The sequence below is a fragment of the Petaurus breviceps genome, unplaced genomic scaffold, assembly GCF_028583685.1.
Source record: "Petaurus breviceps papuanus isolate PSGF00001 unplaced genomic scaffold, PetGlider_PUasm1.0 90784, whole genome shotgun sequence".
Taxonomy (NCBI): Eukaryota; Metazoa; Chordata; class Mammalia; order Diprotodontia; family Petauridae; genus Petaurus; species Petaurus breviceps.
In genome coordinates this window covers 12,326,445-12,398,533 of record NW_027187345.1, presented here as the reverse complement: position 1 = coordinate 12,398,533, position 72,089 = coordinate 12,326,445, and positions in this window count along the sequence as shown.

Genomic DNA, 72,089 nt, shown 5'->3' with positions numbered 1-72,089 from the left:
ACCCAACTACTCAAAGGTTGCCTTAGTTTGCAATCCAACTGGTTTGAGTTTTAATCTGGTGGTTTGTTTTTTTTCATTATTTCATCATGGTGGCCTTCTTTCTGCATCATGTAGTGATACTGTGTAACAGAAGAACAAATTTTTAGGACATCCAGGGTGGTGATTTGAACTCTAAACTTAAAGAAAGAGGAGTTTAGTTGGAATCATGACTTAGATACTAGCTACATAATTATGGAGAAGTGCCTTTCAGGAACTCATTTTCCTCATCTGTAAAGTAGGCATGATTATACTTGCACCACTTACCTTGTAGCATAATTGTGAAAAAAAGGACTTCGTAAATCAAATGGTGCTATATATTTTATCGCTACACCACCACCACCATTTCATTCATATTTCAATTGTTCTTTGATCACATTAATATGAATAGTCCGTATAGTCCAATGGAACATGAATCTATTAAGTGACTACTATATTCAGCAATAACCTGGCGGAGGTGACAGAGTTCCAAATGAGCTGTTTAAAATTGTAAGATGATGCTGTTAATGTGATGCACTCAATATGCCATCAAATTTGGAAAACTCAACAGTGGCTACTGGATTGAAAAAAATCAGTTTATGTCCTAGTCATAAAGAAGGGCAGTGCCAAGGAATGTTCTAATTTTTTCATTCAAGGAATGTTCAAATTCAAAATTACTGTGCTTATTTCACAATAGCAAGGTTATGCTTAAGATTCTGCAAACTAGACTTCAGCAATATGTGAACTGAGAATTACCCAAAGAGCAGGCTTGTTTTCAAAGAGGTAGAGGAACTAGAGACCAAATTACAAACATTTGCTGGGTTATGGAGAAAGCAAGAGAGTTCCAGAAAAAAAAATCTATTTCTGTTTCATTGACTATACTAAAGGTTTTGACTGTGTAGATCACAACAAAATGTGGCAAGTCCTCAAAGAGAGGGGAGTGCCAGATTATCTAACTTGTCTTCTGAGGATCCTGTATGCAGGATTAGAAGCAACAGTTAAACTGAACATGGAACAATGATTGGATTAGATTGGAAAAGGAAGACAAGGCTAAATATTGTCACTTTATTTAACACATGCAGAGTACATCATACAAAATGCCAGTATGGATAAATCAAAAGCCAGAGTTAATGTTTCCAGGAGAAATATCAACAATCTCAAATATGTGGATGATAACATTCAGATGGCAGAAAGTGAAAAAGAATTACTTAGAAGAATTGCACCTCTTGATAAGGGTGAAGGAATATAGTGCAAAAGTTGACTTGAAGCTTAATGTAAAAACAAAAACAAAAACAAACTAAGCTCATGGCAACTGGTTCCATCACTTCCTTGCAAATGGAGAGAGGAGAAAAATGGAAGCCGTGTCAGCTTTTATATTTTTGGGCTCAAAGGTCATTACAGATGGTGACTGCAGCTATAAACAAAAAAAAAAACAACTCTTGCTCCTTGGAAGGAAAGCAATGGCAAATCTGGACAGCATACTTAAAAACAGAGACATCACCTTGCCAACATTGGTCAGTATAGTCAAAACTATCTATGGTTTTTCTAGTACTAATGTATAGTTGTGAGAGATGAACTGCAAGAAAAGCTGAGGGTTACAAAATCTACACTTTCAAATTGTGGTGCTGGGGAAGACTTTTGAAAATTTCTTGGACAGCAAGGAGATTAAATCAGTCAACACTTAAAGAAATTAATTCAGACCATTCATTGGACAGACAAATATGGAAGCTGAAGTTTAAATAGTGGCTTCCTATGGCCTCTCAGAGCAAATACAAAATACTCTATTTGACATGCAACACTCTTCATAACCTAGCCCCCTCCTACTTTTCTAGTCTCATACCTTATTCCCAGATATGTACACTTTAATGCAGCAATGGCCTCTTAGCTGTTCCATGAACAAGACACTCTATCTCACAGTTCTTGGCATTTTCTCTGATTGTTTCCCATGCCTGGAATGTTGTTCCTCTTCCACTCTGTCTACTAATCTCTTTACATTTCTCTTGTGGTTTGGTGATATAAAATCTCAACTAGAATCTCATTTTCTTTTTTGTCTTTTTTTTTTTGCTTTTTGGAGGAGGGAAGGTAGGGCAATTGGGGTCAAGTGACTTGCCCAAGGTCACACGGCTAGTTTTGTGTTAAGTGTCTGAGGCCGGATTTGAGCTTAGGTCCTCCTGACTCCAGGGACAATGCTCTATTCACTATGCCACCTAGCTGCCCTAGAATCTCATTTTCTATAGGAAACCTTCTCTAATTCCTCTTAAATCATGTGCCTTCCCTCTGTTAATTATTTCCTACTTATCCTGCATGTAGATTGCTTTATATATATTTGTTGGAATGGTTTCTCCCCATTTAGAGGGTAAGCTCCTTGAAGGCAGAGACTTTTGCCTCTTTTTGTGTCCTCAGCACTTAGCACAGTGCCTGGGATATAGGAGGCACTTAATGAATGTTGATTGATTGGCCATCTCTCCCTCCTACTATTTGACTGATTCAGTCTCTTTTCTTTTATACCATATATTTCATGCTATAGGCAAAAATAGAAGAAATATTGGGATATATAATACAGGTCACTTGGCCAGAAAGAATGAAAGAGATGAAGGATTTGAAAAATACATCATAAGTCTGATACAGTATCATGATACAGTACTGTAGGAACTCTTTATTCATAACAGAGCAGCTAAAATTTTGTTGGCTTTCATTATTATTTTATTCTTTATAACATTCAGGAACCAACAAGGGGTATGTCAGCTCTGGACTTGATTCTTGAAAGTAAGGAATAAATGATTGCTGGGGTGGAAATGATGAAGACTTTTGGAGAAGTGACAACTCCATCTTATTTTTCATCATAGAGAAGGCCAGAAAAGTTTGGCATAGTCTGATGTCTTAACTCAGATTTCTAGAGAACAAAGTTTCAAAGGGTTCAGAGAACAGATAGAATCTTACTGTCAAAAATTCTACAGAAGTCATTTTAGGAAGGATTGAAAGCTCTCAGAAAAGATATTCCAAAGACACAAAAATAATCAATACTGATTGGAAGGAACAGGAAATCTTATGTGAATGACAGGAAAGTTACCAAACAATTTGGATTTTAAAAGAAGTGCAGAATCTAGAACTAAGGTAAAATATGGGAGGGAGAATAGAAAATAATGGCACAGTCCTATGAAAACAATGTCAGGACAAAAAGTTAGTATAAGATTGATGAGGAAAACAAAAGGTTTATATATATATATATTGAAAGAAAAGAGGATCAGAGAAGATGTAAGACCACTACATATCTTAGATGATATAAGGATAGAAATCCATAGAGATAAGTTGGAGCTGCTTAACTCTATTTTGCTACAATGTTGTTTGTCAAGGAAAATTCTCTTTGGAATGGAAAGGACAAAACAAAAATGACTAATAAGGAAATGGTGTGCAAGAAAAGTCAGCAAAGACTAAGAAAATACCTAGCTACCCTCAAAGATAACTGAGTCCAAATGAATTTTACTCTAGTAGACTGAAAGAACTGGCAAATATATTTTCTGAGTCCACTGAAAGATCATGGCGAACAGTAGAGATACCACATGACTGAAGAGGGGCAAAATGTCTTGATTTTCAAAAATGATAAGAGAAAGAAGATAGAAAACTATAGGTCACTGAAGCCCAACTCTTGTTCTTGTCAACATTTAAGTGGCAGAGCCAAGATGGTGGAGTAAAAGCACAAACTTGACATTGACTCTGGATCCAACCACTTCCAATACCTGTAAAAAATGACTCTAAACAAATTTTAAAGCTACAGAACCCACAAAGAGACAGAGAGAAACAAATCTTCCACTGAAGGCAGCCTGGCAGACCAACAGGAAAGGTCTATCTCAGCATGCTGGGAGCTGAGCGCCGTCCTGCATGAGCTGCGGTTCCAGCCCCAGGGCAGCCCAGAGCAGATTTCAGGAAAGTGAAGCATCAGTAGTTGTGGTGGTTTCCAGACTTCTCAACCCATAAATGCCAAAGACAAAGTAAAAGGTCAGTGGGGAACTCTGCCAGAAACAGGGGGATGGAAGAGTGTGGTCTGGCCCCTGCCCCCGAAAGTGAGAAGCAGAGGAGGCACAGCAGCTGCAACCATGTGGCTGCTTCCAGAGCTCCTGGCCTGCAGACTGTAGGGGGAACAAGTGACCATTCAGAGGGTAATCATTCTTGCTTTAACCTGTTTGGTTTTGGATTGCTGTTTTGGGTGGTGGTCCTGGGGTGTGTATCCAGTGGGCCAGAGCTTGTGGGGGCTTCAGAGAGGGCACCCAATTAATAGCTCCAGCAGCTGCAAAAACCCCAGCAATTTGGGACAAAGCTCTCTCTGAAAGCAGAGTTCTACCATGGTAAAGAGCTCAAAAGTCAACTAATTGGCTGGCAAAATGAACAAGCAGAGGAAGTGCAATCAGACCATACAATCCTTTTTTGGGGACAAAAAGGATCAAACTGGAACTGGAGGAGGACAACAAAGTCAGAAATCTTGTCAACATTTAAGAATGTTTTATTAACCTGATGGTTGGCAAATATCTAGAAAAGGAAATGACGATCACCAAGAGTCAGATGGCTCCATCAGTAATATGCCATGTCAGACTATACCAATTTTCTTTTGTGACAGCATTACTAGGCTGGTAGCTGAGAGTTGTAGATATGGTTTTTCTAGATTTTATCAAGTATTTTAAAAAGTCTCACATGATATTCTAATGGGAAAAAGTAGAGAGAACTAAAAGATAGGACAATTAAATGGATTTGAAACTGGTTGAATGATCAGAACCAAAGAGTAGTTATTAATGACTTAAGAGATTTAATCATGGAAGTAGGTCTCTAGTGTAGTGTCTCAGTAATCTCTTCTTGGCCTTATGCTATTTAAATTTGTTCTCAATGACAGACAAAGGCATAGATGGCATGCTGATCCAATCTGCAGGTAAAAATCCAAGCTGGACTAGACAGCTAACATACTAATTGACAGTCAGTTTTGGAACCTAATAAAATAAAATTTAATAAGCATAATGTGAAGTTTTCTTCCTGTCCAGGAAAATCAATTTGACAAGTACAAGATGGGTAAGGCATGGCTAGACAGCATTTTTTTTTTCTGAAAAAGATCTGAGGTGTTTAGTGGACAGCATACTCATTATAAGTTAACAGAGAAATGGCAGGCCTCAAAGTTAAAAAGATCATTGGCTTAATTAAAAATGGTATATTATAAAGGTATAAAGGAGTAACAGTTCCACTGAACTCTGATAGAATCATACAACATGGGAATTATGTTATGTTCTAGGCAAAACATTTGAGGAAGAATATTGATTACATGGACAGTGTTAAGAGGAGGGCAATCACAATCAAATGGTCTTGATCATATCATATGAAGATCAGTTGAAGGACATGGAAACATTTGGTATAATGAAAAGTAGACTTCGGGGCAACATGATAATTGTTTTCAAGTATTTGAAAGGCTGTCACATGAAAGAAGAATCAGATTTGTTCTACTTGGCCTCAGAGGGCAGAAGTAGGATTACTGGGTGGAAATTGTAAGGAATTTAGGTATGATATGAGGGGGGAAAACCAACTTCCTAACAATGAAGAGTTATACCATAGTAGAATGGGCTGGATCAGGAGATACTGTGTTCTTACTCTGCTCCCATTGTTTATCTTCAATCAAAAGAAAGATGACAAATTATTGGGTACACCATAGAAGGAATTTAAATTAGTGTACAGATTACCTCTTTTACGTTATTCTGTGATTCTATAATTCTCCTTCATAATTCATCACTGGTTTTATTTTGTAGTATAGGTGGTACAGTGGATAGAGTGCTGGGCCAGGAGTCAGGAAGACTCCAATTTGGCCTCAGACACTTACTGGCTGTGTGACCCTAGGCAAGTCCCTTAATTTTATTTGCCTCAATTTCCTCAGCTGCAAAATGAGCTGGAGAAGGAAATGCAATATCTAGAATATCTTTGCCAAGAAAACCCAAATGGGGTCGTGAAGAGTCAGACATGATTGAAATGACTGAACAACACCAAGATAAACATGGCTACCAGGCACTTCTATGTTGTCCCTTTTCATCCTGTGTTGTAGGTATCCCTTTCAGCTTTGTTTCATTTGCAAATTTCATAATTATTGGTTAACTAACAATTTAAACTTCATGTTGATTGTAATATTAAATTTTTGTTACTATATAGCAAAGCTGGAAGAACACTTGAATTTTAAAAATGAGCCTTTTATGCTTTTTTTTAGTTTTCAACATTCATTTTTACAAGATTTTGAGTTGCAAGTTTTTTCTCCCTCCCTTCCTCTCCTCCTTCCCTTTCCAAGATGACAAACAATCTAATATAGGCTGTACATGTACAATCATATTAGACATATTTCCACATTGGTAATGTTGTGAAAGAAGAATCAGAACAAAAGGGAAAAACCATGGGAAAGAAAAAAACAAAAAAGAGTGAAAATAGTATGTTTTGATCTGCATTCAGAGCCCATAGTTCTTTCCCTGTATGTGGATAGTGTTTTTCATTATGAGTCTTTTAGAATTGTCTTAAATCATTGTATTGTTGCAAAGAGTCTTGTGCTCTCAATCCACTCCCCTCTTGCCTCCTACCATAAATCAATCCTTCTCTTTGATTCTTATATTCTCCTTTTCCCTATCTATTGGGTCCTTGACCCTAAATTTCCCCACAAGTATCACCCTATATTACTCCTCTCTTTTACTACCAAACTCCCACAAAGAATCATTTACACTGTTTCCTCTAATTCCTGATCAATCACTCATTTTGTACTCCCATGAAATATGCCTTTTGACCTCACACTTAAATGGAACTACTCTCTTGAGGTTTCAATCTCTAAACTAAATAGAATGGCTTTTTCTCTCAGTACATGAAAGAGAATGAGGGGTTGATATCAGGTCATATCTTGCAAGATATTCAATAGTGCTAAATTTTTACTTTCTAAATTGCTTTATACAACTTACACAGTTTCCCCCCCTTCTAATCTACATTGATCACTGTTTAGACTCCTTAAGGATAACTCTTCTCTAATCTGTGAGTGGCAATGATCTGGTCCTGAACTGACATTAGAAACCCTTTAATTTGCCCAAACAATTCCATCAGACTTAACCAATTATTCAATATTTCCTTGTCAACATGTTATAGACTGAGTTCATGAAATTGTCATTCTTGGATCTTGGCCTTTTCATAGGCTTTATCTGAAGGTAAAATACCATTAGTTATGTTAAACAAATCTAATTACAAGTATGTGTTATCATCCCAGATTATTGCACAGTGAAGTGATACCTGCTTATTCCAAAAATGTTTCAGTATATTTTGGGTCTATTTATCACATGCCTTATCAATGTCCATCAGTCCTCTTTCTCCTTTTTGGCAAGGAAGTGTTCACCTTTCTATACCTAGTTATTGTTGTTAGTTTCTATCTCAAAAAGGCACATGAAGTGCATATCCAAATGAGGATGCAGACCAGATTCACTGAGGACTCTGTTTTAAATCATGGAGAGTGTCAATAGATGTTATTCTTATTCTAATAAGCACCCAATATATTTTTTAATGATCAAACTCATCATCTCAGTAATTTGTGGCAGTTATTTATAAATATTCATGGCATAGAAATATTTTATCATTTTGTATTTTGTTTTAAAATTCAGTGAATGTCCCTGTTTCCATCACCATATCAGTCAAAATGAATAATTATTAGCCACCACACGGAAAATTTCTAAAGATACCTGGGAACTGTCCACAGCTGAAACACATTCAGTATAACAAAGAGGGTTAGGGCTAGCACTAGAAGTGCCAGGGCTGCATGGAATTATAGGATTTAAAGCCAGAAACATTTGAAATCACCAGTTCCAACCTCCCCCAAAGCAGGGGTTCTTAACATTTTATGTGTGCATCATGGATCCCTTTGGCAGTTTGGTGAAACTTATTCGACGCCTTTTCAGAACACACACACACACTTTAATTCATAATTGAATAAAATGCTAAATCTGTTATTGATTAGTGAAAATATATACTTTTTTCTTCATCCAAGTTCTTGGACCCCCTGAAGTCCTGAAATCTATCCGCAGGCCTCTTAGGAGTCCACAAACTCTGGAATGAGAACTCCTGTCCTAAAGCAGAGATTTCAAACCTGCAGCATGCATGTAAACCAGTCTGATGGCAGCCCAAACCAGATTAAAATATAATTGGAAAATACTTAACAAAATAAATAATAATACAACAACACACAGATTATATTTTAACATGGCTTTCTAGCTTAATATGCTAGACAAAGATCCTTATATGCAGCTTAGGGACCCGCATTTATCTATTTGAGCTTGACACCACTGATCTAAAGGATCCTAGAAAGTGCCCACATTGAGGCAAGGGAAATTGTAAATGGATAATTTGTACAAGATCAGGCAACTTTTGACACCCATATTTTTGAATTCTTGCCTGACCTTGGACTATGTTTTTGTTTGACCATGGATTCCATAGCTGTCCAATAGCCAAACTCTTCTTCTTTGTTTGATTAACATCTTATAAATGACCCTGTCCCTAAATAATTCACCTTTTGCTTCTGTCTCTTAACAGACACAGGTTTTATTTCTGTGTGTTTACTGTGTATTGTTCTAATAAGATCAGGCTAGCCTGTGAGTACTGTAGCAAGTTGCATGGAAGCTTTTAGGCCAGAATTTTTTGTAAGCCCTGTTCTTTGTCTTACCTGAAAGTGAGAATGGGAGTCAGGAGGATAACTAACACTGTGAAAATGTGTTTAATAAAATATCTCTCCACTGTATTTCAATGAGTTTCTTTATTCTTTCCCCTCTAATGTTGTAGGAATCATTTGGATTCATTCTATATAATTGTCTGTTCTCAATTCAAAAAAGGATTGGTGTTTCTCCAGTCTGGCTTTCTTTGAATTTCCATGCAATCCTTTTCTGAGATAGGGATTATAATGAGAACAATTCAAACTAAAGGGAGGACATAGTTCTGACCTGTACTCATAGCTTTGCTTTGGAAAATGTATGCCTATGTTATTATAATTAATTAATCTACCTTTAATTCTTTCTGCTTTTTTATTGAAATATTAAATGGGAAGTTAGCTGCTGATATATGTAAAGCAAAGAAATATTTCAAACTAGAGCATGGTCATAGAGCCAAATTGCTTTTCAACACAGGAATATATAGGTGGGTAATCTTTGTGTTTAGTTTGATATGATTATGTAGAAAATGGACTCTGAAATTCATTCAAAGTGAATCAGAATCATGATAATTAGATTTTGTTTTGCCTTTGGTTCCAAGGGGTTAAAGCTTCAAAATGTTGTGAACTGCCTTGCAAAGTTAAACATCCCATTTCACAGATGAAGAAACTAAATCACAGAAAGATTTAATTGTCTACATTTTGGGGTCTGTTGAGTAATCTTAACTAAGCTACCCATTAGGTAATAGGAGTACATATAAATATTGTGGATATTTCTTTTTCTTTTTTAATTTTTTAAATTTTTTTTAAAGCAATCAGGGTTAAGTAACTTGCTCAAGGTTACATGGCCAGTTATTTCTGGGTGTGGTGCTGAGTATCTGAGCCCAGATTTGATCCCCAGGTCATCCCAACACTGGAGCCGGTGCTCTTACTCACTGAGCCACCTGGCCGCCCCTAAGCAATTGGGGTTAAGTAACTTGCTCAAGGGTACACGGCCAGGTGTTTTTGGGTGGGTGCTAAGTGTCTGAGCCTGGGATTCGATCTCCAGGTCATCCCGACACTGGAGCCGGTGCTCTTACTCGCTGTGCTACCTGGCTGCCCCTGTGGATATTTCTTAAAATTAATTTGTGCTTTTGTTCATTTCTCCTCTGTTCAGCATAGGTGGATGAAAACCCATTTGTGTGTTTCATTCAAAAAATATATTTTTCAAGCTCTCTCCATTACCACCATTACCACCAGCACTACCATAGCACAGCACAAATATGCCTTCCTATTATATGACAATGCTCTCTGAATTACAATTTGTTAGGTATTTAAAACTCTTCAGGAAAAGGTAATGTGTAACCCAAAATAGAGTTCTTTTTACTAGCAGCAATACCAGTATTATAATAATTGAGAAAGACAGAAATGAATTAAATACTACTTCCCTTACACAAAAGCCAAATATATATTCTTTTCTAATCTAGGAGCTTTTCCCCAGCTAGCTAATTAAGAAAGTGATTAATAATTCAATAGATACATATACTAGAGGGCTTGGGGGAAGTAATTGTTAGTTATCCCATGATAACTGTGTTCAAATATTTGAAGGGCTGTCATGTGAAGAAAGAATTAGACATCCTGGATGTAGAAAAGGGATTAGCTATGTTCTGTTTGGCTCTAAAGAGCCTAATTTACAATGATGGATAAAAGTCATGCAGAGGCCAATTTCAACTAAATATTAAAGACTTTTAGGTGTGTCTGAAAATGGAGTCAACGGACCCTTGAAGTAGGACCATCATTGGATTGTATCAACAGAGGAAAAAATGTCTACTTATTGGATTTATTTGTAGTGGGAATTCATGCTTTGTCTAAGGCTAAGGAGAGATGAGCTCTGAATTCTCTTCCTGCACTGGGGTCCAAAGACTTTTTTTCTATCATTATCATTGATTAGTCAACCAATCAATGAATCAACATTTATCAGGCAACCTCCTATGTGGGGTAGTCACTGTGGTGGATACTAGAGATAGAATGCCTATCAATTTAGTGGTAGGATAAATCTAACTTGGTCAACAAAATATAGAATACCCACAATGATATTTTAAAAATTTCTATGATGATTATTAAATATAGAGAACATTTCACTTATTTCCACACTTTTTTATGTTTTCTTTTCACTTAATTGGCATTTAAAATTCTAAGTAATAGTTTTCTTTTCCGCTATCTTTGAGAGTTGCCTCTTCAAAATATTCTTGGCATGTTTACCTGCCAAGATTTCTCACTGGGACCTATCCTTCTTGATATCTAAATCATTTCCTGGCAGTAAATTAATGAGCTAAAAAGAAGCCCTTTAGCTTTTGGGGGCCATGTGATTCCATTAGTGCAGCAAATCTTTTAGATCATGTAATTAATAGCATTTCAGGCCCTTGTGGCCTGAGAGGTCATCCTCCTAGGAAATAATCAATTATCTTAAATTGTTTGATAAATTATTAGACAGAAGAAATGTGCCATATTGGATAAACTGGAGCTAGCTTTTCAGTCAGAAAAGGTTCAAGTTCTGGGTTCGAGTTATACCCTTGTGTGATCATGGAAAAGCCGTTTAACCTCTAAGTGCCATCAAACCACTTTGGATAATTCTAAGTTATGGAAAAAAATATTCTATAGCCATGGAAGGAATTTCCACAATGGAAATTTTCTGTCAAAGAAACCATAGGTATGGGATGGGGATAAAAGAGAGGATTTGAATCCATGATTGGTATGAGAACCCTAGAAGATAGAGTTCTCTTTGCCAGTGCAGCTTGGCACCTTCTCTGAAACTTAGTCTTGGAGAGTTATAGAGAGTTCTGAGTGACCTGGGTCATGCAGTTAGTATGCAACAGAGACTCAGTATATGTCAAAGGCTTTATATGTATCACACAATCCATTACATCAAAAAAAAGCAAAATAGCAGATGGACTATGTCTCTACCTGTGAAAAATAATGCAAGTTGTCCTTTTGTGATGTTTTAAGGTTTGCAAAATACTTTGCATACATTACCTCATTCAAACTTAGCAACAACCATGTAAGGTAGGTCAGATACAGATGAGGAAGCTGAGAGTGGTTTGCCATTTCCTTCTCCAATTCATTTTACTCATGGGGAAACTGAGGCAAACAGGATTAAGTGATTTCCCCAGGGTCACAGAGCTAGTAAGCATCTAAGGACATATTTTAACTCACAAAGATGAGTCTTCCTGACTCCAAGCCTGGTGCACTATCCACGGAACGACCTAACTCATAGCTAGTGCATATCTGAAGCAGAATTCTCAACTAGTTATTATTCAGTGCCAGATCTAGCACTTTATGCCTTCTGCTGCATGACATCAACAACAAAATGTTGACCATTCTACTACAACATTCAAGGTTTTACCATATGCTTGAACATAGTCACTTTGTTAGATGTTTAATTAAAACTCACAGAAAAGATGAATAAACTATAGACCCTGACTTCAAGCATCTTACAATCCAGTAGGAAAGATATGATATATGAAAAACAATTGTAATCCAAGGTAGCATATGATAGTTGCCATACACAAATACATGTGTGTATGTGTATGGATATACATTAGCATAAAAATCCTGACTACAAATCATGAGTCTTGGATTTGTCCTTGGAATAGGACTGCTCATAAAGGTCCAAATTAGTACAAGCCATTGAAGGCAACATTTCACCTCAGATTTAAGAATGGAGGCATCTTTAGTGCCACCATAGAGCATGCCTCCAGTCATTTAACTCCTTCTAAGTCAGGGCATTTTGCCAGGGCAAATTTGGTGGCAATGGTATCAGTCCAGCATGTAGAATTGCTATTATGAATATTATAGTACCATTTTTTTGTATTGCGGAGTGAAAAGCTGATAGCAAAAAGATCCCCAGAAATATGAAAAGCGTGGCCTCAGTAAGCCCAGAAGTTGGGGTCATCAGGCTGGAGAAAATTCGAGTCTCCTCTAGTTATCTTCCCAAAGATTAGCACTTCCTAATTAATGAAGACAAAGGAATTTGAACTGATAAGAGACAATACTGTGTGGTACTGCATTTAGAAAATCCCAAATCCTTTTATCTCTTCTGAGGAAACCTGCTGTTTGCAAGATATTGTTTTAAGCAGAGGAAAGGGGAAGGAACATCAGAATTCACAAAGAGCTGCAGTCTTTTGTAAAGAATGCTAAAGAAAAATATCATGGAGGGGTATGTTGTGATTTCACTGGCCCAAATAGTACCAAATAGTACCATAGTACTGCTTTTCTTCTTGCATCCAAAATACCAAGCCCATAGCAGACAAAGCTTGAAGTACTTACACTCTTTGAAGATAGCACAGGGTCCCAAACATTCTTTCCTTTCTTCTACTACTCTCTGATCTATCTTTCCTAATGGTAAGATTGATACTTAAGTGCTTTTCTTCCACAGCTCAAGACACCCATCCAATAGAATGGAAAAGAGATAAAAATTTCTTTCTTGAATCTATTTGGAAATAAGGATAATCTCCCATTAATTAGCTGGGTGAACTTAATCCCATGAATCTTAAATTGCTTTTAACTCTAAAAAGCCTCTCTTCAGTTCTAAGTAGATGGTATTTTCAGTTTCTCCCTAACAATTATATTCATGTTAAGCCTGTTGTTTTCTATCTGCCTGCTTCTATCTTTAAAATCTTGACCTTTTCCTCTTGTGGTAGTAATCTATTTCAAGTAGGTGAAGAATTGTCAAGTAGAAGGATTGAATTTATCTTTTTCAGCCTGAGGGAACTGAGAACAATACCTAGAAGTAGTAGAAGTAGGCTAGGTGTGAGGAAAAACTGCCTCATAGTTACATCTATTAAGAAGGGAAATGGGCTGCCTAGGGGAGTTATGGCTTTCCCCCTTTACCAGAGGTCTTCAGGCAAAGACTGGACAACCATTTGTTGGGTGTATTGTAGAAGGGATTCTTCTTCAGGTAGGTGTGAAATTAGATGATCTTTGCCTACCAAACATGGTGTGACAATGAAGGAAGGAAATAATCATTTATTTATCATCCTACTATGTGCCAGGCAGGCCCTGTGCTAAGAACTTTACAAATATCTTCTCATTTAAACCTCACAATAACCTTGGGTGCTATTGTTATTCCATTTTAGAGTTGAAGCAACTGAGATAAACAGAAGTGACTTACCCAGGGTCACACAGTAAGTGTCTGAGGCCACATTTGTACTCAGGTCTTCTTAACTTCAGGTACAATGATTTATCCCCTGTGGAGGAAAGGCAAGAAAGAATGACCCATAAAATGTTAGCTTTATTTAATATTCCCCACCTTGTTACTACAAAATGTGTGGCTTTTAGACCCTACACACATGGTGGGGGGAGGGAATCCTAGGGATGTGAGTGGGGGAGAGGGACCTGGAATTATTAGCTTCATGGTTCTCAAGTCCATCATTGATTGCTAACACGGGAAGTGATGATGTCATCTTCTCTACATCCACTAATAACAGAAAAAAAAGAGAGAATGGCTCTAAAGAGCAGAATGAGGGCTTTAAGTTATATAAAAGGAAAATGTTCCTGACAGTAAGTAGTGTTAAATACAAAAATGGGTTATAACAGAAAGAAAGTGTGAAAATCTCTAGAAGTCTTCAGAAACAGAATTGATACCAACCTTCCTGAGATGCTTCATTTGTCCAAGGCAGGTGGACAGATGCCCTGGACAGCATCTTAAAGTTCCTTTCTAGCCATGAGACTAAAAGCAATTGAGAGCATTGTTCCATGGTAGGAAAGCCACAGTTTTTCAATTTTTCTCTCCTTCTCTAAAAAAGAAATGAGCAATTTAACATGAAAAATGACCGGATCTATTTTTAAGAGATTCTAATTACAGGAGTGGTCCTTTTGCCATGAGCTGGCTGACCTCAGTTCACATTAAGTTACCTTGCCTCAGGCTTGGAACAAGACAGGATATGTCAGATCCAAGGCAATTATGAAGCAAAGAGAATTGCGGTGGTGAAGATGAGGCCTTGGCTATTACCCATTTCACAGCCTTCCATACCCTGTGCCTAAAATAATCCTCCCAAAAGATCAAGCAGCTAAGGGGTAGCATCTGGTGACTTGTGGATGGTGCTGCTGCTGCTGGAGGGAATAAGCATAATGTATTTAAAATGTCTATGCAAATGAATCGCACAATTTGTATTTATTCTGTACATAAGATAGCATGTAAGGTACGTATTGTACATTAAATGATTTTGAAGTACTGAACATTTTCACACTCTGAGAAATTTCATCTCAGACAATTAGATCTGATAGAAAAATTTCATCTGTTTTCTCCAGATCTCCATATCTTGTAGAATGTCACACAAAGCAAACTACATACAGGATAAATAGGAAAGAATTAACAGAGGGTAGGCACTAGAATTAAGAGAGATTCTGAATGAATTCTTGTAAAAGATCAGGTTTTATTTGGGACTTAAATGAAGCCAGGGAAATTAGCAGTCAGAATTGAGGAGGGAGAGTATTCCAGGCACAGGGGACAACCTGAGAAAATGCCCAGAGAATACCGTGTTTAGTTTGGGATGCCGCATTTAGAAATGACATTGACCAGTTAGTTGGGGGATGTCTGGAGCAATGTAACCAGCACTGTGAGAATATGAGGAACTGTAGCATAAGGGGATTAGCTGAACAACTCAGTATGTTTAACCTGAAATAAAAAGGACTTAGAAGCATTGTAATAAGTGTATTTAAATACCTAATGTTCTGTCACATAGAAGAGGGATGCAACTTACTCTGCTCCCAGAGTTAAAGCAGAAGCAAAGCAATTGTACTAGACAAAGTCCAGTTTTGGAGATATCATACAGCACCATTCCTGCTCAGGTGGGAACTGGATAAAATGACTTCTGAACTCCCATCCAGTTCGGGGAGAGGCAGTGGTGCAGAGAAAACAGTGTTTTGGGGGCCAGGGCACTGGATTTAGAGTCAAAGAATCTGGTTTCAAGTTGACATTCTTCATCTTAGCTGTTTTGCTTTTGGTCTTCACCGCAAATCTGGTAATGAGACAGACAGCTCAGCTAAGGTGCCCCCAGTGGTGATATTCTCATTAGACCAGCAGTCACACAGTTAAGTCTTCTTTTCATCCTTGCTCATCAACAGTGCTATGCATACCCAGGCACAGCGTCTATCAGCAGGCGCACAGCGGGTAATTACGCTATTACAGCAAAGGTGCCAAATGCTGTGAAAATATTTGATTTACTTATAAGATCTAATTTAAATATGAAAAACATGGAAAATCAGTTGAGATTACACATTGAAATGCAGTACCTGGGTCTCTGAAAAGAACATAGTCAATGGGTTAAGTACAAAATGTTTCCCGGAATAAAAACCCCAAATTATCTTTTGACGTTTCAGAGCTCAGCCTATAAAAAAAATCACCTATTGAGACTATCACATTTCATAGAACCACATAACATCTAGAACTAGAAAGAACATCAGTGATCATACTGTTCCAAGCCCCTCTTTTTACAGAGGAATAAAGAGAGAAATTTGACTAAGGTCAGAGAGGGAGAAACAAGTCTGATTGATATTCAAGTCTTCTGACTGAGTCCCAGGTCTCTCTCTGAGCCTTAATGTCCTCAGCTCTAAAGTAGAGAAAATAATACATGCTCTCCCTCCCAAAAAGAGCTGTTGTGAGGATCAAATAAGCTAATGGGGGTGAAAATGACATACACTTTAAATATATTACTATATTATTATTATCACATTGTATAGACTTAAAAATGATGTTATATTTCCTGTGTGCCTGTATAATCTACTCCTTTCATTTTCCTATTTGGTAAGACTATTCTAGGGCCGTATGTCAGGTAGACTGTGTATCCACTCCAAGTAAACATCATGTCTTCTGCTTAACGTGACAATTCAATTCAAGAAGCATTTGTCAAGTACTTGCCATATACAAAGCACTATGCTTGGCACCTGGCACATAAAAAACAAGGAGAAACAGTTCCTTCCTTCAAGGTGCTTAGGTTTAAATAGATTCTAACATTCCCTGGCAAGCTCTATATGCCTTATTTCACCACAATCTACATTCCTTTGTAATACCCCTTGCCCATTTTACCAGAACCAATGACAAAAATGCTTATCATTTTGGACAGCTAAAACAGGGAGGAAAAAGGCTGTACCCAGGCTACATAATTATAGCAGAAGAAACAGTGAGTCTACTCATATAGGTGATGTCAGGAGAGAAAGCACATCCAAATCAAATTGTACATGTGTGTATGTATTTGTATGTGTAATATAAGGATATCCTGGAAATGTTTGGTTAGAAGGGACTTTAGATGCCATCTATTTCAACTCAAGTCTTTTTATGGATGAGGAAATTAAAGTCAGGGGAAGTATCTTAGCCAAAGTCACAGAGTTAATTAATTAATGGTAGAGTGGGGACTAGCTAGAGCTCTCCAAAGCTTGAGAATCTGTCTTGACTTGATCCTCTGCTATCCTGCAATTTTTCTGCCGGCTTATGATTTATTTGTTTGGGACTTGGATTTTTTGGTCTAGTACAGCACATCTGATTGTACATTTGTTTTATCTGTGGGAATACTATTGGGGAAGGGGAGGAAGGTTGGGGGGATTTTGCTTCTGTGGGTAAGCAGGTTACAATATATTGTCTGTGACAATTTCTAGGGTAGAAGTAACAGAAAAGATGACATGATATGCAGGAAATTTCTGATCATAAAAAGAATTAGACTGGTCTTGTAGTGAGAGAGTGAGAAGCCTCACAATAATATAAGACCTAGGGAGAAGATTCTATTTAGCAATGTTCTATCTAAAATGGATCTATAAGATCTTGACATAATACTTCAGATGTGATCTGAATAAGAGAAAGTAAGGGAAGCAGTGATTTTGTTATCTTTTTATTCATAGATTCTATGTCTTTCTCAATGCAGTACAATATTCCATTAATATTTTTTTTAGCATCCATAGTACATTGTTGTCTCACATGAAGCTTGTGGTCTACTACAGTTGCCATATCTTTTACAGATGACCAGCTGGCTAGCCGGCTATCCCCCTTTTTTAACCCAATAAATTGATTTTTGAAGATCTAGTGAACTACAAGGACATGAAGATAATACAAGCCATACAATGCCTCTCTGTTCTGAATGGTTATGTTCTGCGAATTATACAAAATGGTGTGACAGATTCAGAGCATATGCAAATGCATGGTGAATGCTGTGTTATGCTCATATATACATGGTTGTATTATCATATATCTGCAAGTGACTGGCTTCTACTTAGATTTACTGCCTCAAGCTGAAGGAAGTCATGGGTACATCCTTTAATGAGTCTCAAGAGAGTTGTTCCCATGAACACAATCCATTCCCTGAGGATCATCACTGAATAAGACACAGATGCTGTATTTGTCTGTGAAACATTTATTGAATCATAGAAAAGTGGATGGAAAGGCAGGAGGACAATTTTTAAAAATAGAGGAAACTCACTCCAGGGACCAAAAAATTGGGCTGTAGGGCTTCAGGGAAGGCAGTGAAAGTGAGACATATAAACAAACAAATAAATAAGGAAGGTAAAGAGACATTCTCTTTAGAGTAAGCCTGTATATTTGGGTTGGGAGGAAAGAAAATAGCCAGTAGTGTGACAAATTGGTGAAACCTCAGGAAAAAAGGGGGAAATAATCCATTTAAGAGTAATGTTGCTTCTGTAATAAGTGATCTAGAGTCCTGTGCTTCCTTTCCTCCATTGTTATTAAGTGCACTTGTATTAAAATAATGATTTGCTTACTGAAGACTGTGTTTTCATTGTACATTCTCTCCTTTGCATTTTTCAAAATGCTGCATCTATGCCTTCCTTCAGTGGGATGGCAGGAACTCATGGTAACAATCAAATATGGAATTATCAGTAGTCATTGATTTATTAGACATAATCTTGTTTTTGTGGCAGTAGCACTAAAAGAAGAGAGATCAAGAATATAGACCCTGTAGTAAATTAATCAACGGGGGAAACACAAGTAATATCACTTTCTCAACCTGTAGCAACCCCATTTGTCTACATCAGCAGGCTAGAAGCTCAACAAGGAATGGACCTGCATATACTCCAAACAAGTGGCCAATTGGGACATGGATATAGAAAAGGCTCTTACAACATTCTATCATGACAGATGCCCTCTGAATAATGACCATCCAGAATTTGTCAGTGTCCTTCTCTTTGTGGAACTTATTATTTAGCAGAAAAATAAAAGATTTGTAGATGATTATATTAGAAAGTAGAATACATATGTGTAAGCAGAGAAATACATAGTACTTTGATAATTCAAAGAGAGACAACATTAATCCCAATTTGAGGAATCCAAGAAGGCTTCCTGAAGGAGGTGGCATTTGATTTGGTTATTGCAGGAGGGGCAGAAATTGTCTAGACAGAACTGAAGAGGAAATGCAATACAAAAGGACATAATAAGCAAATGTATTAAGAGAATGAAGTATAGAGCATGCTCATTGAGCAACACGTGGTCTATTTTTATTGGAGTATAGGGTATATGAAGGAGAGAAATAGAAGATACTAGAAACAGAAATTGAGAAGAACTTTGAAGACAAGGTAAAGCAGCTGGGGCTTCATTTCATATTTGGCATCCAACAATAACTGATATTTATATGATTCTTCAAAGATCAGAAAGCACTTTACATTTGTTTTCTCATATGACTAGCACAACAACACTGTGAGGTAAGCACCTGTTACAGGAATGTAAATTTTTAAGATCTTCCCCACCGCTGGGTTAAGCGCATTTGGAGTCTGTGGTGAGAGGCTTGTTTTTCAGGAATGTCCACACCTTGGTGCTCTGTGATTGGGCAGTGGGTTAAGAGGGTTATTAACATTTTCTGAGCTGGGAGAAGGCTATATAAGCCCTGATGGGAGGCTTTGCTTTGGGGCTCACTTTGAGAAGTGTTATGTGATTTGACCAGATGAGACCCTGGGCAGCCGTTGAGATTCCCCCCTGGCTTTGAAAACCCAGATGTTGATGCTTCCCTCTCTGGTAACTGTGATTTGGTATGGATGTAATGATTGGGCAGTTTGGAATCCTGTCTGCTTGATCTGTTTCTCTGCTTGATCTGTTTCTCTGTCTTGTAACTTCTGTCTATATACTCTGAAGTTCGGGGTGCTGACCTTTTCCCCCTGAACTAGGTAAACAATATATGTTTGATAGATTAAAGTAAGCTTGTTAACCCATTTTGAGTTACTTTCCTTTAGAAAAGCAGATCTAAGAACCTGTGTTGGCAGCAACCCTGGGGATGCTGGGGTGCTTGCTGCTACAGCACCATAGGTGATATCATTCCAATTTATAGATGGGAGAACTGAAACTTAAAGAATTGATGGTCATTACCCAACTAGTAAGTGTTGGATGCAGAATGTATACACAAAACTTTCCCAATTCTAAGTCCAATGCTCTTTCTACCATATCAGTACATTTTATACACACCTCTATGTATTGAGAAACCAATAAATGTATTTGAGCAGGGAAATAGCATGATCACATCTGAGTTTTAGATAGATGAATCCGGCAATAGCATGTAGGATAGCATGAAAGATATAGAGAGTGACAGAAAGTAGATGACTTAGGAAGATGTTGGAATAATATGGGCAAGAGGCCACCTGAACAAACATTCCATCTATTCAATAACACACACGAGCACAAACACACAATTGAACACATAGAGGGAAAAAGTGAAGACTTTTTTTAAGGGAAATTGTAATTTAATTGACAATTATAAAAATACAGGGGGGGGGAAACAGGTAGAAAATATCAGAATAAATGAAAGCAGACGAAGACAATTGCAAAACAAGCCTAGAAAAGAACAGAATTGCAAGAGCAACTAGTGGACGTGCAGGACAAAGTAACACATTTGGAAGACAACAACTAAAAAATCAAATTCATTTGGATCCCACAAAGCACTAAATAAGGAAAAAAAAAACCCTAAACATTGTTTTCAGGGAACTAATTAGAAAAAAAAGCTTCCCAGAATGGACACAATAAGCAAATGGATACAAGAAGAGAGAATACACAAGACCTCTAACTTCAATTCTCCAAAGCACATACTTGTTAAATTACTAAATTACAAGGACAAAGAAAAAAATCCTACAAGCAATGAGAAGGGAAAAGTAAACTACATTTAAAAATAACCATTAGAATATCATCTGACATTAAAAAAAAAACAAAAAGACAACACTAAAACTAATCTATTGATATATATCAATATATATGAAGTCTTTAAAACAGAGAATTTGATAACCAAATAACACAATTCCATATTACTGGAAAATAATAGAATACCTTTAAAGAACAAAAAACACTAGTAAAAATTGAGGTCTACAACCTTAAGAGATTGCTATAAGCAACATGGGAGGTATTTTTGACTGATTGAATGAGTTCCTAAGAACAACAAAGTAAGTTAGGCTCATATTTTAGCTCATGCTTTAACCTTAACTTTTACTTAAGATGTAAATCATATGCATATACAGAAATAATTGTAAGAATGAATCATATTATTTTTTCTAATAGTAGCATTTAAATTTCAGTTTGAGTTAAAATGCATATTATAATTAGCATAAAGGAGAAATGCTAAAATGCATACAACTATACTAACAAAAATATATTTAATACAGTGTACTTTTTTAAACAGAGAAGGAAAAGAGAAAAGAACTTACAAACCCAAGGGCAAAATTCCTAAATATAATAAAAAGGGGGTTAAATCTTAGGGAATTATAAGAATTATCATCTAAAACTGTTACTTTTATTTAGTCATTAATCTACATATCTCTTTAGTATTTCATTTGTTTGTTTTTCTATTTATTTGTTTGTTTAAAACCTGTGATTTCACAGGTGGAGGGATCTCCTACCAATACAGATTGGCACCTATTTCTCAGCGAATTGCTCTTGAGCATTGATCTTTTTGAGAATTATGCACCTCACACAGGTCAAAGGCAGACTCTGAACCAAAGTCTTAACTTAATAGCCAGATCCCTATCATTCCACATAGTCTCTCATATGTTTCATTTCAAATTTAGTCATTGAAATAGATAAAAATTAAGATATCATTGATTTTTTTCTAAGCAATAGCAAGAGTAACAGAAAACACAACAAATGTATTGCCTATAACAATAAATGTACATGCTCTGTAATTTTTCATTAAAGGAGTTATAGAATAAAACAAGAAACAAAATCCATTTATATTAATGCATTTAATAAAAAAGATGCAGAAAGTTTAAAAATGGTTTAAAATATATATTAAAAAGATAAGATGAAGCAGAAATGAATAGAACAGGAAAGAAAAGAACAATTGAATTGTAAAACAAATCCAGAAGCTATTAAAAACTTCTTAAAGTTTTTAAAATTAAAAAGCTCTACAAAATCAAAAAATCCTTAATGAACAATGAAAAGGAGAGAAAAATAAATTAATGACATTGCAAATTTTAAAAAGGAAAGATAATCATTTTTAAAATTAAGATTATCATTGGGTCATATTGCAAATAACTATGGCCTTAGAAAACTTAAAGGAATTATATGACTATCTATTTTTTAAAATTAAGTACCCAAACTGACATAATAGTTAATAATTTAAATAAGCCAGGTTCAGAGTAAAAACTAGTGGAGATTTTTATAAATTACTTCCCCCAAACAGACATATAAAATTTCAAAGTGAATTCTTTGAAAATTTTCTAAGAATAATTTCTGCTATTTAAGATATTAATAAATTTAGAGAAAGTCTGATCACAATTGACTATGCTTTCTAGAAGTATACAAGGATTAAACAAGGAGAACAAAAAGCACATAAAAATACAAAAGCTTATTAAGAGTAAAATAGGAAACTGTTCCTAAATTAACTGTTACCCTAAATAATATCAGAACCACTACATTTTGATTGAATACTAATGTTTCTGATACACTATGTTAGAAATAACAAAAAAGAAATCAGGGGAAAGAGTCAATATGGTAGAGTAAAAGCAGGGACTTGCTTGAGCTCTCCCCCAAACCCCTGCAAATACCTGTAAAAATGACTCTAAAGAAATTCTAGAGCAGCAGAATGCACAAAATGACAGAGTGAAACAAATTTCTAGTCCAAGACAATCTGGAAGGTCAACAGGAAAGGTCTGGTGCACCAGGATGGGAGAAGAGCACATCCAGCTTGGGCTGTACTGGCACCAACAGGTGGGAACAGGTCTCAGGGAACTGAATCACTGGCAACTGCAGTGGTTTCCAGACTTCTCAATCCCAAAAGATAACAGCTTCTCAATTCCAAAGATAACTTAAGAAGGTGAGTAGAAAAAGCCTGTCAGATCTGAGTGAGAGAGGGGCATAGTCCAGCTTCAGCCCTGGGGTGGTGGTGATGGGGGCAAGAGTGGCTGCTTCCAGGGCTCTTGGTTGACAGAGGATGGGTGGATTGAGTTGCTAATCCAAAGGGGATTGCAAGGATCTCTGTGCTGGCACTGAGACAGGATTCTCTTTCCTTGCCCATGCTTTGATGTGGGTCACAGTCCTGGGTGGCAGTTCTGGTTTGAAGAGCTGCACAAAACCTCTGAAACTTGAGAGAGTTCACTCTCCACCCCTACTGGAAGCAGAGTACTACCTTGACAAAGAGATAAAAAGTCAAGTAATTGGTTGGGAAAATGAGTAAGTAGAAGGAAAAAATCAGAATATAGAACCTTATTTCGGTGACAAAGAAGATCAAAACATACAACCAGAAGAAGAAAACAAAGACATTAAAAGCCTCCAAGAAAAATATTAATTGATCACAGGCCATGGAGGACTTCAAAAAGGATTTTGAAAATCAAGTAAGAAAAGTAGAGTAAAAATTGGGAAGAGAAATCAGAGTGATGTAAGAAAATCATGAAAAACAGGTCAACCACTTGCTAAAGGAGACACACAAAAAAATGCTGAAGAAAATAACACCTTAAAAAATAGACTAACCCAAATGGCAAAAGAGGTCCAAAAAGTCAATGAGAAGAATGCCTTAAAAATTACAATTGGCCAAATGGAAAAGGAGATCCAAAAGCTCACTGAAGAAAATAATTCCTTCAAAATTAGAATGGGGCAAAAAAAAAGCTAGTGGCTATCTATATGAGAAATCAAGAAATTATTAAACAAAACCAAAAGAACGAAAAAAATAGAAGACAATGTGAAATATTTCATTGGAAAATCAGTTGGCCTGGAAAATAGATCCAGGAGATATGATTTAAAAATTATTTCACTACCTGAAAGCCATGATCAAAAAAAGAGCCTAAAAAAGGAATTATTAAGGAAAATTGCCCTTGTATTCTATAACCAGAGGGTAAAATGGAAATTGAAAGAATCCACCAATCACCTCTTGAAAGAGATCCCAAAAGGAAAACTCCTAGCAATATTATGGCCAAATTTCAGAGTTCTCAGGTCAAGGAGAAAATATTGCAAAAATAATGTGAGCAGCCAGAAAGAAATAATTTGGATACAAACAATCAGGATAACATTAAATCTAGCAGCTTCTATATTAATGGAACAGAGGGCTTGGAATATGATATTCTGGAGGTCAAAGGAACTAGGATTAAACCAAGAATCACCTTCCCAGCAAACTGAGTATAATACTTCAGGGAAAAAAATGAATATTCAATGAAATAGAGCACTTTCAAGCATTCTTTTCTTTTTAAAACATTTTTTTTTGGAGGAGGGAAGGTAAGTCATTTGGGGATAAGTGATTTGCCCAAGGTCACATGGCTAGTTTTTGTGTTAAGTGTCTGAGGCCAGATTTGAACTCAATTCCTCCTGACTCCAGTGCCAGTGCTCTATTCACTGTACCACCTAGCCACCCCTAAGGGCGCTTAGAGGCGCTCTACTTTTTATTTTTTTAAGGGGGGGGAAGGCAAAGCAATTGGGGTTAAGTGACTTGCCTAAGGTCATGCAGCTAGTAATGTGTCAAATGTCTGAGGCCAGATTTGAACTCAGGTCCTCCTAACTCCAGGGCCAGTGCTCTATTCATTGCCCCTTACTTTCAAACATTCTTGATGAGAAGACCAGAGCTGAATAGAAAATTTGACTTTCCAATATGAGAATCAAGAGGAGCATAAAAAGGTAAATAGGAAATAGAAAACATAAGGGACTTATTAAAGTTGAATTGTTTGCATTCTTACATGAAAAGATGATATTTGCAACTCATGAGACCTTTCTCAGTATTAGGGTAGTTGGAGGGAATACACACACACACACACACACACACTCAATTGAGTATGAAAATCTATCTTATCCTACAGTAAAGAAGGGGGTAAGGTGATAAGAGAGGAAGGATGATAGAAGGGAGGGAAAATGGGGTGAAGAGGTAATCAGAAGCAAATACTTTTGAGGAGGGACAGGGTCAAAGTAGAGAATAGAATTAATGGGGGAAAGCATAGGATGGAGGGAAATATAGTTAATGTTTCATAATGTGACTGCTATGGAAGTGTTTTTCATGACTACACATGTATAGCCTATACTGAATTGCTTGCCTTCTCAATGGAGGTGGGTGGGGAGGGAGTAAGGAATAGAATTTGGAACTCAAAGTTTTAAAAAAAAATGTCAAAAAATTGTTTTTACATGCAACTAGGAAATAAGACATACAGGGAATGGGTTATAGAAATCTGTCTAGCCCTACAAGAAAATAGAGGGGAAAGGGATAAGAGAAAGGGGTTGGTATGAAAGAAAAGAGAACAGACTGGGGGAAGGGGTAATCAGAATGTATGCTATCTTGGAGTAGGGACAGGGGAGAAATGGTGAGAAAATTTGGAACTCAAAATCTTGCGGCAGTAAATGTTGAAAACTAAAAATAAATTAATTAATAGAGGAAAAAAAAAAGAAAACAAAGCTGGTCAAAACCAAGTATCCACAGAGGAAGATTATCCATGATGGAGGTAATATAATTTTGAGTTCATTCTCTCAATATAAATGAAAGGAGATAATACTAAATCTGTAGGGAAAATCAGATATTGATTATTACCCTCATTCTCCCTCCTCCCAGAAGAAAACAAAAGAAAATTGCATATGTACATTTTCATCTCTAAAACATCTTTATCAGAATAATATGGACATATATGAAGATCATCATTCAATAATATATGGGTAGAGAAGGTTTTAACAAATGATTTTCTACTGTAGACTTCCTTAAAATATCACATTTTGCTGAAAAGTCCAAAGAATTTTATGTCTCACTGAGCTTGCTGTTTTTGGATTATAGAACAGCGTGTGATACCCCAGAGCAGGGGTAGATAAACTACAGCTTAAGGTCTAAACCGAACCCACTGCTTCTTTCTGTATGGCCTCTGAGATATGAAATTTTAAAAAACATTTTAAAATATTATGAAACTTAATTTAACAATGTAAAAACCCTTCTTAGCTCAGGGCCTTAGTAAAACAAGTGGCAGGCAGATTTGGCCCACTGCATAGTTTGGCAAAAACCACATAAAACAATATATCACCTTAAATGACTTTTTCAGGAAAGTGTCCTACATGCATATGTAAAAATCATTCAAGAATACTTGAGGAATACAAGAATAAAGGTAATTTTGCTGAATGGCCCACTTTTAATAAAGCATAGGTCTTAATGAGAAGGGCAAGTGAGTAAAATTCTGTGAAGCTCTTATGAATAAACAACCACAATTTCTTTTGAATTAGGTAATGTAATATAATAGATAGAGTATTAGAATTGGAATTAGGAAGGCCTGAGTTCAAAATCTTTTAAATATATTTGCTGGTCATGTGACCTGGGTAGGTCACTTTACCTGACTCACAATATACTTACTTGTAAAATTGAAAAAAATAATATGGGGTAAAGCAAATAAAGCTCTTTTCAAAACTTGAATAACTATAGTGAGGCATAATTGTTATTAATCACCTCAAAACAGTGAAATTATACTAAATCAAGTAAAGCAAAACAGCAAAAAATAGGGGAAGGGGAAAGAGAGGAATATAATCACCATAAGGAAAATCCTTTTGGAAAATCAACAAAGAAACTTACAAAATGAGTAAAAAAAACCCTTCATAATACAGTGAAAATATAATTGTGAATTGGAATAATATGAAGAGAAATTTAAAAAACCTGGGGGGGTGGAGTGGGGAAAGGATATTGCATTTACTATGACTGAACCCAAGAAATTTGAGTAGCTAATAAGGAATCACAGAGTGGTTAAAAAGCTTAATAAAAAAATTAAAGGAGAAGACAGTGAGTGAAATGAGAGCTTTTAAAAAAGATTTTAAAAGATTTGATAACAAAAAACATTTTAATAAAACTCTAGATGGTCATATATAAAATTTTAGAATCTAAATGCAAAAAAAAATAGGCTAAAATTAAATATTAGAGCAAAGGCAGAAGACCACAGATTTTGGGGGGAAATACTTGTGTTTTATATAAGCAAAAATCATTGACCTTAAAGATAGACTTTGGCAAGAAAATCTGATAATTATTCGTCTCTCAAAAAAACAAAATGTCTTCATGCTAAACCTCAGGAAAAAAAAAAACATGAAATAACACCCTAGAAATAGTGGAAACAGAAGGCAAAGTACAGATTGACAGACTCCATATAATGCTGGTGGAGAGGAGTCTGAAATCTGACTCACTGATAAACATAGTGGCCAAGTTCCAGAGTCTCAACATTAAAAAAAAAAAAACATTTTGCAAGCAGCTAGAAAGAGAGACTCACACATCAAGGGCATACAATCTAGATGGAATGAGTATTTCTGAACCATTATAAAAGGAAAAATAATTCTAGAATATGAAATTCCAAAAAGATAGGAAATAATTTTGTAGCTCAAAATAACATTCTGTAAAGTTAACAATCATAAATTACAAATGGTGGAAAGATTAATTTTCAACACGAGAGGAGAATTTGAATAATTCATACTGAATAAAATAGATCTGTACAGCAATTAAGATTGCAGACCTAGAACTAGAAAGGACCACAGGCCAGCTAGTCCAGTTCTCTCACTTTGCAGATAAGGAAGCTGAGGACTAGAGAGGTTAAAGGACTTGTTTGAGATCACACAAATATTATGGGACAGAGGCATGATTAGAATTCAAATACTACAGCTCCAGAGAAGTTGCATTTTCCATTGAACATCAGTGTCTACCAGTGGATTGGTATAATGATCAGCAGACCAAGAGCTGGGAGACCTGGGTTTTTGTTCAGTTTCTTCCATGAACCATATTACCTTTAGCAACTCATTTGACTTTCCCCAGCCTCCTATTTTCTCAACTGTAAAAGTGGACTTGCAATATGTCTTAAAGAGAATGCTTTCAAATAGAGTGATGAGGTTAGAAGCTAAATTGCAGGTGGTAATAAGGAGAGAATATGACAAGGAAGTGCAGGAACCTAGGGCAAGAAGATTAGGATTCAATAGAAAGGGAAAGATGAAAGATTAAAAAAGAAAAAAAGGATACTTAATGTTGCAAAGTCCTAGAAGAGATTGGAGAGTTGGGTACGGGAATGTCTTGAAGTTGGCTTAAAACTGGATATTGAGAACCAATTGTTAAATTCTCAGTGTAAGCATTTATACCTCAGAAATTGGTAAACACTAAAAATCAGGGCCTGATTTAGTGATTTCTAGGCTTACACAAATGATGAAGAAAATATTAATAATACAGATTAAATTTTAAACTGCATAAAGAATATATATGTTTGTGTTTGTGTCTGTGTATATATGTGTGTATGTATAGGTATATATGTGTATACACACATACTTATATACACATGTGTGCATGTGCACGTGTATTGTACATATGTTTAAATATACACATATGTACACAATACACATACATATACATATATGAGAGCAGGTTGGCAAATATTTATTAGTACAATACTACTGGTATGTTCAGTCATTTCACAAAGAGTCAGGCACCACTGAAATGACTGAACAACTGGTTATATGTATATGTAGGCATATGTACACTACATGGGTGTATATGGAATCTTGCTCATTGGAAAGGAGGGAAGGAACAAATGATGGGTGAAGATACAGAGAAATCCTGATGTAAAGAAATAAATGAAATAAGGGCACTGAGGTATAATATCCTGAATCAAAATGATCCAGTAGAAAGGTCACTAGATAGATTCCTGAAGACATAGCAGTATTCCTCTCCCCTCATCAACCCTGCTTTCAGGCTGGCCTTGGCAGCTATTATCCAAGGGAATATCCCTTGTGGAAAGGAGAGTATCATCCTTGTTACTACCAATGGCAAATAACAACTTTTTTCTACAGTTGGGCAAAACCAAAAACCTTGGAACAGCGGCACCCTGCCTACCTCCCATCCTCCAGCATCAGCTTTCCTTTTAGCCTAGTTCCCTGAAACCTTATGAAGATATTTTGCACATATTGAGTATCTAATAAATGTTCCTCATTCACTTAGTTATTTTGAATCTAGATCTTTATTTAAGTCCCAGCTCTGACACTTTCTAGTTTTGTACTTGCAAGTAAACCTCCACTTTGCTGTTCAGCTGAGAAAATAATGTATGCAATACCTACCTCACAGTCAGTCAATAAATATGTATTATGATGAACACATATGTTCTAAGCAATTGGGCTAAGCACTGAGGCTACAGAAAAAAAAAACCCCAAAAGATATTTCCCATTATTAAGGAACTTACAGTCTAACAAGAGAGACAACATGCAAATAACTATGTACAAACAAGCTATGTACAGGATGGACTGGAAATAATCAAGAGAAGGAAGGCACTAGAATTAAGAGGGATGGGGAAAGGCTTACTGTTGATGGTAGGATTTTTGCGAAGAGCCAAGGAAAGCAGGACTCAGAGATGAGGAGGGAGAGCAGTCTCAGTATATGGGACAGTTAGTGAAAATGCCTGGCATTGGGAGATGATGTAACCTTTGAAGACTATCAAGGAGCGTCATTGTCACTGGATGGCACAATAGTGGATGGGTGTGTACGTGGTTAAGCAGACTGGAAAGGTTAGGGGTGGGGAGGAAGTTATAAAGGGCTTTGAACATCAAACAAATGATTTTATATTTTAACTAGAGGTAATTGAGGAAAGTGCTCTGCAAAATTTCATGTTTTTGTGTTGCTTTAGTTGTGTCTGGATCTTCATGACCCTATGTGGGGTTTTCTTGGCAAAGATGCTGAAATGGTTTGCCATTTCCTTCTCCAGCTTGTTTTACTGATGAGGAAACTGAGGCAAACAGGATTAAGTGTCTTGCCCAGGCTCTCACAGTATTTGAAGCTAGATTTGAACTCAGGAAGAGGAGTCTTCCTGATTCCAAACTCACAGCTCTGTCCACTACACTGTCTCGCCATCCTCAGCTAATATATAATAGGCTCTTAAACACTTGGTAAATTGAATAAGCTGCAATTTTTGTATATATAGGTCCTTTTCCTTTTTGCCTTTTCTCTTTTTTGGGAAACAGACCTAGTTGCTAGGTCAAAGGATATGCATGTTTTTATAGCCCTTTGGGCATAGTTCCAAATTGCTCTATAGAATTTTCTTTTCAGCTCTGATCTTTTCATCAAAAATGCCTGAAAATCCTGTCTCAATGAATGCCCATATTCCTTCCCTCCACCAAAGATGATACTCAGTTTTGCTGGGTACGTGGTTCTTGGTTGTAATATTAGCTTCTTTGCCCTCTGGTACATCATATTCCAAACCTCTGATCCTTTAATGTAGAAGCTGCTAAATCTTGGGTTATCATGACTATGATTCCATGATACTTGAATTAATTCTTTCTGGATATTTACAATATTTTCTCCTTTACCTGGGAACTCTGAAATTTATAATATTCCTGGGAGTTTTAATTTTGGAATCTCTTTCAGGAGGTGATCTGTGGATTCTTTCAATTCTGTTTCTCCTGGATCTATTTTCCAGGTCAATTGTTTTTCCAATGAGATATTTCACATTGTCTTCTATTTTTCATTCAGAATTTTTTTCTTTTGTTTGCTCATTTTTGTTGTCTATTTCTTGACCTTTAAGTCTTTGTTAAAGTAGGGTTCTGCTTCCAGAGTAGAAAGCCCACTGTCCCAAGCTTCAGGGATTTTGTGCAGGTGTTTTCAGAGATATCTAGGGATCTGTAAATTTTCAGTTCTTCCAAAGTGGTATGATCTAAGGAGAGGTGTTTATCAGTCTCGTGGCCTGTTCTCTAGTCTGTGATTGACCATAAGCACTCTTTTCTGCCCTGTAACTTTAAGGAGAACCCCCACTCCACTGTGGCTGCAAGCTCTGATATGCCCTGAAATTGCTACCCAGGACTGTGACCCAGATCTGAATATGAGCAAAGCAACAGAGTTCTGCCTCACTGCTAGCAAAAAAGACCCCTTTAATCTCCTTCTGACAAGTTGTTTGACCCCTTTACTGTCTGTTGACTAAGAGCTCCAGAAGCTGCTGCTACTGATTCAGTCGCTCCCAAGGCCTCCTCCTAGTTTGCTGGGGCTGGGGCTGTGCTGGCATGGCCTGTGCTGTGCTCCACTCTCATGTAGGTCTGACAGTGGTTCATTCACCCTGAGAAAAGCTCCTGGTTTACTGAGGTTAGTCTGCCCTCATTCAGCGTCGTTGAACACCATGCCTCTTTCACCCTGGTGCTGCAGACCTTTCCTGCCAACCTCCCAAGTTGGCCTGGAAATTTGTTTAACTGTCTTTTTGCAGGTTCTGCTGCTCTAGAATTTGTATAGAGCCATTTCAAAACGTATTTGGAAGGGTTGGGGGGAGAGCTCAGGTGAGTCCCTGCCCTTACTCCTCCGTCTTGGCTCTGCCTCCCCAGTAAAAATGTATTTTAAAAAGAATATTTTCCTTAACATAGATTTTTTTTAATCTATTAGGATAGGGATATAGCATGCACACACACACACACACACACACACACACACACACCAATTTTAATACAAAATAGAAAATGAGAAGCTCCTAAGAGAAGTACAAAGTACTATGAAAGTTCTGGTGGGGGAAAAGGCTATTTCTAGCTGTGGGGATAAGGGGAGCTGCCTTGGAGGAGATAGACTTTGATCTGGGACCTAAAATCTAGATAGGATTTTATAGGCAAAGAATGTGGAGAGAAAAAGAGTTAAATTCTTCTAATCCTACCAGGAAAGGGGGTCAGAACTGGAGAGAAGGGACTGAGTATATTAAATTTCTCTTGAACCAGATGACCTATTTTCATTAAAGCCACTCCCTGATTCCTTTTAGGTCTGCCTTGGGCATGTGAGATGGCACTTATTTTCGTGGCTGGAAAGGGCACCATTCAAAAAAGTGATTTGAATGTGGCCTGTTATTTCGTTGAGCCAAAGAAATCTATAGTATCCTACAGATAAACCTGAAGGACACCAAGCAAGTGAATTCTACTTTGTGTTCTGGCATTGATGCAGAACCATCCATAATACTCTGTAAAAGAGTGCCCAGAGCATGTACTCCTTGCTGGTGCTTCTCTGTGTACAAATAGATAGTTCAAGAAGTCTGATTGTCCCTATTGGCCAACATTCTTCCATATTTCCTAGTCCCCTTCATTTGCACTTGATAAATTGACCAACACTCAGCTGAGTTCGAGAAGACAGAGAGAGGGAGGGAGAGAGGAAGGGATGGAGAAAGGGAGAGAGAGAGAGAGAGAGAGAGAGAGAGAGAGAGAGACAGAGAGAGAGAGAGAGAGAGAGAGAGAGAGAGAGAGAGAGAGAGAGAGAGAGAGAGAGAGAGAACAACAAAGAGAGAGGGAGAACAAAAGAGAATAGTTAACATTTCTACCCAATTTACTTGCCTGTAGATCCCCACAACAGCTATCTAAGTTATGTTATACAGTATTATTATTTTTTAAACTTAAGCATCAGATTTTATTCCTAAACAATCAAATATCTCAGTATAAAGGCAGCTTTTGGATTATCCTCATTGTGGGTTATCCTTGACAAATCTTATTTACAAGTTTGACAGAACTCCTTAATTGTAGCTTCCCAAACTGGTCTCTGAAACAAATATTTATTTTTAATTTTTTCTTTGCTGTTGTTGTTATTCTTCAGTTGACAAAATTCATACACATATCAGGATGTGATATTTGCATATCAGAAAAACAAGATTGTGTGTAAAACTATGAATACCCATAATAAATGGCTTGTATTTTTTAAAAGAACATAATAAGTCCAACATGCTAATTTCAGAACTGTCCTGCTTGTCCATGTCTCCTTCTGAAATAATTTCTCTTCTCTCGTATAAGTATTATTCTTCCTATTTTAGAGGTGGGAAAATTATGTCCCAGAGAGGTTGTGATTTGCCCTAGGTAAGATATCTGGTTAAGTGGCAGTCCAAGGACTCAGACACAGCTCTGCTAATTCCAATTCCAGGGCTCTTTTTACCATTCAGAGCAAGGATTCAGCAAGAATATTCTTTTTAGTACCTGCTATATGTTAGGTACTGTGCTAAGTTGTGGGGATACAAAACAAACAAACAAAAAACCAAACCAGTCCCTGCCCTCAAAGAACTTACATTCTACCCTAGTGGAGGGTGTGGGGTGTGTGTGTGTGTGTGTGTGTGTGTGTGTGTGTGTAGGGGAAGGGAACAAGCATTTATATAGCACTTACTATATGCCAGGGACAGTGCCGAGTGCTTTACAAACATTGTTTCATTTGAGACTCACAACAACCCTAGAAGGTAGTACTGTTATTATCCCCAGTTTACAGTTAAGGGAATTGAGACAAATAGTGTTTAAATGACCTGTTCAAAGTCATACAGCTAGTAAATCTCTGAGGTTGGAACTGAACTCAGTTTTTCCTGACTCCAGGTGCAACATTCTATCCTAATGTAAAATGACAGCTCCTCTTTTCATTTATTGCCTTAGAGAATTTCCTGGGACCATGAGAGATGATATGATTTGCCTGTGCACATATTTATAGACAGTTTGTGTCAGAGGTGGGATTCGAACCTTGGTCTTCCTGACTCTAAGGCTGTCCCTATTTCTTCTACCCTGCCTCTAGTCTAGTATAAGATAGAGAAGTTTTGGTGAAATGGAATTGTTTGTTGCAATGATTTAGATCATGAAATATGTGCTAGTGAATGTCATTCCTCTAAGTACACAGAGAAGACAAGAATGTGGGCAGGGGCTAAATCTTTGAAATATGTGCCTTCATTTGCAAACCAAAAATAAAGAAAAAGGCAGGTTTTCAGCATTAATGAAAATTCCTACTTGTTTTCCACTTATACTTAGTGCTTATTACTTTTTGCTCACCTCGCCATCCTTTGCAGAGTTGCAATGACCCTGAACTGGGACTATGATGTGAAACTAAAGAATAATAATAACTATTGTAAAACAATAACAACTCATTTTAAAGTTGAGGAACTGAGGCAAACAGGTTAAATGACTTGCCCAAGGTCATAGGGTTAGTTAGTGTTTGAGACTGAATTTGAATTCAGGTCTTCCTGACTCCAGCACTCTATCCACTGAACCACAGTAGTGATTATTCTATACCTACAACAGTCATCTGCAAAATACTAATTTTATCCTGAAGAGGAAAAAAAAATCAAATTCACTTCTTCAAAGTATTCTCCCATAGCTACCCCAGACTTACCAACTCTGATATTGCCCAATCTCTTAAAAGCCTTAGAATCATTTTCAAGTGCATGTTATTTCCTACTTCCTAGGCAACCAAAATCTTCCTTTCTGTACATGCATGCCAATATATGCACATGTGTACATGTATACACATGCATATATATGTACATGACAATATTTATACAGATATATGTATGCAATAAATTATGTGTATATGCACAAGCTGTTTTCTGTTGTGAATTTGAGCTGCTTTGAAGCTGAACTTTCAAAGGGATCAGAGGAGATATGTTTTAAGACAGAACACTGCACTAAAATCTGTTTCACCAAAATGCCTGCCAAAGCTTGCCTGTGTACAGACACACACAAACCAGTCTGCCCTTCTGCAATGGCATTAATAATTAATAGCTGCTTTCTCTTTGGATTTTTGGAAGCAGTCCTTTTCAGCGCTAGCTTCTCCATCAACCTGCACCTCATGCTGCCAAATCTGCAGCAAGTCCCCCATCAAAGCCCAGCACTGTGACATTTGTTCCCTGCCAAATCTCACATTATGAAAAAATCCAGCCAGAGGTCAGAATGATTAACTTCCAGATGCTACAGACAGAGGGGAGTTCTTCAAAACCTGAAGTGTGCCAAAGTTCCATGTGCCCATCCTGATTCCAAGAGTGATTTAAGAATAAATACTTCTATTTAAATCACATTAACAGGACAGGAGAAGGAAATGACACAAGTACTGCCAGTTGAAGGACAATATTTGGCTCTTTTTCCCCCTTGCTTTTATTTGTGATTCCAAAATGTCTTATTGGCAAAAAAAAAAAAAAAAAAAAACAAAACCCAAAAAACACACTCAGGGCTTTGATAACTTCCCTGCTATTCTGTTTCCTTAGTCCTTGCTGCTATATAGAAAGAAAATGGCTTCTAAGCTTTCCTAGTATCTGTCTTGTAGCTGGGCTGCCCAGAAGCATCTGCAGGGGGCACAGCAATTTTGAAAGTAGGACAAAAATCCCCAGCTCCCTATCTCTCCAGGTCTTTTCAGTCTTCCTCCTGAGTTGATTTGCATGACAACCAGAAGTATTACATGATTTGGGCGGGGCGGGGGGAGAGGGGGGGTCAGGGTGGTAGAAGGCAATATGAAAATAATCCCCTCAGCTCATCCTCTTGGCATCCTTGCTAAGGAGAGTAACAATAATGATAAATAGTATTCATATAGCTTCTTAAGATCTGCAAAGCATCTATGATCTCATTTGATGTTTACAATTACTCTGAGAGAGTTACTTGCCCCTTTTTATAGGTGAGGTAACAGGCTGAGGAAGGTTAAGTGACTTGCCCAGGTACACACAGAGTCTGAGGCAGAATTTGAACTCAGGACTTCCAGATTCTAAATCCAGTGTTCTATCTCTTATACCATATAACCACCTACATTTACTTAATGCTTTAAGATTTTAAAAAGTGCTTTACATGGATTATCTTATTTGATGCTTACAACAACCCACTGAGGTGAGTGCTACTGTTTCTCGATTTTATAGATGAGGAAACTGAGGCTGAACAAAATCCCTGGAATGATACAAAGGAGACCCAGACAAATGACCAAGGAGTACAATTGGAATTTAAAAAGGAAATTTAACCATTACTAAGATTAGTGTTTGAATAGAAGGACTCTGTGTTGTAGCAGGAGAAAAGGAGTTGCAAAGAAAGATTTAATTTAGAACCCCGAAAGCTTCTGTTGGCTATTGCTTTATGCTTGGTTTGGCTGCTGTAGCTCTGGGCTATGACTAAAAAAGCTTAGACCTCTTGCGCCTGTGCCATCTCCCAGCAGCTTGGGAGAAGGTTAGATAGAATGGTAGCAGCTCTAATCCCATAGGTGGTAGCAGAGAGCAACCCATGACCCCAAAAGACTCCCCTGAGGAAAGATGGTAGAAGGGAAAAAGAGATAAGCTTAGCAGACATGCCCAGCAGAGAGCAGTATGACAGGGGAAATCTGCAGACTTCCAGCAATGGAAACATAGGTTGATCTTAGCTACACATTCCCTATATTTCCTTAAAGTAGTCACATGCACTCCCTATGGGTAAGCCCCTCCAGGTGTATATTCTTCTACATTCTAAATATTAAGAAGACAGAACAAGTATCCTACAACCACTGGCTATTATGATGATTATGTCCAAGAGATGAGATATAGAGTCAGTAACATCAAGCTTTTGGTGTTTATCTGCCCAGCATCTCAGGCAGTTTATGGTAGAACCCAAGTTACAAGACCCTTCCTAAAGATTTGATCAAGGTAGGGAATACAAAACCTCCAAAAGAAAGTCACCAATGATGCCAGACTCCCAAGAGCTACCTCATATTGCCACAGCAGGGTCTCGCTTGGTTTTCTTTGAATCAGTTTTATACTCACAATAAAAGGATAAATTTTGGGAACATCATCTGAGAATCTTGGGTTCTCTTTGTCTATGCCACCTAAAGCTCAGCAATCTTCATGTTGATCTTTCATTCTCAAAGAGAACCAATGACATCACGATCAACTATGAGTGACAAAAAGGCAGATAGCCTCATTCAGCTTTTGCCTTAATAATGAAACTGCCTTTCCTGATTGTGGTATCAGAGGGAAGCATAGGAGCTCACCTTCAAATTTCAGCCAAGCCTCTCCTGTCAAAGGTTCCAATCTTGACTGCTATTTCTTAGTTGTGTGACTATGGGCAAACACTTAACCAATCTGGACCTTGGTTTCTTCATGTATAAAATGAAGCTGTTAGACTAAAGTATCTCTAAGCACCCTTCCAATTTTAAATCCTATGATAGACTAAAAGAAGCAATGTTCTTTATGAGGATGACACGAATAATCCACATTCAATAGTACCTAGGTCAAAGAGCCACATAGTGCTAGAGCTGGGAAGAATTCTTTTTTTGTATAATCAGTTAATTTATATATTAAACTGAGATTCAAATAGGTGGTCAATTTAAGTTGTTTTTCTAGAAACTGATGAATTATACCCTCTTTTGTACCTTTTCTGTACCCTTTTCGAAGAAAGGGAAGCATTTTTTTTCTTTTCTTTCTTTTTTGATTTTTGGAGGGGAAGGACAGGGCAATTGGGGTTAAATGATTTGCCCAAGGTCACATGGCTAGTAAGTGCTAAGTGTCTGAATCCAGATTTGAACTCAGGTCCTCCTGACTCCAGGACTATATACTGCACCACTTAGTCACCCCAAAATGTTTTTTTCTAAGAGCTGGGATTTAGTGGCTCTTCTCTGTGACTAAGACATAGTTTTACCTCTCCTTAGTAAAGTTAAATGGGAATTAATCTTAAAACTTTGACTTTACAGGCATCATGTTCTAATCTGCAAGGAAACAAATACAGTTCATTTCACTTCAATAAGTTCCTAATCGTTTTCCTACTGTTGATGACTATGTAATAGGTGGTATATGTATAGACGGTCTCTCCATCACTGCCTCCCTCTCATTTCCAAGAGTCTCCTCTGGGTCCAGGTTCAAACTCTTGGCTTAAACTCTGTTTAAACTCTGCTCAATACAACCTTCTTCTATTCAAATACAGACATTGAAATTAGCTCAACATTGTGCGATGGCCAACTTTGATAGACTTAACTCTTCACAGCAATGCAAGAATCTAAGACAATTCCAAAAGACTCATGATGGAAAGTGCTTTCCACATCCAGAGAAAGAATTATGGAGTCTGAATGCAGATCAAAGCATATTATTTTCTCTTTTTTTTTTTTGTTTCTTCTTTCTTGTATTTTTTCCCTTTTGTTCTAATTCTTCTTTACAATGTAACTAATGTGGAAATATGTTTGATATGATTGTACATGTATAGGCTATATCAGATTGCATACTGTCTTTGGGAGGTGTAAGTTAAGGAGGGAGGAGAAGAAAATTTAGAACTTAAAATTTTATTGAAGTAAATGTTTCTTAATAAAAAAACTAAAAACAAGAAAATAATTCAAGTTACAGTAAAGTAAAAGAATAATTTGTATTTGTTCTTGATGTTCAAAAAAATGCATCGTCAGCAATCATTCTCAAAACCTATAGAAACAAGAAAACCACCTCATTGCCTGTCAATTCCTCATAGATGAAAGGTTGTGAGCCTGGTCCTGAGGTACCTCAAGGGAAACCAGGAATGTTGGAATAGGTGACCATAAAAGTTACAGCACCTTGATGGCTGGATTGCCAGCTCTAATTACCTTGCAGATTACTAAGAAATCAGAAACCATCCATTTCTGCTCCTACTGAGGATGGAGTAACATCTGGCTAACATCTGGAAATGTATAACTAAGCCATGCTTTAAGATAAAACTATTTCTGAATAGTGGCTTTTCCTGCAATTATTTGTTTCTCCAAGGGGAAAAGTAAAACTTCCCCCAATGTCAGCAATTCACAAAGAAAGGAACTTCCTATGGACATTATAACAATAAGCATTTATCTAGTGCTTTAAGGTTTGGAGAGTAAAACAAAAACCCTGTCAGGTTGGAGTAGTTATCCCCATTTTCCAAGTGAGGAAACTGAGGTTGCTCAAGAACACACAGGTAAGAAGTTTGTAAGGTAGGATTGACTGCTCAGGCCTTCCTGACTCCAACAGCAGCATTCTATCCACTTTGACATCTAGCTGTCATTACCTTCTCTTTGTTTCTTAGTCCTGACAACCCTGTATATGTCTCTGGTAACTTCTGGCCAGAATCTTTCGTGGACAGAGGGACAAAGGTCTTACAGGTCTGGTAGAGTATGACCACATCTGGCAAACCTTAGTGTGATAGAATCATTAATAACCACAAAAACATGGCAGGATGGGTTCAAAGAATACCTTGTCCCCAGTGATTATTGCATCTTCCTCCTTGAATCTCTGTAAGTTTCCAGTTCATTTTGGAACTTCCACCACTACATGCACATGGACACTACCAGTTATAGAGTTGAGTTGCAGAAATTCACTGAACTTAGGGACCTAAACCTCTTGCTTCATAAGTGCTAAGCCAACTTTAGAAGGATGGAATTGGAGGTCCCTGCCAATTAAAATATATCTAGCAAAAAAAAAAAAAGCACTAGTTAGAGGAATTTCAGTGCCCATTATCTATTGATCAATTAACAAGCAATTATTCAACCCAGCAAAACTGAGTATAATGCTTCAGTCATTCAATGAAATAGAGGATTTTCAGTAATTCTTGATGAAAAAACCCGAGCTGGACAGAAAATTTGACTTTCAGTTACTAGAAGGAAGAGAAGCATAAGAAGGTAAACAGGAAAAAGAAATTATAAGGAACTTATTAAAGTTGAACTATTTATATTCCTACATGGAAAAAAGATAATTGTAACTCATGAGACTTTTCTCAATATGAGGATAATTGAAGGGAATATATATGTGTATATGTATACATAGATATGTATGTATAGGAGGGTATGTGTGTATATAAATATATAGCTGAGTGTGTGCATATGTATGTACATGTATGCATAGACAAAGGGCACAGGATGGGTTGAATATGAAAGGATTATATCTTTAAAATAAAATTTAGGGGTGAGGGAGGAATATATTGGGAGACAGAGAAAGGGGGAGATATATTAGGGTAAATTATCTCATATAAAAGAGGCAAAAGAGCACTGTTACAATGGAGAGGAAGAGCAGGAAGATGAAAGGGAATGGGTCAACCTAACTCTCATTGAATTTGTCTTAAGAAGGGAATAACACACACATTCAATTGGGTATCTTACCCTACAGGAAAGTAGGGGGGAAGGGGAGAAGAGGGGGGGGTGATAGAAGGGTGGGCAGATTAGGGGAGAGGGTAGTTAGAATCAAACACTTTTGAAAAGGGAGAGGGTCAAAGTAGAAAATAGAATAAGTGGGGGGTGGGATAGGATAGAGGGAAATATAGTTAGTCTTTCACAATATAACCATTGTGGAAATTTTTTGTGTAACTACACATGTACAACCTATGTTGAATTGCTTGTCTTCCCAGTGGGGGTGAGTGAGGAGGGAAGAAGGGATAGACTCTGGAACTTAAAGTTTCAAAAAAAAAAATTGTTAATGCATGTTACATGCAACTGGTAAATAAGATATACCAGGCACTGGGGTATAGAAATCCATCTTGCCCTACTAGAAAGGTAGGGGGAGAGGATGGGGGAGGACATAAGAGAGAACAGATTGGGGGAAGGGGTATTCAGTAGGCTCACTATTATGGGGTGGGGGTATGGGAGAAATGGGGAGAAAAACTTGTAACTCAAATTCTTGTGGAAATGGACATTGAAAACTAAAAATAAATAAATAAATTGGAAAAAATTTTAAAAAGTGATTATTTAGCATCTACTAAATAGTAGGCACTGTAATACAATTATAAAGAATAAACCAATACCAGTTCTTGGGGAGCATGCATTCTAATGGGGAATATAATAATTATACATTGATACACACAGATTAAATAGTTTAAACCCAAGATGAATGAGTAGGTAGCAAGAAAACACTTAGCTACCGTTGGTGAATGGTCACTTCACCGGATGAGCTACCTCCTTGTGCCTTAAAAGAACTAAGAGATAAAATTGCTGAGTCACTGTCAGAGATACTGTAATAGTAATGGAATTTAAAGATCCCCCTGTATTGCCTTGGTTTTTGGATTGATTGTGTTAAAACCCAGAGCTTGTGAATCCCACTTGTGAGATGGACTTGTTGATGTGAAAAGAGAGGGCTGAACTGGGAGGAGCTGGTGATGTAAATTTAGAGAGACACAAGCAAAGAGAGAGGCATAAGAACTTTTTGGAAGCAGCATCTTGGAGGCAGAGAGAGATAGAGACGATTGCTGAGGGCCACTTTCAATTGCCCAGGACTTTTGAGAGCTACCACCCAGAGCTGCCAAGGACTGAGGAGACATGGCTGTTATGCTGGTACTTTGTCTTTCTGTTTTGATGTTGTTTTGCCAGGTTTGTTCACTGGTGAAAGACAGTACTGTTGCTGCAGAGGTCCTGGAACCTTGCTGTTGGTTCAGAGCTCCTAAGACTGTTCTGCAGACAGAGAGTGAATTCTGTCCACTGGTGAAGGCCAATGCTGTTGTTTCAGAGGTTCTGGAACCTTGATGTTGGTTCAGAAGCCCTGAAGAAGGATTTTCTTGTTGTATGCTTATAGAAATTCTGGAAGAGCATTTTGCTAATGTTTTCAGGGGTCCTAGGACTGTTCTGCAGAGAATGAATTAATGAAGACACTGGCAATGTATCTTGTGGCCTTGCTAAGCTTTGTCTCCCCAGGAACAAAGATTGCTGAGAACTTGCCTCGTGTGAAGGTGAAGAAAAGACCTCTCTTTGGGTATTAAATGCTGTGCTTAAGCTTGTTGTAACTCTGGGGTAGATTCAATTGTCATCCAAGGGTGGGCAACTTTTGACTTTTCTGTGCTCTGTGATTGACCAAATGAATGTACTTTACTTATGATTGGAAACTAATCTCCATTTAAGAAGAGGGGTTTTGTGGTTGACTAAATGAATGTACTGCCTAGGGGTGGAGTAGTATTTAGAAGAAGGACTTTGTGATTGATTAATTAAATGAATGTAATGTCCAGGGATGGAGTAGTACTTAATTTAATTACACTTGGTGAATGCTGTATTTTGAATTATGCTATATTTTGATTTTTTCTGTTCTTAATTTGTCACTGAATAAAATGGAGAGCAGCTATGCTGGTATTTTGAACCTTGAGAAGTTGCCTTTGCTTGGCATTAAAGATATTTGAAAGATTATGGAAAAGAAGATGGGTTCCACAAGACTGGAGAAAGGAAGGGAAGAGATTGTACAAATCGTAGTCCGGTGAGGTTAATTTTGATTCCTGGGAAAATTCTAGAAAGGATCATTAAAGAAATGATAGAAAAGGAAAAAATAGAAAAGGAGGTAGTGGTTATGAAGCAGCTTCATTAGAACAAAGTCATATCTCAAGTAACCCAATTTCTTTTATTGACAGGGTTGCTGAACTAATAACAGATGAGAGGGAAACTGCACACATAGTTTCCCTAGATTTTAGCAAAACTCTTGATTGTTATGATAATATACCTATGTGGAATCAGAACTTGATGGGTAATTGGACTCAAAGAGTAATTGTTAATGACTCAGTGTCAATGTAGCAGGTCTCCAGTATAGTATCCCAGGGATCTGGCCTGGCCCTCCACTGTTTAACATTTTTAACAATGACTTCAATAAAAGGCATATATAATATGTTCTTCAAGTTAGCAAATGACCCAAAGCTGGGAGGGATAACTAACAATGTATGACAGTCAGAATACAAAAGAATGCTGATAGGCTAAACCACTGGGATGAACTCATTAAAATTAAAATCAATAAGGATAAATGTAAAATCTTGCTCTTGGGTATAAAAAAATAAATCCTACAAACATAAGAGGAAGAAAGGATAGATAGAAAGTAGCATTCAAGGGCAGCCAGGTAGCACGGCGAGTAAGAGCACCGGCTCCAGTGTTGAGAAGACCTGGAGATTGAATCCCGGGCTCAGACAATTAGCACCCACCCAGAAACACCTGGCCGTGTAACCTTGAGCAAGTTACTTAACCCCGATTGCTTAAAAAAAAAAAAAGAAAAGAAAATAGCATTCAGACTCAATATAATTCAGCAGTATGATGTGGCAGCCAAAAAATAAAAAAGCTAATATAATCTTAGGCTACATTTGAAGAGGTAAAGCTTCTAGGAAGAAGGAGGTGATAATCCCATCATACTTTGCCCTTCTTAGACCTTGTCTGGAGTATTTTGTTCAGTTCCGAACACCAAGGACACAACCAGAAGATCATTAAAATACTGGAGAGTATTCAAAGGAGAGAAACCAAGTTGGTGAAAGGTTTTGAATTGATGATATATGAGGGTTTGTTGAAGGAACTGGGCCTGGCAAAAGGAAGACTCAGGATTGTTGTGTTCAGGTATATGGAGAGCTGCTATGTGGAAAAGAGATTAGGTTTCTTCTATTTGACTCCAGAAAGCAAAATGAAGAATAAGGGATGAAAGCTGCCAAGAGCCACATTTAGACTTGATGTCAGGAAAAACTTCTTACCAATTAAAGTTGTCCAAAAGTGGAATGGCACAGATAGGTGGCACAGCGGATAAAGCACCAGGTCTGGAGTTAGAAAGACTCATCTTCACAAGTTCAAATTTGACCTCAGACACTTACTAGCTGTGTGATCTTGGGCGAGTCACTTTACCCTGTTTGCTTCAGTTTCTTCATCTGTAAAATTATCTGAAGAAGGAAATATTTTTGCCAAAAAAAACTCAAATGGCAGTCATGAAAAGTTGGACATGATTGAAAAATTACTGAATAACAAATGTTTAATGGTTTTCTTCTAGAGGTAATGGGTTCCTTCTCCTTGTAGGTCTAAAAGCAGAGGTTAGGTAGGTATTTGTTGGGCATTTTATAGTGGAGATTCTTTAATGTGTTTAGAATAAATGACAGCTGAGGTCCCTGTCAACTTTTACATCTATGAAATATGTAGAGAATAAATATAAAGTAGTTAAACATTAGTTGGTTTGAGAAGAAGGACAGAAGCAATTGGAGAAATCAGTAAAGGTTTCATACAGAAAGAGGTACTGGAACTTTTGAGGAAGACAAAGACTTTGAGGGGATGATAAAGGTGTGTTTTCTAGGAAAGGAGGATGGCTGTTGCAAAGGCATAGAAATGGAAGATGGAGGATTGTATATGTAGAATAGAGAGTTTGGCTGGATTTCAGAACATAGGACCAGAAATAATATATGATGAGGTTGGAAAGATAGGTCAGGGTCAGGATGTAAAGAGCCTTTAAAGCATTAAAAAGCTATATTTGTACATAGAAACAATAGGAGCCATGGGAATTTATTGACTAGAGAACTTACATGGCTAGATTAGGAATAAAAGAAAATCACTTTAGCAGCATTCTAGGGGATATATTAGAGTGGTTAGAGATTTGAGGTAGAAAAAGCAATTAGGTGACTATTGTAAGGCTCTGAGAGTTGATGAGAATCTGAACTAAAGAGATGGCTGTATGAGACAAGGGTTTCAATGAGATGTTGTAGAGGTTGAAATGCTATTTCAAATGGTATATTTTGGCAACTAACAGTGTATGTGGAGCAAGAAAGAATGAGGAGTCAAGGATAATATGAAGGTTTTGAACATGGGATAAGGGAAACATCATGATACTTTTGACGCGAAAAAGGAAGTCTAGAAGAGGGATAAGTTTAGGGGAAAATAAGTTATTTTTAAAAACATATTGAATTCAAGAGATCTCCAGCACATGCAGTTTATAATGCACAGTAGAGAGTTTAGGAGAGAAACTTAGATATATTGATTTGTGTAGAAACTGATGAGATAACTAGACCTAAAGTTTCTAGACCAATAGGAGAACATAGAATCAGAGCATCATAGAACTGGAGCTAGAAGGGACCCAAGACATTATCCCCACCATATTTTGAAGATCTGGAAAGTGAAGAGAGTTCAATTTGTCCAAGGATATAATGCAGAAAGTAGCAGCACTGAGACTGAGTTCACTTCCAGAGTTCCCAAGGCTTTATCTAAATATCAGTCCTCCTGGATATGTAAGCCAAACATAAGTTGTGATCTGTGCTATACTGTCTACATGACTTTGCTTGGAGGAGGTGGAGCCATATGGGCCAATCAAACTGAACTGTGTATTTCCTAGAATTCCTGGATTTAGAGCAACATACATCAAGTCTGGGGATGGCTGAGTCTAAGAGGAGCTGCCAATAGAAAGGTGTGATACATATTTTACTGTGGATTGTTTCATTTCTCTTATTGATTCTGTGCCAAGTAAAATGCTGAATATAGTATCCAAGCATGCTTGTCCATTTTTGTGAGAATCTATGAGGAGTGAATTCCATTATAGTTTCATAGTCGTGTAATTAGGGTGCAGTGAAACAGAGAACATTCAAAAAATATATGGAGTTTGCCAGAGGTGAGGATGCAGAAGCACTCTGATTGGGTAAATCCTTCCTCCACCCCTCTAGAGAACAAGTCAGCAAGCATGGCCACCCAGAGAGAGGCAATGCCATGGAAGGTTGTTCTCTTTCTGAGAAACACAGGGATGTTGGCACACATCCAGCATTTCCATTCAATCTGATAGAGTGCCATGGCTTCTAGGATGGGCATTGGACTGACCCACCACCCAAGATCTTTTGCTCAATAGGATCAGGTTAGTGGCCAGTGGTACCCCTGGTGGTTAATTATATTTAAGTATTAGCTTAATTAATTTTAATTAATTTGTAGTTGAGTCACATTATAAGGCTAGGAACTGATGAGTATATCTTGGCAGATTTTATGGAAAAATAAGAAAATAAGCTGAGTGCCACTCCAAAGAGCGCAAATTTTCTGGTGAATTGATCAAGTTTGATTCACTATTCTTACCTGAGACACTTCAATCAAACAGAGAATAAAGGTCACAGAGAAATTTTTTGGAAACTTGGCAGATGGGAGGTTCTCAAAGTTTTCTTTTGATAAGTGAAACTGAATTTGCTTCTCTGTTAGCATGCTATGGCTATTTGAACTCTTGTAGGAGCTGTTAAAACTGCATTTCCAGGCAAAGGTATTATCCTTGTGGACCATCACCCAAAGACCATAGCAATAGAATGGGAATAAAGAACTTATAATAAGCAGAGCTACAACTAGAAATTCATAGACACATGGCATATTCAACTGGCATGGGAATGACAGCCAAATTCACCATGGTTAGATTCCATCACATAATGAGAAGGGTGACTTGTCCTTCAAAGAATCTGACCCTTATACCTTTTGAAGGAGACAGTAGGAGAAGCAACAGGAGGGAAATGGTATGGGGCGGGGGGGTTGAGAGGATCATGGGGATTAGACTCCAGGAGAGAGTAGGGTGATTTTAGATCCCTTGAAGTAACTGTGTAGCATCAGATGAAGAAGTATGGATTATTTTGCTATGGATACAACTGTGTATGTTGTGGGCAGGAGAAGGCAAGGAAACAGGAGAATGTCACTTAATATTGGAGCCCTGGAGTCCCATTCTAGTTATGGCTCTGGATCCATGCATTGGGAGGAATGTGGTAGCAAACTCCATCATAAAATATGGTTCTCTGAGAACTAAGCCAAGTCACGACTGTTATTCAAAGAATGATATGCATGTGAAGTGGGACAATCTGGAAGCTAATGGCATTTTCCAGTTGCTTTTCTCTCTTCTGCAGGAAAATGGTTTTATCATCCTGAGTCTTTGCAATACATTCACAGAAGAAGAAATGAGTTACTGGTTATTCTTTGGGTGTTAGGTTACACAGCCCAACTCCCTCACAATGATCTGCAATAACAGAACAGCAATGCCCTTAACTTTTGTAGAGAAATATCTTTCCTCAGCTGCCTTTTATGACACCTTCTTGCCAAAGTGGACTTTTGCCAGACACATGAGCCTGGGCTTTTTCACTATTTATCTCCTGCTAATGCTCCTCTGAATGAGACCGAACTATAGTTTACCTCCTCCCAGGATTTCATTTTTCCCCCCAGTTCCTTGGCATCACTTGCCTGGGCTATTGACAGATCTCACTGTCCTGTCATTCTTGCTGCTTTAGAAGAGCCTGAGTCATTTATGTGCATTTCGAGATAGCCTTGGATGCAGACTTGCTACAGCACAAGGCAATCTGATGATGAAGTACCCTAACTCATTTACACTTGTACTGAACAATATCATCCACTTGTCATAGGCTGATTTCTCAAGAAAAGCAGCTTGGAGAGCTGTCCCTGGAGCTGCAGTTGGGTGCTTTTGCCATTGCCTTTCAACCACTCTCTTTATTCTTTCAGTCAGTCAATTTGGCTGCAAGTGCTCTGGCTTACGGTTTTACACAATCTTTCTCAATATTAGGGAATCTCTCAGGCACAGTACCTAGAAAAGAATGTCTACCTAGCTAGGCAGTGCTAATAATAGGAGTGGGAAGGAATGAAGTATGTGTTGGTTTTAACTTTTGATTTAAAGAATGCTACTGACAAAAAGACCGGATGCAACTGGAGAATTGAGCTCAATCCTGGAAGAACTGCAGATATCCTGTTGGATTGATTGGCAACATAGGACCTAACTGTAGATCCTGGAAAGGAGAAGGAGGAAAAGGACTGGATCTGTGATTTTATTGGTACAGGGAACTTCCAGGTGAGGCAGCTAAGTTGGTGCAGTGGATAGAACATTGGGTCTGGAGTTAGGAAAACTCAAGTTCAAATCCTCTTACAGGGTTACCCTGGGCAAGTCACTTAACTTCTGACCCTATCCACTAGGACACTGCTTCTCTGGCTACACAGGACCCTCAAGAAAATACTGAAATGCCACATAAAGTCCTGACTGAGCAATGTCGTAAAGAACAAGACCAGGGATGACAAGAAAAAAAGCCCTAGACCACAACTGAACTGCAATGAATTTCTTAGACTCTTACCTACACACTTAACACATTCCCTCATCTATTTACATTTGAATTCCTAGTAGATGATAAGCTTTATGAGAACAAGGGTGGCTTTTTATTTTGTCTTTGTATCCTTAGCATTTAATGTGATAGTTTGTCCATAGTAGGAACTTAATATGAACACTTATTGGATTGATTTGGGTACTTCATTACAACACTAGAGTTTTGAGCTGGTTTGACCAGTGCACACTGGTTGAAAGCTGACTTAAGTACCTGTTTCTACTGTAGTGTATACAGGTGGAGTCCCTGATCCTTATCTCCAGTTTGTAGTTGCCCAGCTGAATTCCTCCACTCCCAAACTTATTGCTAAAATAGGACATGGAAGCAGTAGAAGGTTTCAATGATGGATTATCAGAACCCCCTGATATCTAGAAAGATAGAGGGCATATACACTCACTGGTTATATGCCAAAAATGCCCTCTAAGCAAATAGGAAAGATAATTTTAAAGACTGATTTAAATCAAGTAAATCATGGTAAAGCTTGTAAGGCTTAATTGTGAACTTCAAAAGATGCCCCAATAATCTTAGGCAGGCAGAAAATGGCAAGGACTGATGCATTAATAAAAGATTCCAGGGCAAATAGTTGGAAATATGTTTACTGAGAAAAGAGAACTAGTGAATTGTAATGGCCTTAGGAACAAACATAAATAAATGTACTGACTTTTAAGATCTTGCTTCATAGAGGACAATAATGAGTTGTTTTGGCAAATCCAATAATATTTCTTATTATTTGACACATTCTTACCTTACAACATTAAGTTGATTTGTTCCTCATTTTCCTTTAAACAGAATTTGAGTTTCAGCTTTTTTTCAACTACCTTCCTTAAAGGCCATTTCCCATTCCTTCTTAAAAGCAAGAAAACCAAAACAAAACCCAACAACTTACTAAATATTTTTCTTTATTGTCTCTGTCATATTAAAAAAAAAAACAATTTTCCACTGACAAAATGGAGAATCAAAAAACTTAACCTGCTCAGCATCAATCATCCAATCAATTGAAGCAAAAGTGGATTGGGAGGATGAATTAGCTAGAGAGCCGTCTCGGTATCCTACTTGAGACCTGGCCATGAAGAGATTCTCAGAAATATCCCCTCTTATATGTTAGGAAGAGGGGATTCCTCCTGTTTGAATACATCATGACACTGCCCAATACCATTTCTATCTATCTGGTATAGGTGGAAAGAGTAGTAAACCCAATCAGGAGAAATCTGCGCTCAAATCCCACTTCTGGCATTTACTAATTGCATCACCATGGACAAATCCCTTAACTTCATGAAGTCCCAATTTCTTCATTTATTAAATGAGGAAAAAATACCTGTAAGACCCACTTATAAGGATCGATTGAGATATTATATTTAAAACACTGTATATACCTCAAAATATGATGTAAGTTAATATTTTGTCCTAGTTATATTGTTCTTGGGTTCCATTGCTCCTAGAGAGAGAGTAAATCATCTTGAATGTTTTTAAAGGGATGAGAGTAGAGATACTTCGAACTTAATAGAGCACTTAGCACAGTGCACAGTACATAGAAGGCATTTAATAAATGCTTATTAATGGACTGAAATGAGCCATAAGGACATAGATTTATTTATCTCATACACTTAAGCCTTTAGTTGTTGTTTTTTAGGTATCATTGCTAACTTGGGGTTCCTTTCTTTTTCAAGAGAAAAGTAATTTTTTCATGAATTAAATTCCAAATCTTCCTTATGTTCACCTTCAGGTCTGAGATATCATAAAGTCTCCCCAGACAAATAAGGAATTAAGGGAGGAAGCAGTTCTAAAATTTGCTATTGTGTCATTTTGAGTCATGTCCAACACTTTGTGACCCCATTTGGGATTTTCTTGGCAAAAATACTGGAGTGATTTGCCATTTTCTTCTCCAGTTTATTTTATAGATGAGAAAACTGAGGCAAACAGGGTTAAGTGACTTTCCCAGGGTCACACAACTAGTAAAGATCTGAGGCCAGATTTGAACTCACACAGATGAGTCTTCCTGACTCTGAGCCTGACATGCTATCCACTGTGTAACCTAGTTGCCCTTAGTTCTAAAAGAAATAATTTAAAAAACAAAGCAAAATAAAATTAAATACTTTCCTCTCAGGGGTGGCCAGGTGGTGCAGTGAGTAAGAGCGCTGGCCCCAGAGTCAGGGTGACCTAGGATCGAATCCGGGCTCAGATACTTAGCACCACACCCAGCAATAACTGGCCGTGTAACCTTGAGCAAGTTACTTAACCCCAATTGCTTAAAAAATAATAATAATAATTTCCTTTCCAAAGAAGAACTAATGATTGATACTGCGTCCCTTTTCTTTCTGAGATATTATAATTTTTTGTATAGGAGAAAGATTTGCTTAGGCCCTAACATAACCCAAAACAACTCACCTACTTGTTTCTTTTTTTTAAATCAGTTTCATTAGATTTCAAACCAAGCTAAATTTGCTCCTTTTGAGCAATCTACTTTTTTCTTCTCAAGAAATTATTAAATTAAAAAAAATTTTCATATTCTATCTCCCACAATATGAACTTTATCCTATGCACATCAACTGATTACTATTCAATAAATCTTCAAATTTGTTACAATTTCTACACACAACTGCCATGGCACCAGTGTATCTACCATAGCTACAATAATTATTATAAGTTCTAGATCAGTGGTTCTTAACCTAGGGTCTATAAACTTGTATTTTTAAATATTTTGAGGGGTGGCCAGGTGGCACAGTGAGTAAGAGCACCTGCCCCAGAGTTGGGAGACCTGGGATCAGTTCTGGCCTCAGATACTTGGCACACACACAAAAAATAACTGGCCATGTAACCTTGAGCAAGTTACTTAGCCCCTATTGCTTAAAAAAAATATTTTGATCACTACATTTAAGTATAATTGGTTTCCTTTACAATCATGGTTGCTTTATTTTGTACATTTAGAAATATTATTCCAAAAAAGGGTTGCATAGACTTCTGCATTCAAAACTGGGCTTCCAAGGTCAATCACAGCACAAAACCAGCAAAGAACCTCTGTTCTAGATGACCTCTGTGCTGAAAAATCCAAATATGGCAACCTGCTCATCTGCAGATAGACATACCTTCAAATGTCACATTGGTCTTGCGCAAGACTGCATAATCATTTAGAATCATTCTAAGTCAACTGGCTCATGAAAGGTATAGTCAGGGCAAGAAACAAATAAACAAACAAATAGATATATGAAGGTAAGATGATAGGAAACCAAGGTCAAAATCTCACCAACCTTAGACATTTCCTAAAATGTGGCCACTGAATATGTAAATACAATATATGCATGTGATTGCCAAGTAGATTTTGCCCGTAAGCCCCTTCTCTGAAATTATGCACCCTCCTGGTTCGCACCTTCATCATCTTATACTTGGACTATTACAATAGCCTGCTGGTTGGTCTCTGCACCTCAAGTCTCTCCCTACTCTAATCTATCAACCACTCAGCTGTTAAATTGATTTTCCTAAAGCAGAGGTCTGACCATGTCACTTCCACTATTTCAAAAAATTCAGTTTCTCCCTGTCACCTCCAAGATGAAATATAAAATGTTCCATTTGATTCTTAAAACCCTTCATAATCTGGTCCCTTCCTAGTTTTCCAGTCTTCTGACATATTCCTTTACATGTACTCTGCAATCCAGGGACACTATTTTCTCTGATGCCCTCACAAAAAATAGTCCATCACTCAACTCCGCCCATTTTTACTGAATGTCTTCTATGCCTAGACTTCTCTCCCTCTTCATTTCTTCCTCCTGGCTTCCTTCAAGTTTCAGCTAATATCCCTCCCTTTTCCAATTCCCCTTACTGCTAGGACCTTTCCTCTGACATTATCTCCAGGGTACACTGTGGCATGCATAGCCTGTTTTTACATAGTTTGTTTGCATGCTGTCTACCCCAGCAGTGACCTCCTAAAGAGCAGGGGCTGATTTGGGCTTTCTTAGCATAATGCACAAAAAAAGAAGATTCATAAATGCTTGATGACTGAATGGCTGGTGATTTTATGACAATGACAACATCAACAATGATCATTCTAGCATTGTATTGCCCACTTTTTCATAAGTGAAAGATAATTTTTTTCCAATGGAGAAGGGTAAAATATAGATTTAGAGGAAAATTTAATTTATAAGATTTAGATCTAGTTCAGCTGGTCTAAATGTTGGTATGGCCATAATTGCCCAAACTCATTTCCTTTTTTAAAGTCTTATTAGACAAGTGGGCTATAATAATGCTGTAGACATGGTATAGATAAACTTTAGCAAAGTTTGTTGACAACATCTTTCGTATTGAAGCAGACCACTATTGTGCTATCCTTCTGATGAATTGCTATAGGTCAATAGAGTTCAAGCATCTTTAATTGGTGGGTCTTTCGAGTGTAGTTATTTGTGGACTCAGAGGCCTTCAGCAATCTTTTCAGACCTGTAGTTATACCCAGAGAGTCAAAAATGTTAATGAGGTCATGTAGAAGATTAAGGCAGGTGTAGAGTCTAGAAAAAGAAAAGTGAGAGTTAAGCTCGTCTTTGTTTTATTTAGACCACATCTGGTATGCCCATACCCTGTATGTGTTAAGATTCATTGCACAGTTGACATCCAGGTACTTCTGGGCACTTGTAGCACATTCAGTAGGCAGAGTTGAGAGGTTTAATTACAAAAAGCCATTAAGGAAAGCACTGAAGAACAATACAAGTAAAGGTCTCCTGATCTGATCTAGCAGAAAAAGTCTGTCTGGAGAAAACATATTTACTATAACAGACCCTCCTGACCCCTTCAGGCAGCTCTCTAGGAAACAGCAAACCGCTCCAGTATCTTTACCAAGAAAATCCCAAATGCACCACAAAGAGTCTGACACAACTGAATGACTGAACAACAAGTTGGGCAGCTAGGTGATGCAGTGGATAGAGCAAGGGGCCTGGAATCAAGAGAAGCTGAGTTCAAATATGGCCTCAGACATTTACTGGTTGTGTGATCCTGGGAAAATCATTTAGCCTAGGTCTGCCTCAGTTGCCTCAGCTGTAAAATAGGGATAATAATAGCACTGATCTCACAAGATGTTGTGAAGATCAAATTAGATAATATCTATAACATGCTTAGAACCATGTCTGGCACATATTAGATCCACATTTGGCCTATCTTGAATCCCTTCTTTTCAATTATTAACATTCTTTCCTCTTAAAATTATACTACATAGCTTTGTTTATACTTTGTATTACCAATGTACATGGTAATCCCTTCTCCCATCATCCTCTCCCCACACCTTGTGGGAAGAGATTATTTGATTTTGTTTTTGCATTCCCACGCTAATTAAAAGTTCTTTGCTTATGGTTGGGACTTAAGAAATGTTTGTTGAATTAAAGCAAAGTTAGGAAACAAGAGTATTTTGGTGCCAAGGAGCAGGGTGTTATGTATTGTTATACTTCTTCTTGGGAACAGATCTGGTCTTAAAATTTCACGGAAGAAAGGAAGGAAGGAGGGAAAGAAAGGAAGGAAGGAAGGAAGGAAGGAAGGAAGGAAGGAAGGAAGGAAGGAAGGAAGGAAGGAAGGAAGGAAGGAAGGAGGGAAGGAAGGAAGGATGGGAGAAGGGAAGGAAGGAAGGAAGGAAGGAAGGAAGGAAGGAAGGAAGGAAGGAAGGAAGGAAGGGAGAGAGGGAGGAAAGAAACTTGCTGCAAAAACTTTCCCCCTTGTTTTTGATTTTCCTTCTAATCATGGCTTCCTACATTGGTTTTATTGAAGGAAGGAGTGAAGGAAATATTTATTAAGTGGGTCAGGGTTTTTAAATCCATAGGAAGTCAGCAACAGAGCTGGGAGAGGAATAAAAGCAGGGTGACCTGTGCCCCTCCACAAGATGGAGGCTCCAGGAGGAAGTCAGGAATGAGAAGGGGGTGGGGTGGACTTCACAGAGGGATATTATAGTGTCAGTGGTTTGTGGTAGAATGTTTTAGGTTGAGGAGGTGCTAAGGAAAATTCCAGGATGAGCCAGCAGTAGAGGAGGCATCGTTATGAAGTCTAGAGGAAGTCAAGAACATTGTTTTCCTGTTCTATTTACTTTGTAGTCAGAGTATGCTTCTCTATATTCACCATATTTGTAATTTCTTAAAGTATAACCCATTATATTCAAGTAATGTGTGACTCTGGGCAAATCACTCTCTGTCTGCTTCAATTTCTTCATCTAAAAACTGGGGATAATAATTGCACCTACCACCTAAAGTGGTTATGATGATAAAATTTGAGATAATACTTCTAAAGTGTTTTGCAAACCTTAAGGCACTATATAAATTCTAGCTGTTATTATAATTATTATGTACCAAATTTGTTTAGCCATTCCCCAATCAATGGGAATACACTTTGTTTCCAATTCATTGTTACATAAAAAAAGTACTGCCATGAATATTTCGGTGTATTTGGGGATCTATCTTTCTGTCTTTGATCTCCTTGGAGTATATGCCTTGAAGCAGGAGAATCTCTGGGACAAGTTCATATATGCCAAGTGAAGAACCCCTTCTTAAAGTGAGTTCGCCAAAGACTTGGGCAGATTTGTTAACACACGGGACAATAATGTTATTATGGAATAAGCATAGAACTTGGTGCCTAGAACACTGGGTTCTTCTAAGCAACTCTCTGACTTGAGGTCAGTTCTTTCATTTCTCTGGGTTTCTGTTTCCTCATTTTTAAAGGAAGAAGTCATAAGAAGTGATTTCCTCTGTCCCTATTCGAGTGCCAGTATTCTAATTTTGGAATTCGGTGTGAAGCAGGAAGGATGTGGAGGAACAAGAAGGAAGCTTTCCTGAGCTATGTCTGACTATCAGGGAGGCCTTAACTCCAAATTTTCCTGGTTGTTGGCATAATCTGGAAACTGCTGACTCATTCCCCCGATTCAGGGCTAACAACCATGACCATGGTCCTTGTTTTAACTCCAGGCCCTTTTCTCCGTAACCAGGGGAATGGTCTGTTAACAACATAAATCAGCAAGCTCGAATTCAAACGACAGTAATAAAATCTGTCACGTGAAGGAAAAATAAAAACTCATCCCAAGATACAGCCCTTCAGGGCTGTCATTTAGATTCAGGCTTTGGTTCTTCTAGCAGCGTTTTGCCCATAAAAACCTCATTTTTTCTTGCCAAAGAGAAGGTATTCAGAGGTGATAAGTAGGGCTTTTGTTGTCATTATGACGAAACACAATTATGAATTGTTTTCTGCATTCATTTTTCATGTCCCTTTGCATCTTAAGACTATTTAGCAAAACAGCCTTCTGAGAATATCTATCAGTTCCTCTCTTGACTGGAGCATCTCTGAGTCAGTAGCATGGGCTGAATTCAATGAGGCAGAAAAGTCCGAATCTGCCTCCTTCTAATGTCTATCTGTCTCAGCTGCAGCCAGCTTGTGTTTTGCTTCTGAGTCATGTACCAAGGAGTTCAGTGGAGGTCACCCCAGGCCCATGGACTAATTTGGAGTCTTCATGTGTTGCTGCTGAAATAATATTTAATCTCTTCTTGTCAGCTGGCTAGATGATACAATAATATTACCCTGTGCTGCCACACAAGTGATTAAAGTACAAGAGTCCTATTTCCCCTGCTATCTCTCAGGAAAGGACAAGAGAAGACTGAGCTTACTGCGACATGCAGATTATTCCCCAGCAGGCAATTTGAGAGCTGGTTCATTAGTGTCTACACTTTCACTGCACTGCTGGGTGGGATGTCACTGGGTTTGGAACTTTGGACTCTGGCTTCCGGTTTGCCCTGGCTCTCCTCCACCTGACCCCAGGCTTCTGATCATTTCCTGAACAGAATTTGGAATTGACTGCAAAGAAGAGTAATCTGCTTTTCTCTCAGTTAAAAATCTCTGGCTTGCATTTCAGCCACATCTGGCAATATCTGCTTAGATTCTGAGTTGCTTTGGATTTCCATTCTAAAGTCATTTGTCCTTTATCATTACTATTATTTTTAAATGGATTCCCCCTGTGGACTGAGCTTAAGCTCTCCAGGAGGTCCAGATGGGTCAGCTTCTCTAAAGAGGCCCAATATAATAAACCAGTGTGGGCACTTCTGAATCCCAGTGTCCAGCTGTGGGTAGAGAAAGGGATCAGGGGAGAAGCTGATTTTCAGGGGAGGTCATGGCAATTCTGCTACTCTGATGAGGTTAAATAAATTCTGGTTGGGGGAGAGATTAAGAGGCAAGAAACTCCTTAGAAAGCAGAATAAACACAAGGGTTGCTTCTGTTTCACAGAATAAGGATTCAACCTCAAACCAAAGACTTGGAAAAGGAGTCACTTAAGAAACCCGGAGAGAAAGGGTTGGCAACCTCTAGCATCAAAACATTCTGTCTGTGATACCAGGCAGGGCTGGAATAGGTGGAGACTTTTTTATTGCATGTTTCTGTCAGGGTGGTTGCTTTTATTCTGCACCCAGGCATAGTGAGTGAGGAGGTTAGCACTTAATAGATAATGTTTGGTGTGACTGCCAAAAATATCAGAAATAGAAAGACCAAATTGCCTTAACATGGCTGCTCCCACAGAGCTAATTCCCTCCTTACTGGAAACTGCCATGTTGTAGCAATCTGGTTCTGACATCCTGTTCTCTACTCTGGACATATAATCATGTGAAATCTTTTTGTCCAATCACTAGGTCTGCTCATTCCTACCTACAAGGCATCTTGCCCCTTGTCACCCACCCCTTCTCCCATGCTTTTAGTTTTCTTAATGATTTTTCTCCAAAAATACTGCAGGCAGACATATTAGGGGAGCTAATTGTGACCCCCGGTACAATCTAAGTAGTTCTCTGTCTGAGCTGCCCCCAGACCCCATCACATCATTACAAATGATAGAATCAAAGGGCCTGGGAACTTGCATCATCAAATTTCCTTTTATTTTTTTTCTGAAGTTAAGGAAATAGAAACCAAGAGAAGTTAAGAGGCTTGTCCAAGGTCACAGATTTAAACATAAAAAGTTTGTATTAATAAACACTTTAAGGTTTGCAAAACATTTTGAATCTGTTATCGCATTTGCTTCTCACAATTACCCCTTGGAGATAGGTGCTTTTATTATGTGCCTTTTACAAATGAGGAAACTGAGGCTAAAAGGTTGCCCAGGGTCACACAGTTCAAAAATGTCTGAGGTAGCACTTGAACTCAGATCTTAAAACAAAGTCTAATATTAGCTCCTCTATTCAGTAAATAGTATAGTCACGATTGGGAGTCCAGGTTTTCTGACTCCCAGTTCATTACTCTTTTCACTCTATCAACCTACTGACCAAGCCTTGATTTTACTGAGAACTTGCTATCTTTCAGGACTGATGCACAAGTGATCCCAGCTATGCACTGACCTCTGTTTCTTAACACTAGGAGATTTTTATAAGACAGTTTTGTGGGAAATATAGGTGGGCAGGTTAGCTCTGAACTATGCACCCCATTTTAAGGATGAGTAAAATGAGACACAGAACACCTTAGAAACTTTTCCACAATCACAACAAATCAGAGACTGAACCAGAATCCATTATCTCCTGCCTTTATGCCTTAAGTGTCCTATCTACCAGACATGCTGTTTCACTTATAATGGAAAAAGGAAGAAATAGAAAATTGGAAAAGCAGGTACAAAGGCTTAACTGTGAAGCTTTAAAGGAAAAAACCAAGTAGACTTTTTTCCTTGACACTCCTAAGAAATGCTGTGATGAACTATTGTTTGAATGGAGGGATATACACATGTGTCCTTTTCAATAGCCCCCTCCTGACTTAGCCAAGCAGAATTGAGTTCCATTATCAGTAATAGTTGGTGCAGGACAAGGATTTTAAGAAAAGATTCTGAAAGCTTGACCTTGATTAACTTGCTTGTAGAGAAACACTGTGTTAGGCAGAGGGAGCTGATTGTGTCTGACCCCTATCTCCCCATGAGTGTAAGGAATACTGAACTCTGACTGCTTACCTTGGGTGTTTAGAGACAATTGGAAGAGGGAGAACACAATTTAATAGAAAGTGTAATGAGCTTGGACCTGGGAGAATTGGGTTCAAATCCTTCCAAATTCTTTCACTTAAATAGCTCTAACCTAGTAAAATCACAACCTTTCTGGCCATCAATACCATGGGGGTGAAAATATTTGTATTACCTATTTCACAGTGTTTCATAAACATATTAATATATTATTAGAAGCAGCAGAATGTAGTGGCTAGAGCACTGGACTTGGAGTTAGGAAGACCTTGGACAAATCCCATCACAGACCCTGTAATTATGACCCTGTGTGAATTGTATAGGACCATGGACCAGGATACCAACCACAGATCAATTAGCCCAACATACACAGACAAAGAAATGTTTTAACAAATAGAAAAGAAAGACACCATTTCACCTTAAATCACCACCACTACCACAACAGCCAACCCTGCCCCCGCTTCCTTTTTCCTGGATTTATGAGGTTGCATAAGCAGTTTAGGAGGTCTGGAAAGTCTGAAGGTAGGACAGTCACAGAGTAATCAGAGGAGAAGGAGCTAAGAGGGTAACACCTCATACAATGTACCATATTGGACAGACTTTGACCCCAGCCCTCTATTCTTATCCTCATATTCCTGTGATAGGCTGGTTTCATAGAATCATAAAACGTTGGAGTGAAAAAGATAACTTGTGTAACATTTAATCTGTCCCCCCTTGTTTCATAATCAGTCGGCCATTTAGCAAGCTAATTGAGTGACTTACTGACTTGAACCACATTTGATCCAGCCGCTTTATTTTACAGATGAGAAAACTGAGTCTGAAAGGAGGGAAATTACTTGCCTAAGGTCCTGTAGATTCTGTCTCTTTGCTGGTTACCATAACTACATTCTATGCTCAGTTACTACAAGGGAAGATTGAATGCCTCTGGTCTGACCTATAATGCAGACCCCAGGCACAATTTGGGTTTTAAAGGAGCAATCTCAAAGTGGGAACAAGAAGACCAAAACTCTCTGTTGAATCGGTTTGGCCAATGTTTGAGAGATATATCATTATGGAAAATTCAGCAAGATGAGCTAAGGTAAATGCTTTCCTGTTATGTAAAGAATGAAATGTTTATGTAAGCGTTCTTTTGCATTGAAGAGTTTTGAGAAAACAAATGTATACTTTATTAAATTATATAAGACATTGTAGACTCTGATAAAACATAGCTTAAAGAAATGAATAGTTAAAATGCCCTTTTGTGAAAACCATCTATGGACTACCATGCCCAGGAATATATTCCTATGCTTCTAGAGTACAGCGGAATGAAAACAGGCTCTGGTATCAAAGGACTTGAGTTCGAATTTTGCCTCTGACATGTTACCTCCATGTGACTTCCTGGTCATTTCTAAACCATGTAACCTCCACTTAAGTCAGCTTCTTCACCCTCCCCACTAGCTCTTGGTTTCTGTGCCCTGGGACTCTGAGCTGGGTAGGCTTTTGTCTTACTGTTTTTGCAATTGGGCCTCAAATCACTTCCCAGGCATTTCCAAAGCATAGGACCGCATCTACGTCTGTATAATCTAGCCCACCACTAGCTCCTCTTTACATGTTGTTTCCCTCTGTTAGAATGCAAGCTCCTTGTGGCAGAAATGGTTTTTCTTGCTTGTATTTGTATCCCCAGTGTTCAGCATAGTGCCTAGCACATAGGAATTGGGGAATAAATGCTTTTAAAAATTCATTCATTCATTCTGTTGCTATAGGCAACTCACTTTACCCTTCTAGTCCTGCCTCTTATAAAAAAGAAAGATGCAGACTATATGGACTCGGGCTCTCATCCATAGGTCTAAGTATGCCCTTTGATGACCCATCCTTTAAAAAAATTATTGATGCTTCATTTGTACATTATATGTATTCACATTACATATATTATTTCCATTTCATAAGAGGTTTCTTGTAACAAAGTAAAACTAATAATATTATGACCTCCTCTGAAAGTGCAAACAACATTTCATATCTACAGCACCCCCTCTCTATTTTAAAAAAAATTAACAGAATTCTATTTTCTTTCTCTCCCACTCCTCACCCCATTGTAACAAAAAAAAAAAACTAAAAACAACGAAAGCAAATTTTCTTATAACATATGCATAGTCGACAACTGTCCTCTTATAGGTCATCTAGAGGTTGTTCAATAATACTGCGGGCCTTTCTTGAACTATCTTGATATAGCATAGAAATCAGTACAATGGGATCCAATGAATATTTCTTAAGCATTTACTATGTACTATGAATTTACATGGACTGTCATCAGAACTCTCACTGCTTGACTGACCCACCTTTTTGTCTGCTCTTATATCTTTCCGGTGCTGCCTTTGGAGCCACCATCTTCTAGGTATAGCAAAAGCTCTGGAGTTACTCTCCTAACTCCCATGCATTCTGACCAAGTGGATACCTGGAAGGTCACTGCTCCCTCCCCAATTAAGGTTTCAGGGGAACCTGAAGGGATTGAGGATATATTTATAACACTACAGTTCCTAAATCCTCACAAATGTTTTCCTTATTGATTAGAAGCTGGTGTCAATTAGCCAGCAATATTTAATTAGCCTTTAGAAAATGATATTTACTAAGGTGGATTAATATTACCAGTTCTTATACATACCCCACTCCCATCTTTCAACCAGGGCCCACTACCTTACAAGTACATACCAAATCCAGAGGAAAGTGGGTCCAAACTTAGAGCTAAAGTTCTCAAAATGTTCTCCTTTAGGCATACTGTGACTTTTTGCTATCTTAGAGTCTCAGACTTCTGAAGCACCTTTCTTTAACATCTTGTTTGTCTTTTTCTCCCCAGATGGTTCCAGAGGAAAAAGTGAGGCTGGTGACTTTACACAGCCTTCCCTCACTTAAATCCAATTCACTTGCAAGTTACAGCATCTCTTCCAGAAAGGACAAACAACTCAATTCCCAAAGCAGACACTTCCACCATTCATTGCTATTCAATACATGCTACTAGGATAACTTTGAGAAGATGAAGGTTTTCCTCTGGTTGGGAAGGGGAAAGGTGAGGGAAGAGAGAGAGGTTCTTCTTCCAGTGATTCCATCTATGGTGCTAAGCTGGAACTACTCTCTCTCCCGTTATGACAAATGCCCAAACACCTGGGCTCCAAGATAGCTTGCTAGTTTCATAGAAGACCCAGAGGGTATGACTGAATTTCTGCAGTCAATACCAATGCACATTTTGTGAAGTACCATTTTAAATTAGTCAAGGTTTTCTCTCTTTCCAAATTTTAACCAGATTACTTCCATCGAGTCTAATGCTCTTGATTGAATTCAAGTAGAAGTGTTTTCACTTGTTTAAGGTCATAGTTATGTGACCCTGAGCAAGTCACTTAACCTCTGCCTTAGTTTCCTCAACTGTAAAATTGGCATAATAACAGCACCAACCTCCCAGGGTTGTTGACCTCACAATATCAAATGAGATAGTATTTGTAAAGGACTTTGTAAACCTTAAAACGCTATAGTATTTTATTTCATTGTTATTTTTCATTTTATTTCAATATTTCATTATTGCTATTTTTATTATTATTTTAAGTAGAATGAAGTAACTCATTGTCTCAAGTGATCCCCACCCCTTTATATGTTAATTTTTCAGAGACTGACTTTCTATGATTTACAGCTCTGTAGCATCATCAGAAGAATACTAAAGTAAAAATACAGGCCCTTATTTCAATGAAGAGCTTTGGATCATTAAAAACATTATATAATTTCCCAAAGGCAATTCAGCCTACTTTTCTCTTTCTATTTATTTTGGATCATTGTTTATGCACAGTGACTGTCTCCACTCACTACCCTCCCCTCATTTATGTATATATATACACACACACACAGTAAGGTTGCCTCTTCATATTATGGTCTGCTTAGTATTAATAATCAAAGGTTATTAGGCATAATTCTGCTGTTTTATCTTTCAAGAAATTTTATATATGAAAGTTATATCTTTTTGGAGAAACCTTAATGTAATATTTTGATCTACCTTATCAAATTTCTTTTAATCATTAGCAATCACATATTTCATGAGGGCATCTCATATTTGCTACACATTTCAGGCAACTGTATTATTATAAAGATATGATCTTTTGTAGAATATAATTTGTGGAAGCTTGCTTATTCCCTTCTCAAACATTCATCAAGGATATCTGTGATGGAGTATACAGTATTCTCATGAACATTTTGATGTGATGGTGAAGAAATTGTGGTGTTTGATTTTGATGGAATATTGTGATGCTATACAAAATGACAAGCATGACGGTTTCAGAAAAACCTGGGAAGATCTATATGAATTCATGCAAAGTGAAGTGAGCAAAACCAGAAGATCATTATAGACAAAAATATCAATGTTATAACAATGATCAACAGTGAATGACTTAACTATTCTGATCAATAAAATGATTCAAGATGTAATGCTATCTCTTTCCAGAGAGAGAACTGATGAACTCTGAGTACAAATTGAAGTATAATTTTTTTAACTTTATTTTTCTTGCTTTTCTTTTTGCAACATTGCTAATGTGGGAATATGCTTTGTATTATTTCACCAATAATTCATATCATATTGTCTTCTCAATGGTTGGGAGAGGGGCTATAGGGAGGTAATTTGGAACTCAAAGGTATTTTAAAAATAATGTTTAATATAAATAATAAATTGAAATTAAATTTTTTTTTCCTTTTGGAGGGCAATTGGGGTTAAGTAACTTACCCAATGTTACATGGCTAATTTTTTTGTGTGTGGGTGTTAAGTGTCTACGGCTGGAACTGAACTCAGGTCCTCCTGACTCTGGGGCCGGTGCTTTAGTCACTGTGCCACCTAGCCACCCTGAAAGGAAATTTTTGATTTAATGATAAACTAGGCAAATACATAGATAGTTAAAGAAATTTTCTTAGTTCTCTCTCATTCTCTCTCTCTCTCTCTCTCTCTCTCTCTCTCTCTCTCTCATTAGACCTGTGATTTTTCATTGTCTCCCCACTTTCAGTTATCTTAGGTAGTAGCCACCTTCTGGCTATCCATTTTGTTACCTCCAGGACAAATATCTCTTATGTACATTTAGTTCAATTAAGCTTTTTAAAAAATTGTTATTTTATTTAGTGATAATCCTTTGTCCTCATACTGTCCATTGGTACTGTGATAATTTCAGGATCCAAATATGGTAACTCTGTTGTTAGAGAAAAAAGTTTATCATGGAAATCTTGACAGACATTTTCCATTTTCCATTGGCATGGCATTCTTCTTCTAATTTCATCTTTATATGTCCATGGACTAGTTTTTATTAGTTGCCTCTTGCCAAACTTTCTTTAAACTTGCTTTTCCTTCCATTGTATCTTAATGATGTATGAGGTGATAATTTTCATGATCTTCCACTATTATGTAACTAAAAAGTTATATAATAAACCAGTGTTACTTTTGGGTGTCAACTCTCTCCACTTGGCATGGAAACCAAATGCTTACTCTTTGGACCTCCTCATTTTGGCAATTTACCCCTATACAGATGAAATATCTCTAGGAAAAAATGATATCCTGTTGTAGTGACAACCACACTTGCATACCCAGGATGGCTTCTAGCACAGATCTACTTTACTCGGAAAGATAGCTGTTAAGGGATCTACAATCTTTTTAAATTACTTTCACTAGTTCAGGGGAAAAGTCAGCACTCTGAACTTCACAGAAAATACAAGTAGAGAAATAAAGACCAACAGACAGGGCTGTGACTGCCTGAATCAAATATGCACTTTCCATACATCCCTGGATCAAGAGAGCCTTTACATCTGAGCAGTCAGGGAACTCTGAACATATGGCCACTCAGAATCTTGATCAGGGAATGACAAGATCCTTCTCACATGCAAGCCCCCAAAGAGAAATACCAACTCAGTATATATACACTTCTCAAAGCCAGAAGGCATCACAACACTCCTGACTCAGTGAAATTAGCAAAAGATGTGAAAGCCTTAGTACAAGCAAGGCTCCCCTAAGCAAGCTTCCCTTAATGGGCTCCACGTGAGATCTATTAATGGGCAGGGAAGATCTTAAATCTTTAACATTACACCTCAACATTACACCTGTTCCATTGTCTGTTTCTTTATCCTTTTCTCATTTTCAGTGTCAATATCTTGTTCAAATAAGTTAATTTAGAGCTGATTTAATAATTTGAATTATTCTTCAAATTTGGTGTTGAATTTGACTTTTGCTTTAACAAATCAGTTGTCTGATTGTACAAATACAGGCTTTTTTGGACATGATACTAACATAACTAATCATCTTCTATCTGTTCAAATTTAATAGGTGTAATTTTGTGATATTAAGTAAATAATATTTGGTTATTTTGTGATATTAAGTAAATAAAATTTGGTGATTCTTAGAAGTCCTCATACCTCTTTTTGGAAGTTTACCACCATTTGCCATCTGCCAAGCAGAAGAGAACTGAACACAACTGAGAGCCTTTTTGTTTTTCATTTTTCTCTGTTTCTTGGGTTGCTGTGCCTAGACCTTTAGCACCAAATGGCCAGCCTTCTATAAAAAAGTCTTTACATGCTTTACCAGGCTGATTCTTGAAAAGAAGACGTAACTCTGCTATTAGGATGACACCTGAAGTCTTTTTCACATTGTAGAAACCAACAAAACTTAACCTCTTTCAGAATAGCCTTCAAGAAATCAGGATCACCTCTATGTTACTATTAAGTTATTACAATAAGTCTTTTTATCATGTAATGAAAGCATGTATATATATATATACATTTTGGTAACTCATTAAGTCACAATTAGAATCAGAGCAGGAAGCTATCTAAGAGGTCATCTACTCCAGCTTCCTTATTTTACAGACAATGAAACTAGGACTCAGGGGACTTAAATGATTTGCCCAAGGTCACACGGATAGTAAATAGCAGATTTGTGATGGGAACAGGAACTGTGATAACAAGTTAAATGTTTTTCCACCATACCCTGTGGCTAACTTTGGATTTGTGAAGAGTAGACTAGAAAAGTGATCTGAAAGTAGCACACTAATAGTAATGACCCAGTGAGTGACTCTTGATAGACTAGATTGTAGCTCTCACTTATGTCCTACTCTACCATTTGGGTTTGAATGGCTACATTTTCCATCAGTTATACATGATGGAAATTTAATCCTTTTCCAGAAAATAAAAATACAGTTGTAGTTTTTCATGAGCTTATTTTACAAAGCTTCTCCTAGTTTCTCCCCATTAGGGAACTCATTTCGTTCCCTATACATCTGATGGGATGGATATTGAAGTATGATTTCCCTATACATTTAATAGAAGTGAGCTATTTGTACCTTTCTACTAACACCTTCTGGATTACAAGAAAAACATTAGTATAATTAAAGTCATTACAACTTAATGTTGTTACAAGGTTGTTACAATTCTTGCTTTGAAGAAAATTGTGTTGCCTAAGCCTCCTTGAAAAGCAAAACCAAATGAATTGAAATGAGCCCTGGAGACTTTGCCACTATGCTTGATTTTAGTGTTGGTGAGGTCAGGCCACAGTGAAAAAACACTAATCTATATAAGTACATACCCAGCAGTCAGAGGAAATACTTAACTCTCTATGTACAATTTTAAAATTTCAAGTAAAATGATCTCCCCAGTCTTTGATTTTAAAATAAAATGCTGTCCTTTGATATAGAATATAAATTGTTCCTTGGTCTGTGGTTAAAAATTGATAAAGCTACACATGCTTGTGCATGATCACATGCATGCAGAATTAAGGCTTATTTGTAGAAATCAGATTATTATTAAGTGAGGAAAAGGAAAGAGAAAGACAGCAAGGAGAAAAAGAGGATGGAAAGAAGGAAGGAAGGAAGGAAGGAAGGAAGGAAGGAAGGAAGGAAGGAAGGAAGGAAGGAAGGGAGGAAGGAAGGAAGGAAGGAAGGAAGGGAGGAAGGAAGACTATGTCAGGCACTGTACCAAGTTGTAGGGATACAAATACAAGGGAAAAAAAGACAGTCCTTACCTTCAAGGGGCTTACTTTGTAATGGAAGAAGATAATGCACAAAAGGTAAGTCAAAAGTAAGATAAAGGGGCGGCCAGGTAGCACAGTGAGTAAGAGCACCGGCTCCAGTGTTGGAATGACCTGGAGATCGAATCCTGGGCTCAGACACTTAGCACCCACCCAGAAACACCTGGCCGTGTAACCTTGAGCAAGTTACTTAACCCCCATTGCTTTAAAAAAAAAAAAAAGTAAGATAAAGGATGGGGGTGGTATGAAAACTAGCCTGTACTTCTCCACAGAATGGAGACTCTAGGAAAAACTCACCAGCAAGAGAAGAAGGCAGGTTTTAACAGAGAGATATTCTAGGTTCAGAAGGATGCAGTTATTCTAGGATGAGGAGGCACCAGGTACATAGAGAAGTTTCAAGATTATATAGAGAGAAGTTTCAAGATGATACAGTGGTAGAAGTTTTAAGATGATACAGTGGTGGTGGTATAGTTTTGAAACTGGAAATCAGAAACAAGTCTGGGAAGGGAAGCACCAGATCCAGGGTTCAAATCCAGGTGTTTCTTAGCTCTCACTCTATTACACCATTTTTGACTCCCAAATTCGTCTCTTTTATAACAAATGATAAGACAGACTCAGAGAGATTATGTGACTTGCCCAGGATCACACATCTAGTAAGAAACTGAGATCAAATTTGAACTCAGGAAGATGAGTTTTTCTGACTCCAGGCCTGGCACCCTATCCATTGTATTGCCTAGCTGCCTACATTGAGTCAGTACTTGAGTGTATATATCTTGAAACAGGCATTATACAAGGCCCATGAACTGGGTCAAGAATCAGATAAGTAGAGTCTATACTGGGAATTTTGCAGTATATTTAATTATCTAATCTTGCTACCACAAAAGAATCTTTTAACATCAATATTCTCCCAGTGGTATTATATAGTTGAGAATTTATTAAACATCATATTCTCAGAAGAACAGAAATTGCAAGTAAGTCAAAGGACAATGGAAAGATATTTGATGGGTTGTTAGCCAGTGGTAGAATATTTCCAGGGAAGACTGGTCAAAACAGATTGAATAAAACACACCATCAAGTATGTGTTTGTATCTATAACTATATATCAATATCCATATCTAAACATGTATATGTGTATATATTATTAGATACACACATTATAGGTATGCATACACATATATGTACCTACCTTATAGGATTCACATGAGAATTATAGGAGAAGATGAGCTATGGATAAAAAAATGAACATGGATAAGGTGTTTTGCAAACTATATAAATGTCAGCTATTATTGTATGTATGATGAGAAAAGGAGGTAGTAGGCCAGTTATGTCTTAAGAGTGATGAATGAAAGAGGGGCAGCCCAAGATCCATAAAATATAAAAGACCTGGAAGAAGACCTTCAGGGGATTTCTGGAAATACCTAGAGGAGAAGCACATGTGATGGATTGCCATCTGTACAGAAGGAGCTGCACTATATAAGATTAGGGATCAATGAAACTGTTGAAGCAAGTTTATTGATTGAAGAGATAGTAAGTTCAAACAATGTGTGAGTATTTTTAATATTCAAGAAGACAAAATGGGCATAGTGAAAAGCCCACTGCACTCAGAAATGTGAGATGTGGGTTCAGATCCTGGTTCTGAGACTTTCTAGCTATACAATCATGAACAAGTCACTAATTTATTAGCATTAATTTCCTCATATGGTGTTAAATATGTGAGGTTCAGAAATTCCTGCTGTCAATACAGCACAACTAGTTGTATTTCTTTTAAAATTTGTACTGATAACTTAAAAAATATCACTTTCATTTCCAAATATATTTTCTTCCTGCCCTACCCAGAGAACTACGTCTTTACAACAAAACAAAAAAACTAAAAAAGAAGGGGTGTGTGTTTGGAGAAACATCAGTTGGTTAATCTAATCAATTTATCAATTAGGTCTAATAGTATATGAAATATTCCACACTACTAGTGCCCTAGTTCTACAAAGAAGGAAGTGAGAATCATTCTCTTTTATTCAGGGAAAAATTTGGTTAATTACTTCCTTCCTTCCTTCTCTCTCTCTGTCTCTCTGTCTCTGTCTCTGTGTCTCTCTCTCTCTCTCCTTTTATTATTAGCATCATTATAGTCATTGTGTAGGTTATTTTCCTGATTTATTATACATTATATATCTGAATTCTTCATATACATCTTTTCTTACGGTAACAATATTACATTCATACGCTACATGGTGGCACAATGGATAAAGCACTGATATTATAGGCATAAAAACCCAAGTTCAAATTTAACCTTAGACACTTACTAGCTGAGTGACTCTGGGCAAGACATTTAACTTCTTTGTCTCAGTTTTTACAACTGTAAAATGCAGATTAAAAAAAACCCTCATGGTGTTACAGTGAAGATCCAATGAGATCTGTAAAGAACTTAGCATGGTATTGGGCACATAGTAGGTGCTTATTAAATATTTCTTTCCTTCCTTACATTACAAATTGATGGGTATCTACTTTGTTTTCAATTCTTTGCTAATATTTATTTTTAAGGGGTTGTGATGTTGTGTGCTAAGCAATAATTCCCATTTTAATCCCCTCTCTTGAGTAACAGACCATTTATAAGATAACTGTCTAGGAACTGGGGTGCAATGATATTGTTAAAGACCAGTTTTTCATTGCTTGTTCTCTGTACTTGATATGTCCTCACACATGAGTAGACCATTTCTGAGAGGAAATCATATCTGTGGCCCTGCAAATGAGAGCCTTTAGGGCTAGCCCTTCAGTGTCTATAGCTCCTGGATGGACCTCTAAACTCCATTTTTAAAACATTATTGTTTTCTCTCCATGGGTCCTGTCCCTACTCTCACAAATGGAAAATATTTGTAATGACCAAATTCATCAGGGCAGTTTTTTGTTTGTTTTTGTCAGAAAGATGAACAAGTTGTTGATGCAGCTAATTACCCTGATAAAAGTTACTGAACATCCAGACAGCAAGTCCATTTTGAAATCATCAGATCTGGGGAGGCCTGTAAACTACTGGGGGTGTGTGCTTGCTAAGATGTTTCCTTTCAAATATATAGTCTGATGCCTTTTTTATTTCTTTTCTTCACCAAGAAGCAAGTACTCTGAATATCATCAGACCTGTAGAATGAAGTCATTGGGGCAAGGAGGCCTGTGATATTTTAAAAATCAACCATGGCTACAAAGAAGCTGATTTAACCTCTTGGCTTTTATTCATTTTTTAAAATATATTTTTTAATTAATTTGTTTGTTTCCTTTTAGTTTACAGGATTCAATTCCACAATTCCTTGAGTTTCACATTTTGTCCCCCTCTCTCCCCTCCCCGCCATGGCGGCATATAGTCAAGTATAGGATCTGTAAATACTTTCACATTATACATAAAGAATTTCATGGCCCTTCAAGGAGTAAACTCTTGTAGTGTAAGAAATCATTTGTCTGCTTGCTCTAAATCAATGTCCTCTCGCTGTTTTAAAATAAAATAATTAATAAATAACCACCTTGGGCTAAGAGAGGTGGGAATGCATTTTTTCTCTCCCTTCCTCTCTATTCTTAGCTCGATTGGGCAAAGAAGTCACTTACAATTTTACCATTTATTTCCTGTGACCCATTTCATTGAGTTTCATTGCTTTAGCAATATTCATCATTTCATATTAAATTTACTGTTAAATTAATATAGTGGAATGATCTCCATGGCATAATTGCTTAATTTCTTTTTTTCTTTCCTTCACATGGCTATGGAGTGAAATCAAATGCTCATTCATGTATTCTGCTAGTATACTAAGTGGAGGTGAGTTTTTCTATTTTCTCTCTGCCCCATCTTCTGTCCCTTTTTTTCCCTTGTAATTTTAAAAGAAGCTTTAATTACATTTTACCCAAGAGCTTAGGGCACATCAGTATATCCCAGATGGCCCAAGCCATCTTAGTCTGGTGTTAGTGTTAGTGATTCCCCTTTTTTACATGTCATCCTTCTTTTGAAAATGGGGGGGGGGGGGGGGGGCGGGGGAGGAGGAGCGTTGACCTAAATGATCTCTATTTCCTGCTCAGTTCTAAATCCTGTGAACTGCAGTTGAAATCCTGAGATAAGCCATAAGGTCTTCTCATGAACAGAATTGGACTTACCAGCTGATAGTTTCTGATTAGGAATGTTTCAACTTTTTGATGTATATCACTCAGTATTCCTTTGCATCATTACTCTCTACCCTTTTAGCATAAACTTTTTGCTTAATTCATAATTTCAAAATAGTGACGCCATCTTACAGGTCTCATTATGCAAGTATTTTGTCCACCCCACCTTTGGTGATCACTTTCCTTATAATGAAACTCTTTGCAGATGTTTCTTTAAGATTTGATAGAAGTTTTAAGTTAAAGTCATTTTTGAGAGAGTGAAAAGTGGCCCATGAAATTTCTCTCTCTTATATTTATTTTGCACAAATATAGACATACACACAAAGATTATCCTAAAGGGGTGGAGGGTAGTAATGGGAAGTAATAGTGAACAATATATATGTGCATTATATAAACATATATGACATGTGCATATATATGTATACTATATATACACATATAATATAAACACATATATGCACACACATGTCATGTGGCTTGTCATGAGGCTCATATGAGAAGATGCATATAAAGTGCTTTGCAAATTTTAAAGCTGATCTCAATTTCTACATCTGTAAAATGATAGAGTGACTTGGAGTGACTTGTTATGGAGTGACTTGCTTAGAACTCCCAAGGCTGCTACAAATAGTGGAAATGGAACTCAAATCCAAAGGTATTATGACTCCAAATATGTTGGTCTTTTCCCTATAATCACTGTCCCCACAGGTTTTCTTGGAGTGTTTTTTTTTTTTTTGGTGTCTTGGAATTTAACTGTTCAAAGCTGCATCTGAGAAATTAAAATTATTTGTAGAAAGTCATTCAATTTGTTTTAAATGGTATATTTCAATATTAGTTTGTAAGGAAGAACAAAAAGCTTAGGTTGATGTTTATTCTGACTGTGGGTTAGAACCATAGAACTCAAAGGGATGTCAAGAGGTTGTCTTGTTTTGCTTTATGCCTCTAAGCAAGTCTTCACTACACTCATTCTAGACATCAGGCAAGTTGTCCTATTTTTAAGGATCTCTTGGGATGGAGATTATGCAATTCCAGTAATAGTCTATTTCACAGTTTAATCACTTTTGAAAAAAAAGTCCTTCTTTATATCTAACTAAACCCTCTCATGCTCAACAATATAGCCAGGGGTTTATCTGTGGTGTTCCAGATAAGAGAATTCCAAGGAAAAAAAAAGACATTCTTGACTGAAAAGCAATCAAGTGGGTGGCAAGGTGGGGGAAGTCAACTCAAGAAAATTTTTGTTTGCTTTTACAATTACAGCCTCCAGCCTCCAGAAGGTTTTCAGAGATGTGGGTGGTGGCCCCGAGGGCTTACAAGCTTGAATGTAAGGAAAATGTTGGCAATTTTAGTTAATAGGAGTTTTAAAAAATATTTCTTTTATTTTAGTTTCTTGGATCCTAATAACTAACTGTCCTGTGAAGTGTTCTAAACTTGAATTAAAATTTGATACATACAAGTGAGTCAATTGACTTCATAGTCAAGTGAGAAGATCAGAGAAATAAAAAACCAGATTAGATAATAAATTAAACCAATTCCTGTAAAATAGCAGTATGTCCCAAGGAGGATACAAACATGAGGATTCCTTGGAGGAATGAAAAATCACAAAATTCTTCCACTCACAGGCAAGTGCTTTTCAATAAAATTATGTTGTTTGGTCCCCAAAAGACTTCCTTCATACTTTATTTTTTTTTTAATTACACTTTAAGTTATACTACTGTCTTTTTGTTTTCAGAATTGTAATTCTCTACCCAGCTAGTGAAACCTCTCTTGAAAAAGAAGTTAAAGCTGACAGATAAAACAACTGTTTGACAGTCTGCAAAATTCTGTCCCTCTCCCTGACTTGACCAAAGAGAAAAGAGAAACTTGTTTCATCTATCTCTTCTTTGGAGCTGTCCATCATTGCTCTAATCAGCATGTGGCTGCCTTTTAATGTTGTTTCCATTTGCATTATTGTACTTGCATGTATTATTATACAGCAATTTGTTCAGCCATTTATCAACTTATGGGTTCCTACTTTGCAGTATTCTGCTTTGTTTTGTTTTTATAACTACAAAAGTGCTGCTAAAACATGTTTGTATATATTGAAACTTTATTTCTGTCTTGCATCTTCTTGGGATATATGCCCAGTTCTATTTCATTTTTCTATGACAAATTAGACAGGATGTTTAGGATAAAGTATGATGCAAAATCAACTGATCAGGTCCCATTGATAGCCATGCATGAGGTTTCAGTTTAGAATACTCTCTGGTTTAAAATAGAACACAAATGAATTGGTTTGCACAAATGTATACACACACACACACACATACATATATAGCATATATAAAATGCAAAATCATAAGTATAAATACATACACACATACAAGACACATTAATATGTGTATATGTATATTATACCTATATATTTGTGTATATACATTAAACTTTGTTCTTTCCATAAACGTTTGAGAT